Here is a 72,089-nt window from a genome sequence, read left to right on the forward strand (position 1 = left end):
GGGGCTAGAGAAGGTAGCACATACTGGAGAGGAGGGGATTTTATTCAGAAAATGTCCAAGAGGGAAACCTTCTGGATATTCACCTAACAAACACTAGCTCCATTAGGTCTTAATATAGACATGGAAATTGAAGCCTTCCTCTAAAATTTTGTCTATAAGCCTAACTCTATATCTGATTCATAGCAATGTTTTTATAGGTTCAATTGATGGACAATTTGTTCCCTTTGAATGTTGAATTTTTTTAAGGAATCAAGAATACATCGCTTTTATTCATTTTATATGAAGCATTTAAAAGCAGAATGTGTATGCTTATCAGCTTTAACAGCTGTGGGTCATTTGACAGCAGTGTGAATATAACATGCACAGACCAGCAGGCACAGTGTTAATACAGTGGTAACACATTAATGTTACATAGTTATAGTCAGTGGTTGACAAATCACCAAAAAATCTACTCGCCACACAAAAAAATCTACTCGCCACCTAGTACCAAACGTGTGCTGCTTGGGCCCATATTTACTCGCCCGGGGGTTAAATCCACTCGCCCGGGGCGAGCAAATGTATAGGTTTGTCGAACACTGGTTATAGTTACATAGTAGATGAGGTTGAAAAAAGATGTACGTCCATCAAGTTCAACCAATGCTAAATTTAGACAACAGATACTTTATTCTATATCTATACTTACTTATTGATCAAGAGGAAGGCAAATAAAAAAAACCCAGAGTCATATCATCCAATGATATCTCATAAGGGGAAAAATAAATTCCTTCCTGACTCCAAGAATTGGCAATCTGATTAATCCCTGGATCAACATCCTTCCCATGTATACTTATTTGGTATATCTCTGTATACCTTTCCTATCTAAAAAGAGGTCCAACCTTTTTTTGAACAAATCTATTGTATCTGCCATCACAGTCTCCATGGGTAATGAATTCCACATTTTAACTGCCCTTACTGTAAAGAACCCTTTCCTTTGTTGCTGGTGAAATCTCCTTTCCTCCACCCTTAAGGGATGGCCCGAGTCCTTTGTGCTGCCCGTGGGATGAATAGTTCTTTTGAAAGCTCCTTGTATCGTCCCCGAATATATTTGTATAGTTATCATATCCCCTCTTAGACACCTCTTTTCTAATGTAAATAAATCTAATTTAGCTAGCCTCTCCTCATAAGTTAGAATGTCCATCCCCTTTATTAATTTGGTGGCTCTTCTCTGCACTCTCTCTAGTTCCATAATGTCTTTTCTTAGGATTGGTGCCCAAAATTGTACTCCATATTCAAGGTGAGGTCTTACTAATGCTTTGTAAAGGGGCATAATTATGTTGACTTCCCTTCCATCCATTGCCCGTTTGATGCAAGAGAAGATCTTGTTTGCCTTTGCAGCTACTGCATGACTTTGGGCCCTATTGCTAAGCCTGCTGTCTACAAGCACTCCTAAATCCTTCTCCATCAAGGATTCCCCCAATATATCTCCATTTAATTTGTACGTCGCCTTTTAATTCTTGCATCCCAAATGCATAACCTCACATTTATCTGTATGAAACCTCATCTGCCATTTACCTGCCCACGTTTCCAGTCTCTCCAAGTCCTTCTGAAGAGAATTTACATCCTGCTCTGATTGTACTACCTTACACAATTTATTATCATCAGCAAAGATGGAGACCTTGCTCTCGATGCCAACCTCAAGGTCATTAATAAACAAGTTAAAAAGCAGGGGTCCCAGTACCGATCCCTGAGGTACTCCACTCACTCAGAACATCCCCTCTGTTTCTTCTTCCCATCCTACACCTCTTCCTAACTCTCCTCCTGCCTTCCTTGACTCTTTTTCCACTGTCTCAGAGGAGGATGTGTCGCTGTTGATCGCCTCTTCTCCCTCTAACACTTGCCCTCTTGACCCCATTCCCTCCCATCTCCTAAAACCTCTTGCTCCTACTATAATCCCTACGCTCACACACATTTTTAACTCCTCCCTCTGCTCTGGAACCTTTCCATCCTCCTTCAAACATGCAACAGTCATACCATTACTGAAAAACAGCAAGCTTGACCCTACCTGTCTTTCTAACTATCGACCTGTCTCCCTCCTGCCTTTTGCCTCTAAACTCCTTGAACGTCTTGTATTCTCTCGCTTGCTCCATTTTCTCAACACCTATTCTCTCCTAGACCCTCTACAATCTGGCTTCCGCACTGCTCACTCCACGGAAACAGCCCTCACTAAAATAACTGACGACCTCCATGCTGCCAAAGACAGAGGTCATTACACTCTGCTCATATTACTCGACCTCTCTGCAGCATTTGATACTGTGGATCACCCTCTTCTCCTTCACATTCTCCACACTCTTGGTATTCAGAACAAAGCTCTATCCTGGATCTCATCCTACCTCTCCCATCGTACTTTCAGTGTCTCTTCTGCTAACACCTCCTCCTCCTCTATTGATCTCTGTGGGGGTACCCCAGGGCTCTCTTCTCTTTTCTCTGTACACACTCTCTCTAGGTGACCTAATAACATCTTTTGGGTTTAAATATCACCTCTATGCTGACGACACACAAATATACTTTTCAACACCCGACCTTACACCTGCTATACAGACCAAAGTTTCTGAATGTCTCTCTACTATATCATCCTGGATGGCCCTCCGTCGCCTTAAACTCAACATGGCTAAAACAGAGCTCCTCATACTTCCTCCCAAACCTGGCCCTACTACCTCCTTCCACATTACTGTTGGAACTACGATCATTCACTCAGTAGCCCAAGCACGCTGCCTAGGGGTCACACTCGACTCCTCTCTCACATTCGCCCCTCACATTCAAAACATTTCTAAAACTTGTCGCTTTTTCCTCCGCAATATAACAAAGATACGCCCTTTCCTCTGTTGCTCGACTGCTAAAACTCTGAGTCAGGCCCTCATTCTCTCCCGTCTTGATTACTGTAACCTCCTGCTGTCCGGCCTTCCTGCCTCTCACCTGTCTCCCCTACAATCTATCCTAAATGCTGCTGCCAGAATCACTCTCTTTCCTAGATCTGTCTCAATATCTCCCCTCCTGAAATCCCTCTCCTGGCTTCCGACCAAATCCCGCATCTCACACTCCATTCTTCTCCTCACTTTTAAAGCTTTACACTCTTCTGCCCCTCCTTACATCTCAGCCCTAATTTCTCGTTATGCACCATCCAGACTCTTGCGTTCTTCTCAAGGATGTCTTCTTTCTACCCCCTTTGTATCTAAAGCCCTCTCCCCCCTTAAACCTTTTTCACTGACTGCCCCACACCTCTGGAATGCCCTTCCCCTCAGTACCCAACTAGCACCCTCTCTATCCACCTTTAAGACCAACCTTAAGACACACTTGCTTAAAGAAGCATACGAATAGCACTGTGAACATTCTGAACACATGATACATAAAGCTTGGTCCCCTGCAGACGCACTTACCAGAACTCCTTCCTACTGTCTCTGTACGTTCTCTCTACCTACCAATTAGATTGTAAGCTCCTCGTGGCAGGGACTCCTCTTCCTTAATGTTATGTTTATGTCTAAAGCACTTATTCCCATGATCTGTTATTTATATTATCTGTTATTTATTCGATTACCACATGTATTACTACTGTGAAGCGCTATGTACATTAATGGCGCTATATAAATAAAGACATACAATACAATACACTTTAGCCCAACCTGAAAAAGTTCAATTTATGACAACCCTCTGTTGTCTATCCTTTAACCAGTTTTCAATCCACGTGCATATATTATTACTGAGTCCAATTTTCTTTATTTTGTACACCAACCTTGTGTGAAACCATATCAAAAGCCTTTGCAAAATCTAAGTAAACCACAACAACTGCATTACCCTGGTCTAAATTCCTACTTACTTCCTCAAAGAAACAAATAAGGTTAGTTTGGCAAGATCTATCCTTCATAAATCCATGCTAACTATTACTAATTATTTTGTTTTCCATTAGGTATTCCTGAATATTATCCCGTATTAAACCTTCAAGTAGTTTCTCCACTAATGGTCAGGCTTACAGGTCTGTAATTTCCCGGTTGTGATCTAGCTCCCTTTTTAAATATAGGCACCACATCTGCTTTACGCCAATCTTGTGGTACTGAGCCTGTGGAAATGGAGTCCTTGAATATTAAATATAATGGTTTTGCTATTACTGAGCTTAACTCCTTGAGAACTCTTGGATGTATGCCATCGGGGCCAGGTGCCTTACTTACTTTAATTTTTTCAAGTCGCTTATGAACTTCTTCCTCAGTTAACCAATTGGTCATTAATATGGAGGTTGTGGCTTCCTCCTGCGGCACTACTATTGAACTTGATTTTTCCCTGGTAAACACAGTCTTGTCTTTTTAAGGAATCAAGAATATACCTCTTTTACTAATTTTATATGAAGCATTTAAAAGCTAAATGTATATGCTTATCAATTTGAACAGTTGTGGGTCATTTGGCAGCAGTGTGAATATAACATGCACAGACCAGCAAGCACAGTGTTAATGCACAATGAAGGGTATAGAACCATAGTTGGGAGGAGTCAGGATTGGACTGCTATAAAAAGACTGCATTACCCAACCATATGACATCACTGAAGAAGCCAAACCTGGCGAAAGGCGTTTGATGTTGATGCTTTTTGAACATTTGGAGCCACCATATCTCCAGGGATTGTCAACTGCCCAATCAGCACCGGGAACCAGTGGAGAGACCGGCGCATGCGCTGTGCGGAGACGCGAGCAGGGAGAGACAGACCAGACTGTGCACAAGCCTGGAGAAGCCTCCGATTGCCATGGGACTCTGCGAATAACGGAGGGCTGAAAACGGATGACTACAACAGTATCCCAACGTGGCGGTACTGTTCAAAGACACTAAAAGCTGCCAAACCAAATCACATACTTCTTGTGTGGTTGGTCGTTTGTGGGTGTATTTTTATCTTTATTTATTTTATTGTCATTAAACTCTATTATGCTATGCCTTTCTCCATTTCATCTTTCAAGATCGCAGCAGAAAGGATATAGAATACAAGCAACAAGAACCATACACAGGCAAGTGTTAAGTTCTCTGTTTTAAGCTTCCTACTATCATCCATGGTGATATCAACCTATATTATACCACTTGTTTGTGGTGTGTTTTGTTTTCCTGTTTTTCTCCCTATATACCAAGGAGAAGAAGGAATAATACCACGCACTGGAGGACTCTATTCTTATCTGACGTTTCATGTGTGGAGGACTTTGAATAGCCTCCTGGGACTCTGTTTGCGGGACAACAAGTATTTTATTGCATTTAATTGGTCTGTATTGTGTTATTAGATTGGCACCACTTCTCCACCTTCCTCTTTTCAGTGTGCTCTGCTGCAGTAGGCATATTCAATCAATCACAGCTGATCTCTGCCTTTAATATCAATGCTTTCCAGCCTCCTTTGCCAGCTGGCAAAATCAGAGGTTAGCTCTTCATTCTGCTATACTTTGTTCCCAGCTTAACTGCAGACTGTTTTTAACAAAACCAGGCACATTTGACTGTGTTGCATTCTGTTTCCTTGGTTGAGAATGCTGCCGACTACGCGTGCCCCAGCATGTCACTTCACTTTCACCTACTCCTGGAGAAATCATTCCAGCAGCTAACCTTGGTGATCGCCATTTTCTCTACACCTTCGGCCCAGATGTTCCCACACCATTTACCGTTCCCTGCCCCCTTTCCTTTCCAACCAGTAATCCTTTAGCACTCGTCTAAAGAATTGGTCAGCTAGTTTTATCTGCTACAAAATGGTGCCCCTTCTCCCTCTACCAAGGTTAAATGGATTACCTGCGCCGCAATTCCATGATCGTCTTCAGCAAAATGTGATGTGTACCAGTACTGTGCAAAGCAGTGCACTCCTTAGCCCACCCACAGCTGATGGCATTCAGCCACTGTCCGGCACAATTCATTTTCCGGATCTTACATTTCTTTAACATATGCATATAGCATTACTTCCCTTAGAATGCCTGAGGAAGGGGCAGTGCAGCAGCCATGGCTCCTCACAGGATTCCCCCACACGTGTATTTTCCAATCCTGTATGCTGCTGTACCCCACGAGTTAAAGGATGTTGGACCTTTGTCTGCTTTGCCCATCCTGTGATTAGCATTTTCTACTTACATTTCTATTTCACTAATCTGCTGCTAAAATGGAAATACTTAGCGTAAAATAGTTTGAGGATTTCTTTCAATATCTTTGTATCTGCAAAGTATACTGTATTTGCTTATGTTAGTGACTATGCTCCATTCATTGTTTTTAATGTTAAATGTACACTCAGATCCTACAAGAAAATATATTATTAGTACAGTACATTAATTGCAAAGGGGAATTGTGTTTAGCAGCACCCTGTCAGCACACATTTTCAGGACATCATTTTATTACAACATAAAACCTAACAGTGTGTAGAAAAAAAAAAAAAACATGTATGAAACATACAGTTGGATTTACAAACATTACACAATGTGTGAGTAGTAAACAGTATATTTCTAATGAACCATTTCAGCATTTTCTCCACAGTGTTCCATTAAATCTTTTACTATTGCCTTGGATTTTCAGTTAGGTGATTCTGAATACCCTTACTTCCCACATCAGTGACGAGAAGGTTTCAGTGCCAGATCACAGGATATATCACATCTTTAAAAGTCTCCCTGCATTATTAGCATTGCATTTTCGTCCAAATCGCTAGCAGTCAGTCCATCATTTTAAGTGCAATTTGGTTGCTCTGGAAAATATACCATTTTTATGCCAGGGTTACTTTTTAACATCACTAAAAAAACTGCAAGTAAAATACAACTATACTAACAAGTTCCATGGATATCACAGTCTACCATTGAGATGCAAGAGGTAAAATGATGCTGCGGTTGTGTTTGTAGAGAAATGTTGATAGCTTTATGCTCTGGTTGCTGTTACTGAACAGTGCAGCAGATGCATGACTGATTTCACACTTCATTCGGCTGTGTATGGTAGCTTTATGATATGCGTGCTCTGATGCTTATTGAGGTGTTGCTTCTGGCTGAAACATTCCCCACACTCAACACACGTGTATGGCCTCAAACCCAAATGAGTTTTCTGATGTCGAACAAGCCCCGAGTATCCGCTGAAGTTTTTGTCACATTGAGTACACTGGTACGGCCTTTCTCCTGTATGTATGCGTTGGTGCTTGATAAGAACAGAGTTATACATGAAGCTCTTCTGACATTCGGTACACTGATACGGTCGCTCACCGGTGTGGGTTCTTTGGTGTTGAACAAGGTTCCATTTCTGAGTGAAACTTTTTTCGCACTGAGTACATTTATAGGACTTTCCTCCAGTGTGCGTTCGCCTGTGTTTTGACAATCCTGTGCTGTCACGAAAGGTCTTACCGCACAGAGCACATTTGAAAGGTCTATCTACTTTCGGCTTGGTTTGCTGTAGACTTAGGTAGGCTTTCTCGTTAGTCCTGATCTCAAATTTATCACAGGGGTAGGGTCTCTCTCCACTGTAAGTGCCTTGTTGAACTATTAAACTGTGTAAGATGCTAAACCCTTTTTCACTTTCTCTGGGTTTATGTAGTCCAAACTGTGAAGGTTTCCGATGATACCAATGGGAACTGGCCTGTCTGTTGAAGGGTTGCCCACTTTCAGATAAGAAGTTATTTTCTGTAGGTATCTGGGACTTCAGGGCCTCTGTTTTTAGATGTTGTAGCAAGTTTCCATGCGGTCTTTCCTTAGTTTTGCTGCATGTGACAAACTCTGTGAAGTTAAGAAGAGAACTGTCAGCACATTGAAGGCCATCAATCTAGAATAATTCACTATTGTTTATGTCAGACCAACTCACAAATCCTGAAAGTTCTAGTGTACATGTATGTATATCTTTATTTATACAGCGCCCACAGCTGTACTTGGCGCTTTACAAGAGATAGTACAGGGAATTATAGTACAATAAGTGCAACAAACAAGATCAGACAATAAGAGACAGGGATTTCCTTTCCTAGAGTTTACAATCTTAGGCCTCGGCTATAGTGGAAGCGAGCGTGCGCACGCCTCGGCGCAGCGCACGTTTGCCTGCAGCAGGAGAGATTTCCTGTCCTGCAGGCAGAGGCGTCTCGGGTGTGTATTGGGGGTCACGGCTGTGACGTCACGGAACTGGTTCACCCTCATTGGGTGACCCGGCCGTCGTGCGGGAAATTTAAACTTGTTTGTAGCTCAAAGCAACGGTCTCCCCGTCGCGCATGTGCTCGCGCACACTGTACCAAAATGCATTGTCGTCCTAGTGTTTGTTTTTGGCGCAAGCTACGTAGCTCGCGCCGTCTCCTGCACTATGGACACAGCCTAAGTGGTATGATGTGAGAGTTACAGAGACAAAAGCTAAACACACAAGAGTCAAGATAAATGCAACTTGGGATGCCCCAACTCTATGGGAACAAGAGCAACAAACAGGAATTGTGGTTGGTGCTTCAAGCAGACAAAACCTAGTCAGGGTAACTGCGTATAGAACAGAAGGGAAGCCGAGCACACCAAAAGAAATGCAATCATTTATAAAAAGTACATTTAATTGACTGATTACGGTCACAAACCATCCAACGTTTCGGTGTACAAACAGGGAAGATGGTGTTTGTACACCGAAACGTCGGATGGTTTGTGACTGTAACCAGTCAATTAAATGTACTTTTTATAAATCATTGCATTTCTTTTGGTGTGCTCGGCTTCCCTTCTGTTCTACATAGAGTTACAGAGACAGCAGGTGAGGGAATAAGTGCAGTTGATGGCAGCGCTTGACCACAATGGTCAGTAGGAGTGACTGTGGGTGACAGTAGCCAGACGGAATTTCCTTGTGGATAACATTCACTTTGCCTTTAAAGTGTTTGGCAAAGGCTTGAAGAGAAGTGAAAGAAGGATGGAAGGTGGGAGGTGGTCGGAGGAGGAAGTCAAATACAGAGAAAAGACCGTGTGAATTGGATTGGTGAGTTTTGACGAGTGAGTAAAAGTAGTGTTTGAATTTAGAGAAAGCAGAGTGAAAACAGAAGAGTAGACATTTATAGTGCAGAAAATCAGCCGGACTGAGATTTCTACCAAAGGCGTTCAGAGAACTGAGTGCAAGTGCGAAGGAAGCGTGCTTGTGAATTTAGCAAAGGCAGTGGGTTAGAGACACAGGTTTCTTCAAGAGCAGGTGTGTATATGGCTGGGTCCAGGATTTGAAGACATATCTCCAGCAGCAAGGAGGAGCGAGCGAAAGAGCGAGCGAGCGAAAGAGCGAAAGAGAGAGAGAGCGAGCGAGATGCGGTGAGAAGAGTATTTGTGATGGTGCTTTTTACTGGTGGGTGAAGAAGTTGCTGGGCACAGACAAAGCTGGAGGGAAGGAGAGATGAGGAAATGCAGATAGGAGGAGAGCGGGAAAGGTGGAGAGAATAGAAAGGTTTAGAAAGGAGTGAGAAAACTACTAACAAAAAAGGAATAGGGAGGGCATAATGAGATGCAGGTAGTAGGGAAAGAAAGGTAGGAGGACATGGAGTAGGAGTTGAAAGAGCAGGTGTATAAATGGCTTTGTATTACTGAAGGTTAGACAGCAACTAAGACAATTAGGGGCCAATGCTATAAGCCTTGATAAGACACTTATTGAGGCCTTTTCAACAAAAAGGCCTACTGCTATTCAGTAAGCCTCGATAAGTGGCCGATAAAATGTTTTGTGCATTTTTTTTTTATCCCCCCCAAAAAAAAAATGCTGGGCGAGCCGTGATAAGCCACTTATCTGCAGGTTGTCACATTCGTGCAATTCTAGTAACCTCAAGAAGGTTATCAGGGCTAACCAGGGCTCTAGAATGGCGATGTCCTCTGAAAATCCTCCCGCCAGAAAAAGTTGGCATGAAGGTGGCGAGAACCTGCCAATAAGGCAGCGAGAGAGCACTTTGAAAAATAAATGCATTTTTCCTGCCTCAGATTGATGCCGGGAGTCTCCGGAGCTGATACCGATTAATATCAGCACCGGAGACCCCCGGCATGAATCCCATGCAATAAAAATGCATTTACAGACAACTTCATTATCTTAGCGGCTAACCGCTAAGGCAATGAAGGGGTTAACTAGTGGTGCCAGGTTTATTATGGGTAGCGGGGGTGGGTGAAGGTGGTATTTGGCCCTTGGTGGGTGTTTAGGCCCTGCGGGGGGGGGGTTGCAGGTGGAGTTAACTCCTTCATTACCTTAGCAGGTGATAACCGCTACCATCCAGGAGGCCTAACCACCCACCACGGGACCACTATACCCACCGTGTACCATTGATTGGCATAGTGGTATGTCATACCAATATAATATGGGCATGATAAACCACTATAGCAGTCAATGGTCACACTAATAAAAAAAAGCATGACGGCCAAAATACACAATAATAAAAGATATACACAAGCACCTAACCACCCCAATTAAATAAATAAAAGCACTAGCCAACAAAACAATTAATGAATATAAACCATTAGCCAACAAAACAAATCATTGAAACCTCTAACCAATCCTAAAATGTACTAAAAAACAAGGCATCCAAATTCAAAACAATTTAATTCAAACAATAAACAGATAATGAAAAAATAACAATCAATAGAAAACAAGCATTTGCAAAAAATGCATTGGCTGTATCTGTACCCTCACAGATTAATACATTGTCAATGGGCAAGCAAATCCATCAAAATAAATACAATAAAAAAAACAATTTCATACATTAAATATTTTACTTACCTGTAGAAGTCTTCGCCCTCTGAATCCCTGCGTATCTGGAAGCTCTCGTACCGCGGCGTCATCACCCACAATCCAACGCCATCCACCTTGAATACCAGCATCAGGTAACAAAAAACCAGCAAACTTTTATCACGTCTTCTATCTTCATCTGTAATTATTTTTATCTTTTCATGACAGTTCTTTCTTCATCTGTCAATCAAAAGCCCCATGGTAAATCCACAACAGGATGTCGTCTCGTCGGCTTCTGGAGGTAAAATGAGACATACAGGCCATATATATGGCCCGTGATGTCACATTTTAGGGTCAGATGGTACAGCTCCAATCCGACTGGACGCTGTATCATGTGGCTTTTTTTTTTTTATAAGGAGGTGACGTCATCTCCAAGGGAGGTATGTCACATCTTTAAAACCACACCGTATTACAGGCAATGGGATTGAAGACAATCCCATTGCTTGCTTTACCATGTGATGGGTCACATTAGTTCAAAAGGATGTGACGTCATCCCTTAAAGTGATGTCACATCGTTTAGAACTAATGTGACCTATCACATGGTACAGCAACCAATGGGATTGTCTTCAATCCCATTGGGTGTAATACCATGTGATATAGCCATGTGGTTTCAAAGATGTGACATACCTCGCATCCTAAAAAATAAAAAAAAGAAGCGGGCACATGACAGCGTGATATATACCATGTATAGTGATATACAGCGTGATATAATACCATGTGATATAGCCATGTGGTTTCAAAGATGTAACATACCTCGCATCCTAAAAAATAAAAAAAAGTGATATATACAGTATATAGTGATATACAGCGTGATATAATACCATGTGATATAGCCATGTGGTTTCAAAGATGTGACATACCTCGCATCCTAAAAAATAAAAAAAAGAAGCGGGCACATGACAGCGTCCAATCGGATTGGAGCTGTACCATCTGACCCTAAAATGTGACATCACAGGCCATATTTAAGGCCTGTATGTCTCACTTTACCTCAAGAAGCTGATGAGACAACATCCTGTTGTGGATTTACCATTGGGCTTTGGATTGACAAATGAAGAAAGAACATTAAAGAAAAGATAAAAATAATTACAGATGAAGATAGAAGACGTGATAGAAGATTTTTTTTTACCTGATGCTGGTCTTCAAGGTGGATGGCTTTGGATTGCGGGTGATGACATCGCGATACGAGACGTTGCCGATACACAGGGATTCGGAGGGTGAAGACTTCTAAAGGTATGTAAAATATTGAAGGTATGAAATTGTTTCTTTCAGGTTTTTTTTATTGTATTTATTTTGATGTATTTGCTTGCCCATTGACTGATAATGTATTAATCTGTGAGGGGTATGTGGGTGTGTAGCACACCAAAACAATGCAAATAAATGCAAGGAAAAATTAGATACTTGCGCACAATGCCGGAGCTCCTGGTTCAAGGATGGCCTATCTGCAGCAATTAATCTGTGAGGGTACAGATAAATACAGTGACAGCCAATGCATTTTTTGGCAAATGCTTGTTTTCTATTGATAGTTATTTTTTCGATTTCTGTTTATTGTTTGGATTAAATTGTTTTGAATTTGGATGGCATTTGAGGTCTGGGGACCCCGTTTCCAGAGATACAGGCCCCGTTATGGGGTGCCGGTATCTTCTATGCATTTAAAATGTCCTGCGTCACATGACCGTGGGAATAAAATGCATAGGAAATACCGGCACCTCATAGCATGGCCTGTATCTCGAGAAGCAGGGGGTCTCCGTGGCTGAAATCAACGCGGTTCTGCTCCGGATACCCCCTGCTCATCTACACTAGTATTAAAAATGTATATTAAAAAGTTTTGATCGCTGGCGAGATATGTGCAGGGAGAGAAGAAAAAAGGGGGAGAAGGTAGCGCTAAACACCTTTACAGTTATGGATCTCCTGATAAAGTACACTTAAAAACCCAAAGTAATAAATGAACCTAAAAACACCAGTAAAAACAACAATGAAACCAATAAAAGTCCAATGTTTAAGTCCTGCTGCCAAAGTCCAAATCAGAGAGTCTGACAAAAGAAATTTGGACATTCCGGCGCAAAGGGCTGCAACAAAGAAATATGTAGAAATACATGGAAGAGAAAAAAGCAGCTAAACGTAGTATACACTCATAAGATACGGGTAGATACATAAAAGAAATACTTAGCTCAATAAAATAATGTTCTCAGCGATGCTTGATGTGTAGACTCCTTCTGCAGTCTTCAAATGGTGGAGGACTGCATCTTATTGTAGGAATACAGAGAACAGCATAGCATAATATCATTTTAATAGACACTGTAAAAGAAATTACGTTTGCAAACTCACCGACTGGTCTTGATTTTTGTGCAGTTGAATATTTAGCTTTCCAGTATGGCACTACAGGAGGCCTCTGTCCAGGCACTGTATCTGCAACTCACTCCGTCAGGGCTAGTAGGATCCTCCCTCAGGGGCCGTCCGCTCCCCTCAGCCAGGACTGCAGCAGCCCACACACGAAAGGAGGGAAAACTATACTCTCACCCTGGGCAGTGGTCTGGTTCACTCGATTCCCGTGCCCGAGATCTTGCCGAGCTCCGTGTCCCGGCTCCACTTCCGGGTATGACACGTCTAGTGACGTCAATGTCAAACTACGGTGGCTCAACTAGGACACCCCACGCGTTTCGCGAAGTTCATTCGCTTCATCAGGGGTACCCTGTGAACCAGAGCGCAGCCCAGGGTGAGAGCTTGGACTGCAGCAGCCCACACACGGAAGGAAGGAAATCTACACTGAGGGGAGCGGACGGCCCCTGAGGGAGGATCCTACTAGCCCTGACGGAGTGAGTTGCAGATACAGTGCCTGGACAGATGCCTCCTGTAGTGCCATACTGGGAAGCTAAATATTCAACTGCACAAAAATCAAGACCAGTCTGTGAGTTTGTAACCGCAATTTCTTTTTAAGTGTTTATTAAAACGGTATTATGCTATGCTGTTCTCTGTATTCCTTCAATAAGATGCAGTGCTCCACCATTTGAAGACTGCAGAAGGAGCCTACGCATCAAGCATCGCTAAGAACATTATTCTATGGAGCTAAGTATTTCTTTTCTGTATTTACCCACATCTTATTTGAGTGTATAATACATTTAGCTGCTTTTTTCTCTTCCATATATTTCTACATATTTCTTTGTCACAGCCCTTTGCACCGGAACGTCCAAATTTCTTTTGCGCAGGGAGAGGCGGCTCTCTGTGCAGCTGAAAGAAATCGCCGGCTAAGGCCTTTTCAGAGAGGAGATTATCACGCCGCCGGCTACTTGCCCATTTTGGGAATTTTGCTATCAAGGCTTTCTCAACACCGTGATCGCATGGGCCTCAGTCTTTAGGTGTGCAAGAATTGTCAGAGCATTTAGAAGGCCAAGTTCTCTCAGTTGCAGGGTTGTTGATAAAGTGCAGAATCCAGCTCTTTTACTGTTCACCTCCAATTTTAACTCCACACACTTCATATGTGACACAGCCATATACATGCAACACATCATTTGCTTTTGTTAAAATAGAGTTTTAGCCGTAGTTCTAGAGTATTGACCTTTTTTTATTGGCCAGAAAAGGAGTTCTGCAGGCACACATCCTGAGGGTCAAAAAATAAGTAAATACCAGTGCTCCTAGACGTAGGGAAAGCCCGGCAAATCCCATGGAGTACTGGAGTACAAGAACAGCAGGGCACAGACTTTGCATGAAGAATATTTAATCCAGCCAAAGTAACCAACGTTTCGACTGCCACGCAGTCTTCATCAAGGTGAGGGCTATACAACATCAAATAAAGTACAGTATATATCTGGACAACAACCTACCTCTCACGGCAGCTGCCCCACGGCACCAAACTCGCACTCCCATGATGTCACGGCACCGGTGACACCCCGTGCGCCTCCTACGTGTCAGCGTCAAAACAGAGCCCAAGCATGGCCCCCATGGAGACGCAACTCTCCGTGGCAACCATGCAGAGAGGCGGGGAACAAACCCCACAGAAGAGAAAAGAACAGCCAAATGGAGTCAAATTATAAATGAAAATGTGATCAACCGCCAGTAACTAGGTATAGCCCTCACCTTGATAAAAAAAAGACTACATGTCAGTCGAAACATTGGTTTCTTTGGCTGGATTAAATATTCTTATTGCAAAGTTTGTGCCCTGCTGTTCTTGTACCCCTTTTTTATTGGAACACACAAGCTCTTCCTTCCTGACAGAAATCTTTTTCATTCTGATTCACAAAGTTCCCATACTCAGATGGGGAAAAAGTCTCATTTTAGATTACACTTCCCATCTCCGACACATGGGGATATCAATATATCCCTGTTTGATGGGGCTACTTCAATGTATATTGTTTGCTAAGCAAATGGTTGTTTAAGCGTTTGGAAGTACATCGGGATATTTAGTATAATTATTCAGTGCAGCATATTAATTCACAAAAAAATGTATAGAGATAGACATCTTTATCCACTGGACAAAATGCTGACCTTATAGACAATGGAAACATATTCAGCAGTCTCACCTTTGCCTTCTCTTACTTCAGTTGGGTCTGTCTGTGTCCCCTTATCATTTTTTAGTAGAAAGTGATCAGAATCAATACCTTGAGATCCTTTAAGAAAATACATTTCTGCATTAAATTTTGTAAATGGTAGAAACATCAAGCCATTAAAAAAATATTGGTTACACGTCTATAATAAAAAAAGACGTCACCCGTCTCTGTAGCCCTTGCGAAAGTTGTAATTTGAGCTTTGGAGACGTCTCTTGCTACAAGGGGAGTGACGTCAGACAAGGGGGAAGGCAGAGGGGCGGAGACAAGAGCAAAGGGGAAGGCAGAGGGGCGGAGACAAGAGCAAAGGGGAAGGCTGAAACGGAGAGGAGTTGTAATTTCTGTTTGTATGCTGAATTTACTTTAAATTACGGGAGCATTTACTATTTTAAAGTTGTTAATATAGTGTGTTTCACTTGACAGACAATCACACATCCCACCCCCCCAATTCCACACACACACACACACACACAACCCCACCCCACACACATCCCCCACATTCCCCCCACACACACACACACATCGGCGCGCACACACACACACGCGCGCACACTCACATCACGCATCCCCCCGCACGCGCATCACGCATCCCCTCCGGGCGCGCACACACACGCACATCACGTATCCCCCCGCGCGCACATCATGCATCCCCCCCGCGCGCGCACATCACGCATCCCCCCCGCACGCGCATCACGCATCCCCTCCGGGCGCGCACACACACGCACATCACGTATCCCCCCGCGCGCACATCATGCATCCCCCCCGCGCGCGCACATCACGCATCCCCCGCACGCGCGCACACACACGCACATCCCCCCTGCGCACACACGCACATCCCCCCCCGTGCGCACACACGCACATCCCCCCCCGTGCGCACACACGCACATCCCTCCCGCGCGCACACACACACATCCCTCCTGCGCGCACACACACATCCCTCCCGCGCGCACACGCACACGCACATCCCTCCCGCGCGCACACGCACATCCCTCCCGCGCGCACACGCACATCCCCCCGCGCACACGCACATCCCCCCGCGCGCACGCACATCACGCACCCCCCGCGTATCCACACAAACACCACACACCCTCTCCCTGCATCAGAAGCTATCTGATTGGTTTATAGCCTGTCACATGGTGAGACCGTCGCTGTAAAAATCAAATTCCACTGACTACAGAGATTTAGGTCGCTCCTACTATAAGCGCATGCAACGGATTCCATGAATTTTTGACGAGACGTCGCCGGCACTATAAGCGCAGCCTTAAGGTTGGAGGGCAGGAGATTTCACCAGCAACAAAGGAAAGTGTTCTTTACAGTAAGGGCAGTTAAAATGTGGACATTACCCATGGAGACTGTGATGGCAGATACAATACGTATCTTCTAAAAGAAGTTGGGCATCTTTTTAGAAAGGAAAGGTATACAGGAATATACCTAATAAGGAAACGTTGGAAGGGTGCTGATCCAGGGAGTTATGAATGCCAATATTTGGAGTCAGGAAGAAATTTAATTTTCCCCTTATGAAAAATTGTTGGATAAGGCTTCACTGGTGTTTTTTGTTTGCCTTCCTCTTGATCAATATACTGTAAGTACAAATATAGAATAAGTATCTGTCGTCTAAATGTAGCATACGTTTAACTGGTGAGATGGCATGAGATGGTGTGGTGGTCAGTTGGCATGGGGAAGGTTGGCGTGCGGGACGGGTCAGTTGACATGCGAGAGGTTTTAGCAGGGGGGAAAAAGGGGGTTTTGGTCAGTAGAGAGATAGCTATTTATGTGCTATTAATTATGACTTTCTAGAGACCAACATATGTCCTGTGTGGGCTCGTTCTACTATTGTTAACTTTGTTTTGTGCATAGTATTGCAATACACCTGGCAGGAAGCTAAGAACATTAAATATTACAGGAATAAAAACAGGACTGGTTATATGCTATGAGACCAGAAAATAGAAGCATGTGAGGAAAACCTGTAAGCTGCATAGAAAACTGTGAATAGCTAGATAATGTAAATATTGAAATGCGATATCAAATTGTGCATGTCTCATCGTATTCTGGGTCCAAAAATCTGCAACGTTACTAACAATTTGCAAAAGATGTTAGAAAAAGTTTCTTACATTTCACAGAGGCTCGAGCAAAACATTGCACAATGCAACCAAACTATTCTTTACATTTTAACAGACCCCTGACACACACACACACACACACACACACACACACACACACACACACACACACACACACACACACACACACACACACACACACACGTAATATGATTCATTCTCACTAACTGGTGGGCCAATTATTATCCTGCCTAGTCTTCGTACTCTGTTGCTATCTTGCACTATCCTTGTGCATATGTACAAATTGAAAACCAAAACATCCCTGTATATAACAATGACACATGTATGCACATATTTACTAAACAGTGCTCAGTCGCTACACACATTATGACCATGTACTAAAATGCCCCACTTGATAAACCTGTGATAAGTGCTTTAGTATGTACGATCTGAAATTATTATCATGGAGCAAATCATTTATTACTTCATTAGTACTAGAGAGGAACTAAATCCACGTTAACACCTTATATAAAACTTGCCATAGTCCTTGTTACATTCAAGATACGGTTGTCCTTTACGCTGTATGGCTGTACGGTGTCAGTCTTCCTGCATGGAAGGGGTTTTACAGACTACGACATCTTAGTAAATATGACCCTTTATGAACCATTTAAGTGAATAGGACTGTAAGGTATCTTCCAGCACAGAAAGTCTCTTATCGAGGATCACTTTTTGGTAAATGCAGCCCTAACACTTATAGAGCTTGTGCAGCCTGATTTAGATTTGCTCTCATCTTTCAATAGTGCTTCTGGGATTAATGCACCCAATTTATGCACACTGCACCAGGAGTTTTATACTCTGCTTTCAAGAACTCTAAGCATTATTCTTCAATTAAAACTGGCTTAATCAAAACGCTAATGTTTGTTCCGCGAACCCATAAATAATACAGCTTATTGTCAACCCAACAGACTATTGCTAACAGAAGTGTGTGACTGATCCCATGCAGTATAGTGCCCTGAGCTCGCGAGGGGAACATGCTTAATAAGGGCCCAACCTCCACCTCAGTGTGTGCAGGCAACATGGGTGATATAGCTGTTAATTACTGCGGAAGCTTCCAAAGTCACACCCCACAATGGTGTGGATGCAAAGCATTGTGGGTAACATTGGAAGCTCCTGCTGTAATTGATAGCAATCTCACCCCCCCATACCCACTAAGGTGTAGTTATGGGTCTTAAGTGAGCAGTCCCAACATGGGATCTCAGCAACCCCCTCACTGCCTGGGATCTGCCATTACATTTTTTGGGTGGTGGGCTCCCTGCAGACACCTCACAAACCCTCTGTGCTAAACTGTAGACAAAGGCAATGAAGCATGCCAACGCTGCCTCCTAGTGGTAGTCATCACTACACAACGTATTTCACGCACCGTTACAGTTTAACATGTACTCTGTACTCGGTGTGAGTTATCTGCTACTCTGTGTGCTTGCACAGAGTCTCATTATCAGGATTTACTTTTATTTTTAAAGCTTCGCACTACTAGATCATTTCATCTTTGGAGGTGATAGAAACTCTGGGTGTTAGATTGTGATAATACCAACACATACATGCAATATATTACATTTATCATATTTCTGAATAATGCAATAACACCTACACCTATAGAAAAAACACCTACACACACTTTCATCTTCATTTCATTAATAAACACTTCACTGATCTTCAATGCGTCTGCAGCACTAGGTTTAACCATGTCCCTATGTAACTCACCTGCAATAGGTCTTTGTGTAGCTTCCTTGTCAGGATTGCCAGCTGGAATACGATTGTTCTGAATTCTTATTAAAATGTTAGGTTTGGCCCCCGAATGACCTGTCAAAGTGTAGAAGAAATGAATTAACTTTAGTAATATCCCTTATGTCAAAGATTTTTCACAAACAGCGCAATTATGCTTTGATTGCAAAAAGACGTCATGGAAAAGTGATATTGAAAAGAGACTGTACTAACAGTAGGAAGATAATATTTACATCCTGTATTAATGGATGGACAACTTCAGTACCCAACTTCTTTAGAAGCACCAATCCTTCAACATGTATTTTGTTTTATGTTATCTGATCCGGGCATCTAATCCATGTAACACCCTTCCAATCTCCTCCAGCAACTTCTGAGGACACGCCCGTTGCTGGTAATATAAACTTAATTTGTTGTCATCTATGTGAAAACTACAAACATGGCTTTGGTTTCTTTAAAATAAGGTTGCAACGTCATCTTCTGATGCTTTCTGTTGGTCGTTGGCCCAAGCCTGCCCCCACCCCCAGGCATTATGTGCCCCCTGGGCAAGTGTTCTTGCCTGGTGCCAGCATCTCAGGAACCGGCGAGACCCCGGCCTCGGATCCTAGACTTAATTATCACAGTGTAAAATCGGACATTACAGGCATAAATAGAGAACATTTTTTTAACTCCCACCCTACACACTCCCACCCTACACACTCCCACCCTACACACAATGTGCACAGCATCGCGCCTTCCTAAACACAGGTATTTTTGTATGACCTCTGTAACTGCGCAGTTTGTAGCTTTATTTTGCTCTGAGCCATGATTATAAAAAGAATATAATGGAAGAATGCAGCACACCAGGAAAATACATGATCGTACAAAAAAATATAAGCTCATTCTGGCTCAAATAAAAGCATTGTTAATGGAGCAGCATTTAAATGTGGTGGTCTTTGAAATAATGTTTAACTTATTCAGTCTGACACTATATCAGAGATAGAAAAAGGTTTGAAGACCCTTGGTCTGGACACATTATTCTGACACTGCTTGGAATGTCCAATTTGCAGCCTCGCTGAAGTCACACATATGTCTCTGTACTTTAGCGCTTACCCACAATGTGCCGGCTTAGGCCGCGCTTAGAATGCCGGCGACGTCGCCCGAAAACAAATACATTGCCGCCGCCTGCGCTTATAGTGCACGCGACTGTGACAAGCGACGGAGCAACGTCGTGAAAACCTGAAGCCGGCAAAATTTGATTTTTCAAGAGCCGTCGCGTTACGTGACGGCCCTTGAACAAATCAAATTGCCGGAATCCCGCAACCCCGCCGAAACATAACTTTTGCCGGTGGCGACGTCACCCACCGTGTCGCCGTCGCCAATGACAGCTCCTATAGGCACAGCCTTAGAAGGTTCTGAAGAAAGAAATCTGCTGTCTGCGTTTGGTTCCACACAGTTTTTGTCCTTTGACTAAAAATGTTGAAGGGACTTTACAATCTCTGTGTGATAAACCCTGGTTTATAGTGGCATAGACATTTCCCTTTTAACCCTTTCCGTGCGGGAATGCCAACAGCCCACATCATGTCTCCAGGGCCATGTGATTGTTGCTTGTCTAGCAATTACATCCCAAATCTGCTCTTTTTGCTATTTTCATAAGATGACACCCTGCTCTTCAGTTCCAAACGTGACCTCCGACTAGCGAAAGCTAAAGTTGTGATCTCAACTAGAGACAAGCAAACAAGCTGTGGCGTTGGGAAATGTCATAAGGTCACTAGTGTTCCAATAAATGTGACATTTCCCCAACATCACGAGTCCCTCAAGCAATTAAACAGAGGACTTCAAAGTGTAAATGAAGGGAAACCTGCACAACTCCAGGTTCTTACTAGAAGTGGAGGAAGATGAATAGTCTCTTCTGACAGAGTCATGGATGTCTTTGTAATATCTTGGTTCCTCTTTAATCCTAAAGAATACGTCCGAATTCACTATTGTATGGCCTGCAATGGAAACAAAAAAAGAATACTGAATGGCAATTGACACCCTGCATTTGACTTGAAACAGGGAACTTAATATATTTAGAGTTCTTTTATCCATCCCAAACATTGTAGGAACAATTATGGCGTGAAGCACCAAAACCATATAACATTTGCACTACTATTTTTAATGGTTGTTGAATTACACAACATTAGTTATGAATATGTTTAATACCTTCATAAACTGAAAGCTTTACTAGGCAACAGTAACAAGAGAATCACAAGTTAATATAATAATGCAGATTAAAAAAAGAAAATCCATCTACCAATATGATGTAAATAATAGCTGTATCCGGTGCCGTTTTGTTGCCTGAATATTTAAATCAAGATAAATAATGTTACATAGTAGATTAGATAAGGTTGCAAAAAGAGATATGTCTATCGAGTTGAACTTTTGGTAAAGTAGAATTAATTGGTTGAGATACTAATCATATATTAATAGTTATACTGATCAAGGAAAACACAAAAAAACAGCGACCGCAGTGTGATGCCACCGTCGCCAGCACTAGAAGCGCAGCCTTAGGGAGGATTTGTTCCTATAAAGTACACCTAGTTTGGCATAGATTTTGTATGTCAGGGTATCAATGTGCATCCCAAATATTAAATGGGAGCCAAACCATATGCCCAAGTATTTGAACAGGGGCTAGGATGGTATTAAAGTTAGTTCTGATCTGTAGCTCATTCATTGGTAGTTTTAGAAATTTAGCCTTGGTCCCAAATACCATTGTTACAGACTTGACATTGTTTAAAAACCGTTTATTTTGGGAAATCCAATTTTCAAGTCTCAAAAAGTCAGATTGAAGAACTAATTCAAGGTCGGAAAGGCGAGGGCTGCGTGCATATAAGATTGTGTCATATAATAAACTGTTAAACACAGAGGGAAAGATGTATGCAATAGTATACCATTATAATTAAAAGGGAAAGGCAATTTTTAAAACCCGAAAATGTGAAAGTGTACGTTTGTATACAGGAACGAGAGTGCTCATTTGTATGTCATTACCTAGAATCCCTGGGTGCGGGGAACGCATTGCTTGCTGAGTGATCATGGGGAAAGGCAGGGTTGCAGATCTGTTTGAGACTGTGAATGTGCCCACAAGTGATATTTTTATTAGCTGTACACCATACAGTAAAGCAATGATACCCTGGATTAGTTAATAAGATATGAAAAGCGGTACTTCACACTGCAGCCATTGCACTCACTAATACTAGAGTACATTAGAAAGAACAACAGAAAGTGAACGCTGAATTGTTTGAGTCCAATAAAAGAAACTTAATCACTAATATTTAAACAACTAAACCTCTCTATCGTCACTGGAACTGTACTTTAAACAAGGAGGAGGGGGGAGCGGGGGAAACAACTCTGCATCAGTCGGTATTCCGTCATTATCATCTATAATTCTCTCCTAATCAGTGCATGGGAGGTCTTTGCTGATCCTTTAGTTACTGTAGATTTCACACACAAAAGTGTTGTCCACCTGCACCAATATGCTCCAGTTGTTTTCTCCTGTCTTACAGATTGCCCCTTCCATATTCTGTAACATTTTCATATATACAGGTATGCACTTGGGTTATGTGGACTAAAAGGTATTACTGGGCACTATAACAGGGCACGTGTCCTCTGAGCCACAATTCAAAGCTCACACAGCCGTATTGGACCTCCAGAAGTGTACATTTGTTGCTTGTTGTGTACACATGAAAACAAAAACTTGCTGTTTCAAAATCTCTGAGAATCAACTCAATCTGTGAAAGAATCGTGTTGGTCCATTAAAGCTGCAGTTCAAGCTGCCGTTTTTAATTTATTTGTTTTCCCTTTAATATGTGCATCAATACAATCCACACAATGATAAGAAATTAGCCAAGTTGTCAATCCGTTCTCCTGTGATTGATCGGCAAAGATTCGGCTAAGTGAACCCCGACTGTCAGTGCAGCAGAAGAGGACCAAAGATGCAAAGATCTGTGGGGAAGATCATGTGACCAGGTAGGTCTAGGTGACTAGATACAATTGGTGCACTGCTAGAGAGGGCAGGGCTCAAAAGGGGTGTGCCAGAGCCTATTTCAGAAGAGGAAAGGGGTGTGACTTTATATATGGTTGCTATAGAAACAAAAATGCTTGTTACATTGCATTGTAATACATTAAAAATATCATTCAGAAATGGGGTGGGGGGTGTTAATGCTACAAGTATTTTCTCTTAGTAGAGAAGGATTAAAAAAATAAAAATAAACAGTAGGATATTGCTTAGTCTGCAGCTTTAATAGGTATCACAACCTACAACAAATCCAGCATCCTCTGGCCTGCAAATAGATTTACATGACAAAAGCACAATGATGTGGTTTTGAGTAGAGGTCGTCAGTGCCCTTTCCCTTCACACCTGATATAGGCATTGCCAAGACACAGAGGGGATCGTTTACTAACATTAGATTATTAGCCATTGTTAACTCGGCACGCCCCTTCATTGAATGGAAATGAAGAAGCAAACATGGGCAGCCGTAAGATGGACTGCTATTATAATAAAGCAGTAGCATATATAAATGCACAAAATACAGAAGGACTAAAGACAGCAAATGTCACTGTTTACCCAGGAGAGTCCCTGTTTGCAAACATCTGTCCAACAGTGAAAAAATAGTGAAAATAAGTGCGCTACTAGTAATTGTGAAATGTCCTATCACCACACAATTGTGACATATGACAGAATGTGACAAACCCCACATACACCAAAAATTGTGCGTGAACAATATAGTGAAAATAACGCGTACAACAAAATATATATAAGATATATGTGTACAAGACCTTGTAAGGTAAAAAAAGAGAAGAGAGCGTCTGCAACTGTACAAGTAGGGTGGCCCAGCACCCCACAGACACTAGAGGAGAAAAGATACAAAAAAACAGCGCACGACGCTCATAGTGTATTATCTTTTTAGTAAAAAATATATATATAAAAAGTGGCAAGTATTATGCGTACATCAAAAAAGAGATATCAGAGCATATCATATGACAATATATATGATACCAACGCTGTAGCAGGACCAGTCAGAAAGGGGGACTTCTCTCGTCACACAACGGGGGTTGCCCGCAGATGTCCTTCAGTCCCAGGTAGGTGGCACCACAACAAGGACCACTAGAAGTCCTCCAGGAGACAATATTGACAAAGTGTGGGACAATTCAAAAGGGCTAACAGAGTTCCCAAATTGAAGATGGTATGGTCATGTGTATGGCAGTGAACCTGAACTGCTTACCGGGGGAACACAATCCACTTAATGACTCACTACCAGCGTGAGGTTGCGGGTGTGACTACAAGGCGGCAGGTTAACTGTTCTCGCTGCTGATTGTTGCCTCATATTGCTAGTCACTTTTCCTTCCGTTTTTGGTGACGTCACTAGGGGCGACGCACGCCCTAGACACGTAAACGGAAAGAAGCTTGGCTTTCGGCGACTTCACCTCCGCTGCTGAACCTGCCGCCCGGTAGTCACACCCGCAACCTCACGCTGGTAGTGAGTCATTGATAAGTGGATTGTGTTCCCCCGGTAAGCAGTTCAGGTTCACTGCTATACACAGGACCTTACCATCTTCAATTCTTTTAAAGAAGATTATGAGGCTATTAGGAATTAACTAATGAGGACATGTGACGTGAATTACAAACGTCCTAAATCCCGCCTCTCAGGAGGGGTATTTTAATCCCTATGATAGTACATGCACACTCCTCCCCTTTGAAGAAGTGTCGGTTGGCGGCACGAAACGATCGTCGGGTTGTTGGCGACGCACTGACTGATGACGTCAGCCGCCGGAGCTGTATGCCGAGTGAAACACTAAGGCAGCCGCAAGTAATCTGGTTGTATGAACCTAATACAGCAGTGTTAGGGGGCTCTTTGTAGCTATATACAGATGTCTACAGATATGTAACATATGTAACAAGTGGTTGTTACTCATTAGCATCTTTTGCATCCAATAGGGGTATTAACCCCTTGTGTAGCTATAGTAATTACTTGCTACACAGGAGTAACTGGTCACACGGATATACACAAAGTGTGTGAGAGTTACAATTATATCAGTTTACTGCTACTGTTACTGGTCATAGTACCATAGGAATTGTTGTGTAATTTATGGCTTAATGATATATTGGAGAAAGCGCTATAAATGGGTTTGTAGATGTTTCAATGTATACACTTGATATAAGAGGACCATGAATGAGTATATACTATAAATGATTGCAACCTCATACACCCAGAGATGTATCTCAAAGGCGTTCTGCGCTTAAGTGTTCCTCAATAAGCATAGATCTATACTATTGGATTAAATTACATGACTATGCTTAGATTTGAATAAAGATATCCTCATATATATAACTATTGTGAGGTTAACTATTCAAGGCATATTTTAGTGGTTTTATTTCAACTGATTTTATTATATTTTCACTTAGAAGAGTTAAAAGTAATTAATAAAATGTTATTGTTTTTCTTGGGGTTTATCCCTCCTGTTTGTTTCATCACGAGTATGCTGGGACTAATTGGCTCCCTACTATTGTCTGTTTTACTGTTGGCTGTGTGCAAACTAGTGGGTTTCTTTTTTATGACCGTTTTCTTGGTCATTTTTGTAAAAAATACATATATATTCCCCATGCACCGCCAATACATTTATATTATGTGAATATTAAGGTAGAGCTATGATTATATCTCCATGATTCCCTTAACGCTTAATAAAGCAAATTGGACACGGTAAAAATATTTGCACCTGGGTTGAAAACTGGTTAAAAGATAGACAACAGAGAGTTGTAATAAATTAAACTTTTTCAGGTTGGGTTCAAGGGTTCAAGTGGATCTCAGGGATCGGTGCTGGGACCCCTGCTTTTTAAACTTGTTTATTAATGACCTTGAGGTTGGCATCGAGAGCAAAGTCTCCATCTTTGCTGATAATAAATTGTGTAAGGTAGTAGAATCAGAGCAGGATTTAGGATGCTTGTAGACAGCAGGCTTAGCAATAGTGCCAAAAGTCATGCAGTAGCTGCAAAGGCAAACAATATCTTATCTTGCATTAAACGGGCAATGGATGGAAGGGAAGTAGACATAATTATGCCCCTTTATAAAGCATTAGTAAGACCACACCTTCAGTATGGAGTACAATTTTGGGCACCACTCATTAGAAAAGACATTATGGAACTAGACAGAGCGCAGAGAAGAGCCACCACATTAATAAAGGGGATGGACAATCTAACTTATGAGGAGAGGCTAGCTAAATTAGGTTTGTTCACATTAGAAAAGAGGCGTCTAAGAGGGGATATGATAACTAAATACAAATATATTCGGGGACAATACAAGGAGCTTTCAAAATAACTATTCATCCCACGGGCAGTACTAAGGACTCGGGGCCATCCCTTAAGGTTGGAGGAAAGGAAATTTCACCAGCAACAAAGGAAAGGGTTCTTTACAGTAAGGGCAGTTACAGTGTGGAATTCATTACCCATGGAGACTGTGATAGCAGATACAATAGATTAGTTCAAAAAAAGGTTGGACATCTTTTTAGAAAGGAAAGGTATACATGGAAATACAAAATAAGTAAACATGAGAAGCATGTTGATCCAGGGAGAAATCTGATTGCCAATATTTAGAATCAGGAAGGAAATTATTTGTCCCCTTATGAGACATCATTGGATGATATGTTGTTGGTTTTTTTTGTTTGCCTTCCTCTGGATCAATAAAATGTAAGTACGGATATAGGATAAAGGATCTGTCGTCTCAATTTAGCATAGGCTGAACTGGATGGACACGTGTCTTTTTTCAATCTCATCAACTTTATAACTATTTAACCCCTGTGTTACCAGAAAGTAAAAGTTAGAGGGCAGGAGCCGTGATAAAGAACAAATAAATAGCTGTTGTGCACCCTGTCCATTGGGATTGGCTTTCTAACTGTATTAAGCTTATTCCCATGATGTGTTATATTATTATGTCACTTGTGTTACTGCTGTGAAGCGCTGTGTACCTGGGTCGTGATATATTAAGATATACATACACAGTATGTAACCTTTGCACTAGTAAAGAGGTCTATAATAATATATACGTTGCCCGGGATGTAATGTTCCAGCTCCTCTCTCTCTTCCCCTGTCTCCCCCCTCTCTGTTTGTCCCCCGTTCACATCAATCCAGTCCCCCCCTCTCTCCTTTACAGCTCTGTTCCCCCCCCCTTTACAGCTTCATGCAGTGTGTGTGTGTGTGTGCGCGTCAGTCATTGTGTGTGCGTCAGTCAGTCTGTCTCTGTGTGTGTGTGCGTGTGCCTCAGTCAGTGTGTGCGTGTGCCTCAGTCAGTATGTGCGTGTGCCTCAGTCAGTATGTGCGTGCGCCTCAGTCAGTGTGTGCGTGTGCGCCTCAGTCAGTGTGCGTGTGCGGCAATCAGAGTGTGTGTGTGTGTGTGCGTGTCAGTTAGTAAATGTGTGTGTGTGTGTGTGTGTGTCAGTGTGTGTGTGTGTGTGTGTGTCAGTGTGTGTGTGTGTGTGTGTGTCAGTGTGTGTGTGTGTGTGTGTGTGTCAGTGTGTGTGTGTGTGTGTGTGTGTCAGTGTGTGTGTGTGTCAGTGTGTGTGTGTGTGTCAGTGTGTGTGTGTGTCAGTGTGTGTGTGTGTGTCAGTGTGTGTGTCAGTGTGTGTGTGTGTGTCAGTGTGTCAGTGTGTGTCAGTGTGTCAGTGTGTGTCAGTGTGTGTCAGTGTGTGTCAGTGTGTGTCAGTGTGTCAGTGTGTCAGTGTGTGTGTGTGTCAGTGTGTGTGTGTGTCAGTGTGTGTGTGTGTGTGTGTGCGTGCGTGTGTGTGCGTGCGTGTGAGTGCGTGCGTGAGTGCGTCAGTGTGAGTGCGTCAGTGTGAGTGCGTCAGTGTGAGTGCGTCAGTGTGAGTGCGTCAGTGTGAGTGCGTCAGTGTGAGTGCGTCAGTGTGAGTGCGTCAGTGTGAGTGCGTCAGTGTGAGTGCGTCAGTGTGAGTGCGTCAGTGTGAGTGCGTCAATGTGAGTGCGTCAGTGTGTGCGCGTCAGTGTGTGCGCGTCAGTGTGTGCGCGTCAGTGTGTGCGCGTCAGTGTGTGCGCGTCAGTGTGTGCGCGTCAGTGTGTACGCGTCAGTGTGTGCGCGTCAGTGTGTGCGCGTCAGTGTGTGCGCGTCAGTGTGTGCGCGTCAGTGTGTGCGCGCGCATCTGTCAGTGTGTGTGTGTGCGTGCGCATCAGTCATTGTGTGAGTGTGTGTGCGCGCGCCAGTCAGTGTGTGTGTGCGTGCCAGTCAGTCAGTGTGTGTGCGCACACGCGTCAGTCACTGTGTGTGTGCGCGCCAGTCAGTGTGTGTGTGTGTGCGCGCGCTAGTCAGTGTGTGTGTGTATGTGTGCGCGCCAGTCTTTGTGGGTGTGGGTGTGGGTGTGGGTGTGTGTGCGTGCGCGTCAGTCGGTGTGTGTGTGCACGCGTCAGTCGATGTGTGTGTTTGTGTGTGCGCGCGTCCGAGTGTGTGTGTGTCAGGCAGTGTGTGTGCTCATCAGTCAGAGTGTGTGTGTGCGCGTCAGTCGGTGTGTGTGTGTGCGGCAGTGTGTGTCAGCCAGTCAGTGTATGTGTGTGTCAGTCTGTGTGTGTGCGCGTCAGTCTGTCTGTGTGTGCGCGGGCGGCAGCGCGGGCGTCATTGTGCGCGCGCGTCAGTGTGCGCGCGCGTCAGTGTGTGTCAGCCAGTCAGTGTGTGTCAGCCAGTCAGTGTGTGTGTGTGCGCGTGGCATTCAGTGTGTGTGCGTCAGTCAGGGTGTGTGTGCGCGTGTCAGGCAGTCAGTGTGTGTGTGTTTCAGACAGGCAGGTCGTGTGTCAGTCAGTTTGTTGTTGTTGTTGGTTGTTGTGATACCTGCTCGCGCTACCTGCTGGCGCCCCCCCCCTGGCGCTCCTGGCTGCGGGGGGGGGGGGGGGAGGGGAGGGTTTGTGGGGTAGTGGTGGCACCTGCTTGCGCCACCCGGTGCTCCCGGCGCGGGGGCGGGTACCTGCTTGCGCCACCCGGTGCTCCCGGCTCGGCCGCAGGGGGGGGGGGTGCGGTTACCTGCTTGCTGGCGCTCCCGGCGGTAATACGGGGCCCCGTGGAGAAGAGCCGTGTGAGAGGCGGCGGTTATTCGGCGGCGGGAGTTTGGCTGGCGGCGTGTCGAGAGGTGAGGTGGAGGAGGCTTGGCACTGTTAAACCACACCGGCCAATGAGAGGTGTGCGGGGGCGGGCGGGCCAAGGGAGCCATCTCATTGGCCTGAGGCGGAGTGACAGGCCAAAGGTCCAATGTGATTGCCCCTAGACACAGGGACATACAATGTTTTCAAAAATATAGATATAGAAGATAATGGTACGCTTCATTTGTAAACTGCACTAGCAGAAATTGGGTTAACAACTTCTTTGCCAGAGGGGCATACAATGTGGTGCACTAATCTCAGGCAATTAAGCTAAAATAGCTTTACCCAGTGATATCAACGCCGAGTGAACTCCCTTCATCACATCTTTGTAGAGCTCTTTCTGCCAATCTTCCAACATCTTCCACTCGTCTTCGTGAAAATAAACCGCCACGTCACTGAATGCAACAAAGGCCTATAGAATAAAAGAAAGAGAGTCTATGCATTATTATCTTCACATGGTGCCAATATATTCCGTAGCGCAGTACAATATGGGCTTAAGACGCACTCTAAATCCAGGGGGAGGGGACAACTCCCATCCTCAAGGGCCACCAACGGATCAGGTTTTCAGGATATCCCTGCTTCATCAACGGTGGCTTAATCAGTGGCTTAGTTGAAGACTGCCCCACCTGTGCAACAGCAAGGATATCCTGAAAACATGACCGTTGGTGGCCCATGAACACTGGAGTTGCCCACTCGAGCTCTAAATACTTGATAAACGCTTTGCCACCAGGGATGCCTGTAACACACACTCCTTTTTGAAATGTCCCATGCTGCTATTCATAATTCAGTTTCATCAAGTAGAAACTTTTTGCCAAGTGGCCTCGTCCCCTCCCTATTATATAATAATAATAATAATAATAATAATAATAATAATAATAATAATAATAATAATAAACAGTCACAGCTTCTTTTTCAAGTGCTCAAGTAAAAACATTTTCTACATGTTTGGAGATACAAAAAAGTGACATCTATATATCAAATAATGTGTTGTTGCCTAATGATTCCTTGTACATAATATGAATACCCAAATATTTTGGAGGGGGCGGGGTTCCTTACATTGCATCTGATCTTAGGCACGCTATTAGAGAGGATTGGCGTTCCTTACAATGTACAGATAGGTCCGGAAATAATTGGACACTGACACAATTATCATAATTTTGGCTCTGCACGCCACCACAATGGATTTGAAATGAAACAACCGAGATGCAATAGAAGTGCAGACTTTCAGCTTTAATTCAAGGGGTTGAACAAAAGTATCGTATGAAACGTTTAGGAATTGCAACCATTTTCATACACAGTCCTCTTATTTCAGGGGCTCAAATGTAATTGGACAAATTAAACACAATCATAAATAAAATGTTCATTTTTAATACTTTGTCGAGAATCCTTTGCAGGCAATGACTGCTTGAAGTCTGGAACGCATGGACATCACCAAACGCTGGGTTTCCTCCTTTGTGATGCTTTGCCAGGCATATACTGCAGCTGTCTTCAGTTGTTGTTTGTTCGTGGCTCTTTCTGCCTTAAGTTTTATCTTCAGCAAGTGAAATGCATGCTCGATCGGGTTGAGATCAGGTGATTGACTAGGCCATTGCAGAATATTCCACTTCTTTGTCTTAAAAAACTCCTTGGTTGCTTTCCCAGTATGTTTTGGGTCATTGTCCATCTGCAAAGTGAAGCGCCGTCCAATCAACTTTGCTGAATTTGGCTGAATCTGAGCAGACAATATATCCCTATACACTTCAGAATTCATCCGGCTGCTTCTGTCACATCATCAATAAACACTAGTGACCCAGTGCCATTGTAAGCCATGCATGCCCATGCCATCACAGTGCCTCCAGTGTGTTTTGCTTCGGATCATGAGCCGTTCCAAGCCTTCTCCATACTTTTTTCTTCCCATCATACTGGTACAGGTTGATCTTAGTTTCATCTGACCAAAGAATGCTGTTCCAGAATTGGGCTGGCTTTTTTAGATATTGTTTGGCAAAGTCTAATCTGGCCTTTCTATTCTTGAGGCTTATGAATGGTTTGCACCTTGTGGTGAACCCTCTGTATTTGCTCTCGTTAAGTCTTCTCTTTATGGTAGACTTGGATAATGATATGCCTACCTCCTGGGGAGTGTTCTTCACTTGGCTGGATGTTGTGAAGGGGTTTTTCTTTACCATGGAAAGGATCCTACGATCATCCACCACTGTTGTCTTCCGTGGACGTCCATGCCTTTTTGTGTTGCAGAGCTCACCAGTACGTCCTTTTTTTTCCTTAGAATGTACAAAACTGTTGATTTGGCCACTACTAATGTTCCTGCTATTTCTCTGATTTTTTTTTTTTTGCAGCCTAAGGATGCCCTGTTTCACTTGCATTGAGAGCGCCTTTGACCGCATGTTGTGGGTTCACAGCAACAGCTTTCAAATGCGAATGCCACACCTGGAATCAACTCCAGACCTTTTACCTGCTTAACTGATGATGAAATAACGAAGGAATAGCCCACACCTGTCCATGAAACAGCTTTTGAGTCAATTGTCCAATTACTTTTGGTCCCATGAAAAAGAGGGGGCTACATATTAAAGAGATGTAATTCCTAAACACTTCCTCCAATTTTGATGTGAATACCTTCAAATTAAAGCTGATAGACTGCACTTTAAGCCCATATTCATTATTTAACTGTAACTTGAATTTATTTTGGTACACAGTCGAAATAACAAAACTTGTATCAGTGTCCAATTATTTCCAGACCTAACTGTATCTGATCTCAGATGCGTTATTAGAGAGGGTTGGGGTTCCTCAGAATTTCACAATATAGTTATAAGGTTCCTTAACCAAAAAAGTTGTGTGTGCTGAGCACGTGCATTGTAAGTGAAACTTCTTTGCGTTTTGTCACTGTTTTGTGACAGACATTTTATTTGTGATGGTGATTAATTAAATTAAAGAGATGTTAGAGTATAATGTATGTTATTTATTTTGGTGTCGAACTTTCCATACAGACTATAATTGGCTTATGTTAACTAAAGTAACATACATATACATACAAACAAAAATCATAACAATGTGAGTGACAAAGCGCAAAGAATTTTGACTTATATCGCAAGTACCGTTTTTTTTTTTTTTAATCATTACAGTTACTATATTATATTAATCTACTTACAATTTATGTTATACGTTTACACATCTTGCTTATTTTCCACTTCTGGTTTTTAATGATAAATGATAGGTTAGTAAAATGTTTGCTTTTTGTACTTCTATATTTATACTCACTGGGAATTCCTTTAATAACAGTGTTCCTTTTGTTTGTTTGTGTATACACAGACCACGGGGGAGGGGGTGGTGTGTGTGGTCTGTCAACGGCCGCCTTCGCATGACATCCCTTCCGTTTACTGCCGTTTCTGCGCATGCGCACTCTTACAGCATATGCTACTGTGCATGTGCACCCAACACCAGCCCATTATGTCACTTCTGTGACGGATTTTCATCCCCATGAAGGAGATTTTACCCATCAAAATTCAGTTTGTGCCACCAAAGAAGTTTCACTTCGAAAAGGTTGTAAACCACTGGGTTAGGAACTTTAAATATTAGACGGCAACAACATAAAATCATTTGATGCCAGAGGTGGAAAGAAAGCACACTGCTTGCAACCTCCTCTGGCACCGAAATTTTGTGCTAACAAAATATTTGCTCTGTCTGATTAACCTAACGGTGTATGGTTCATTTTGGTCGTACGAAGAACTACACCGTAAAGCAGCAATCTCTCCAAAATGACGGTTGAATTATTTTTTTTACCTTAAAAAAGGTACAAGGGTCCCGCAGAGCTCGCAGCGCTCACAAATAGAAAGAGTCATGATAATTACTACTTCGTCATTCCGGTGACAATGTTTGGAGTGTTTTTGTAATTATAGACCAGTGACAATATTGAGTTTGTGGTTAATGCGGGACCCATTGGAGCTAAAGGAAAGACCAAGCTCCCTCCCCCCCCACCCCCCACACACACGCAAAAATAAAATTATTTTCACACCCAACTGCACCTAACCCTCAATATCTTTTTTTGTTTTGTTTTTTTAACCTTACCTGAACCAGGGACTCGCAACCAACTTCTGGGCACGACCCGGTTCCGAGAAATGTGTTGTTTTTTTGTATGGTTTTGAGACACACACCAAAAAAAACCTACAAATATGGCGGTGAATCACAAATAGAATGTGATCTCCCAATGCCGTCGCAGCTTTCTATTGGCTGCCGGAACAAGCCCTGACCGCTTGGCTATTATATTTTGTGTTTGTTGTGGAAACCAGGGTTTTTTTGAGGCCGGGGTATCCCCTGGTTAGGTAATAAAAAAATACATCTACACATATGTGCTGACGAAACGTCTTGGGACACGGATGCTAAGACGTATTACGACATCACGAGCAGCTAGTGTATTGAGACACTTGCGCAACTTAAAGTGGTTAAGTTGATACAATTGGACAACTTTGTTGCTACTTTGTTTCCTGGATGGTTCCAAGGCTAGGACTCCCTTTCGTCATCATGGACTCCGGATGCGGAATGATTGTCCTCTGCTATGGAGCATAAGAAGTCCCAGATGAGTACCACCTGAGATAATATATATCTCTCAAGGCGCATGTTCTACCTACACGTGAGAGTGCCATTTTTACCTTCTATTTTTGATAATAAATGTCAACACAGATTTATGCTATGTGGATATATATGTGGATATATATATATATATATGGAGATATATATATATATATATATATATATATATATATATATATATATATATATATATATATATATATATATATATGCGCAAATACAACTGTATGCTCATCTGCATGTCTTAGGCAGGTCTGCAACCCCGCCTTTCCCCATTGTCACCCAGCATACAGCACTTCCACTGCAGCAAGGGATTCTGGGAAATGACATGCAAATGAGCACACAGTGTAACTTTTTGCCTCAATGACCATTTTTAACATGGTTCCCTATAGGCTTAAGCTTGCTGCATGGTCACAGCTTTGAGCACAGCCAGGGTTAAGGTGCTTACTATATATATATATATATATATATATATATATATATATATATATATATATATATATTAATAGTAAAGCGCTGTATACTCTGTGGGCGCTCTACAAATTTATATTTACATACACACTCATACATCACTTACATTCAGGGACCATTTAACACCAAGTCATAAACAGCATATCGCACAGGGGGAGGAGATAAGCTTCAATCACAGATCACATTCCAGTAGGCACTGTTTTAACGGAAAAAACTTTTTTGGCTTCATTCATTGTAACACCGCCGGAAGAGGAGATCAGTGTATCTCGAAAGCTCGCACAAATAAAAGCATTTTGTTAGCCACAGAACGGTATCGTCTATTCATTTTTTATTATTAAGCTCGGCTAACATGGTACAGATACACACACACACTAAAAAGATCACATTCACATGTCTTAGGCAGGTCTGCAACCCTGTCTTTCACCATTATCACCCAGCATACAGCACTTCCACACATTGTGTGCTCATTTGCATGTCATTTCCCAGAATCCCTTGATGCAGTGGAAGCGTTGTATGCTGGGTGATAATGGCGAAAGGCTGGTTTGCAGACCTGCCTAAGACATGTGAATGTGATCACAAGTGATCTTTTTATTTGCTATATGCAAACGGTGAAGGTCTCTTGTTGCCTTTTTCACCCACCATAACTTAAAATGTCCCGTTTTCTGGGACCGAAACGTTGGAATTTCTGTGCCTTGTTTCGAATACACTATTTCTACTGCAAGACTGAGTGCTGTCTCCTAATTTCATGGGATCTACACGTTATCGTTCATTTACTTATATTAAAGAGAGAGGCAGACGGAGAGGCAGACGGAGAGGCAGACGGAGAGGCAGACGGAGAGGCAGACGGAGAGGCAGACGGAGAGGCAGACGGAGAGGCAGACGGAGAGGCAGACGGAGAGGCAGACGGAGAGGCAGACGGAGAGGCAGACGGAGAGGCAGACGGAGAGGCAGACGGAGAGGCAGACGGAGAGGCAGACGGAGAGGCAGACGGAGAGGCAGACGGAGAGGCAGACGGAATCCACTCCAGCAGGAGCAGACACAAGACAGCACTCAAAGGTAAGAAAACTTATTCAAAAATAAACATAGCACAAAAATGACCAATGTTTCGGTCCTCGTGGGACATACATACACACACCCTTAAGCAGCACAATTGCTGCTCTAAACCGTATCACTCAGCACGCGAACATTTAGATGTCCTAATGATGTTATTGAAGATTAAAACTGCACAGGACAGTAGTGCTGTATTTACATATTTCTATACTGTAAGTAAACTGATTTTTCTTACCCGCAGAGACATCTCTTTAGACATTTCTTGCCACTTTTTTGTATGAAAGCTGGATACAGAGAACCAACCAAATTCTCTCTGTGAAATTCTGAAATCACAAGAAGAAAAATCATAAACCACTTCAAAGGCTGAATATCTAAAATTGCACCAGAAAAAAAAAAAAAAAAAAAAAAGGTTTACGGCAGTTACCAAGTAATAATACAAAACGTCTTAATGAACACAATGCTATTTTAGTATCCCAAGTAGTGTGGTCCCAGTGACGCGGAGTAGTGGATTATAGAGGTCCGATCAGAAACGCTTGGAAATAAACTCTACAGAATGATCCATTTGTAACATTATTCAGTATAGCAGACTGAGAAATCGTTAGGAAAATAATTGAATTCCCTAAAAAGATTTAATGGCCCTTAAACTTTCACGTATTTGCTGGGTAAAAATGAATGTATTTTTAATCTTATTTGGTCCTTATTATTAGTGCCCAAGCACGGATAACATTGAGTTTTATAGCCAGCACCGCTTACCCATTTTCAATGCCAGAGGGAACTTCACAGGAATTAAAAGTAAGCAGACATTTACCTACATGACAGACATGTTTAACAAACTTTCTTGTCATTTCTTTGCACAAGTAATAATGACTGTACTTGTGTCTAGACGTGCTAAATCAACCCCTTTTTAAGGCTTTATATCCCTTGTGTTCTAGCTTAGGTTAAATAAATAATAATAAAAAAACACTCAGGTTAGATCCCAATACATGTCTACAAACATATCACGGCATATTATAACTACAACACAAATAAAAACATCTCCCCTGTATATCAGAGGGCAATATCTTAGTACACAACTAGCCAATACACACGCCTATCTAGATTTTAGCCACTTTTTGAGCTAATGGTATTGTCAGGTTCATTACCTGTTTCAGGTAACCCTTCCTGTAAGGTTTCTAAATCTCTGTAATCAACACTATTTTTACTAATAAAATTGCACATATGAGGTATAAAGTGCAGTAACCTTTGTGCCTATTGCAACATGCAGTCATGTGACATGGAACTAGGGGGGGTCAGCCTGGAACTAGGGAGGGGGTCAGTCTGGAACTAGGGAGGGGGTCAGTCTGGAACTAGGGGGGCAGCCTGGAACTAGGGGGGGAGCCTGGAACTAGGGGGGGGGCAGCCTGGAACTAGGGGGGGGGGCAGCCTGGAACTAGGGGGGGGGGCAGGGCAGCCTGGAACTAGGGGGGGGGGGGGCAGGGCAGCCTGGAACTAGGGGGGGGCAGGGCAGCCTGGAACTACGGGGGGGGGGGGCAGGGCAGTCTGGAACTAGCCACCCACCAGGTTTTTGACATGATGGTAATTTATGTATGTTACTGATTTCGTATATGCAGCACCCCAACCCACAGCACAGTTCTTGTTCTCCTGCATGCAGCTGACATGTCTGCTCCTCTCTTCCCACAGGAGAAGTGGCTGAATCCGGCCCTTGTTTTACCATGCCAGCGTCACCTGGTGCCGGTGGGCTTTCCATGCAGCAGGGTCAGAGCATGTTTCTGCGGGGAGAGGAGGAGGGGGGTGGGGGCGTGTGGATACCTGGGCTGGATGGGGCAGATCCTGGGGTTGCAGAATCCTTTGCCAGGGGACTTTATTACCTTTCTTCCCAAAATGTGCTCTACAGTCTCAGGGGCCCCAGAGAGAGAGGTGAGGAAGGCACTCTCTGATCCGTGTGTTAGGTCAGATGGCTTCCTGGTAGAGGAGTAGTAATGAGATTATATACATTAGGACATGGCAGCGGCGGCCATCCCTGCCCCGCTCCCCTGCGCATGACGCACGAGATATCCGCCTTTGTCCTGCTGCGGTGCCGCACGGCATTGTGGGTATGTCAGGCTCACTCACGCTGATTGCTTGTGGCTGTAGTTACAGTTGCGCTGCCGCACAGCATTGTGGGCATGTTAGTTAAAGTTGCAGTCCTCAGCCGCACACTGCGCTGAGAGCATGCGCACGCGGGCGTGTCACACACATGTTAACCCCTCAGCCCCTGAACTGAAATGTTTCATATGTCACTCGGCAAAGCTGGCAGAATTATATACATGTGTTTCATGTGGTTTTTGGTGAGGGTACCTGGTACTCCCTATAGTGTAGAGGTGAATGGGTTGCACGGTGTACCTATGTGAATGCATTGCTCTGAAGGGAAGGGGGGTGGTACACGTACACACATGTGCATGGATTTATTTTTAATTTTTGGCAGAAAAATATTTTTGAGTACACAGTAGTGCATAGGTGTACATAGTAGTACATAGGTGGACATAGTAGTACATAGGTGGACATAGTAGTACATAGGTGGACATAGATGTACATAGTTGTCGTTTATTGTGTTGGACAAATGCTTCAAACATAATATTTCCAGTTCTCATGTGTGATACTGAAATAATACAGTGTGCCAACAGTGAGGACTTCCTATCAGTAGCACTATCACTTTCGGTGCCGGCTTAGAGATCAACTGTCTCTGTGGCGCAATTGGTTAGCGCGTTCGGCTGTTAACCGAAAGGTTGGTGGTTCAAGCCCACCCAGGGACGAGATGATTTTTTTTTTTTATAATCAACTTTTGATTTTCTTCGACATTGTACACTTTAACTATAATGTTTAGTAATAGGATAACTATACTATCACTTGCATTGTAAAAAAAAAATAAGCAACCCATCCTTTGTTGATACTTTTGGAAGGTATGCTCTTTAATATAATTCTGATAAAACACTGTACATCTTCAAATTAATATCGGATTTACTATCTATTCTCCACGTTACTTTTTCTATATATTACTAATGAATTCATTTGTACAAAATCTTTTCTTGTCTTCCTATTTGTTCTAGTGTATGGACAAACGAGAACTGTAATATATTATACTTATTAATTGACTTATGTGTAGAAGAAAAAATAAGTTGCGTTGGCCGGGAATCGAACCCGGGTCAACTGCTTGGAAGGCAGCTATGCTCACCACTATACCACCAACGCAGATGAGTAGTTTCTTCAGATAAGATTGCTTATCTGTGTTTCTTCTGCTGATTGTTTCTTGCAAGAGTATGTACTGTAATTACTGTACCAGAAATGTTTTCACGTTAGTGACTACTGCTGGATCATACTCAGACATATGTTTACGAATTGAAATAGCATAAAACACACCAGTATACTTGCAAACATTACTTTTTTTTATTTATTTTTTAACTCAGCCCCTTTAGTGCAAGTCACAAATAATGTTCTGCAAAGCAATGTGATGCTATGTAATGCATTTCTTACCTCTCACAGGTATGTAAAAACCGTACCAAGAATTCAGTATTATGTTTTCATGTTGGTGTCTACTGCTGGATCATGGCCCAGCGTAGGTTTAGGGCCCCAAGAATGTTCAAACAATGGATTCATCTTCCCTGATCAGCTTGATGGCTGTTCCATCGGTGCCACCACACCGATCCGCGTGGTTACAATGAACCTAATTGCAGATTGACAAACTGTCTCTGACCTTGTCCAGTGGCATCTCTTACGGGCAGGGTCCCGTTAAATGGCGTCGCATTGCCATGACAACGTGACGTCGACTGATTTGATCAATAGTATTAGACAAATTACTAATGTTGACACTCACACTCTGCTAGTTACACTAGATGTTTCTAGCGTATACACCAACATCCCCCATGATCTTGGCCAAGCAGGAATCAGGGTGCATATCTTAACAGATACTTGTTATGCGATTTGGGAGAAGAAACATTTTTTGCATATCCTGTATGGGTTTACTGTAAAACCTTGATGCGGAGATCTCATATAATGTCATGTTCCGACTGCGTGCCCGTGACAGTCCTAGATTAGTTTCCTTGACTGTCTCCCTTTCTGAAAAGTAATTCATTTGAACTACTCCACTTTCCAGGCTTTGGGACTACTTAAGCCACGCACTGTCTTTCCTTCCATGCTCCTGAAACAGGTATATTTGCAGGTAACAGATCAGGTACACACCGGGTTCCCAGCAGCGGAGGATCAGGCCTCCTGTGAGCCACGGTTAAAGCACCACACACTCAGTAGCCGCCACATTTCCCATAGGGTGGGGAAAACAGTGCTACATATATTTCATCAAATGTCCATGTATGGTCTCTATTACATAGGTAAAAGCTCAACAATGTTGTAAAAGCTCAACAATGTTCAAAGAATGCATTCATTTCCATATGTTAAGCATTGAGTAACCCTATGGATACTGAAGAACTGAAATTTCAACCAGTGGCACGCCACTTTGGCGAGAGGGAACATAGTTTATCGGTTTACCCTATCAGCTCTTCTGCTAGACAAACATTACCCAGCAAACGCATAGATCGTGGGGAAAGGGTTTTTTCTTTCCCTGTGCAGCTCTTTCCAACTTTGTAATAATTGACTTGTCAGTTTGTTTCCCTTTTGTATTATTCTCAATCAGTCATATTATATGGACTCGCTGCTTGTGGTGGATAAAGAATCCCAAGTGAGTTTATTCCATGTTGTTCATATTTTGACTCTGTCTGCAAGCAAAGGATGTTTCATCTACCGGTCACCGGCAGGTGTCATTAATATTCCTTACTATTTCTTGTGGGATTATTTCCAACCGGGCTGCATCCTTTGGGACATCTCAGTATATTAGCAATATAGGGTTGTCTTCCATATATACCTACAATTTTTTCTTACTACGTATTGTCTTGAGAGCACCACACATTTTTCTACTCTGTTGCCCACTAGTATGAAGTGGCATACCCGAGGCTAGGCAGAACTCCTTCCCTGTGCACTGTACTCGGTGACTGTTCTGGCAAGTGCTCTGTGGTGCGTTTTATGTGGGTGCTAGCCAGTGTACCGGGCATCTCCCTAAGTACGGGCGTCCCTACTTTTGGCCACTCATAGTGCGGGCCCTGGGCCATGGTCCCTGGACACGTTAGCAGGCTAACCCCCCCAGTTGCCTCAAACTATCTGCCTCAAGGGACTAGAACAGCTATAGCTATGCACCCATCTTACGCCACCCTCTTAGGGTACCCAGGGCGTACTGTGCGGGAGCGGAGGTCCACACTCCCCTGACTACCCCCGGTATGGCAGGCCCTACTTTCTTTAACACTTGCGCGGAGAGTGCACATCACTCTTCCCGCTCTGCTTCGCTGTAAGCCTGTCCTGTTCTGGATCTCAGCAGCTCGCCTCCAAATGTAACCCATATTTCCCCCCCCCCCCCCCCCAGACACATATGCTATATCTAGGGTGTGTGAGGGCTGGCTACACGTGCTTGAGTGGTGCGTACCTGCCGGTAACAAGAGGGCCTGAGCTTCCCGCGATGATGTTGGGGACACAGGACCAGGCTTCTGGGGTAGTTGCCTCATTCTTTAGTGGTGGTGCAGCGCCTCCATCCTCTATACCTTCCCAGGGATATGGGGTAGGACCCGTATAGAAGAAATAACCCTGGTCCCAGGGTGGATGCTCCAGAATTACACACAGTCTCTAGTAAAATCAGCAATGTCTCTTTATTGTCTCTAGCTCGCACATAGCAGCCTTGGCAGCACACAGCAGCAGCAGCACACAAGGCACTCCAAAGGTGTACCGGCCTTCTCCTCTCCTCTCCTTTCCTCCGCGGTTGCACTCCGACAGGATGGTCTGTGAGGGGCCTCAATACCCCCAATGCCCACCTCAGAGGGTATCCTCTGGGTGGGGAGAGATCTTTCCCATCACCCCCTCATCAGGGTGAGGGGCATTGGTCCACTGGAGCTCTGCTCACTCTCCAACTAATAGGCCAGAGTTCTCTCTCTCCTGCTCCCAGGACAGAGCTCGACCTACTCCTCTCCTCCAACTCCCAGGACAGACTCGAACTCCAGCTCGAACTAGACTGTCACACAGGAACTGGCTGCTAAATAGAGTCAGCCCCACCTCTCATGATGTCAGCAGAACCTCCCCTCTGTCTCATGCCTGCAGCAGAGTCAGGGGCCTGCATCTATCACTCAAGGCAGGGCGTGAAGGGGGAAAACCCATGATTACTACTGGCGCCTGCCCTTAACAGGACTTACCACAGTAGGAGAAACATATATATAGCCCGTGCTGTATACAGGGGGCTACATATACATATGATGTTTCATCTCTTCGTTACATTACTGAAACATGGTGGGATGAAACACATGACTGGACAGTTAATTTAGAGGGTTATACTCTTTTTCGGAAGGATCGAACAAATAGAAGGGGAGGTGGAGTATATTTATATGTTAAACCGGATCTAAAACCTATTATAAAGGGATGATGTCTATGAAGGGAATGATGAAAATGTAGAGACCTTGTGGATAGAAATTAGCAGTGGAGGTCAAAGTATAAAGAAAATATTTGTGGGAATATGCTATAAACTCTCAAATATCTGTGAGATTGAGGAAGCTAAAATACTTTTGCAAATGGAGAAGGCATCAAAACTGGGTCATGTTTGCATAATGGGGGATTTTAATTATCCAGACATAGACTGGGGCAATGAGATTAGCTAGGGTGACCACCCGTCCCCCTTTTGCCGGGACAGTCCCGGTTTTTCGAGAGCTGTCCCGGTTTCCTGTGTGTCCCGGAAATGTCCCGGTTTTTCCTCAATGTGTTCCCGTTTTTTTTTATTGTCGCCTGCGGTGCGCGAGTAAGCTCCGGTGCGTGAGTCTGCGGCGGCGCGGAGGAGGAGACTGCAGCAGCCTGGCTGGTAAGTATTTTTTTTTTTAATGCCAGGGGTTGGGGTTGGGCTTGTGTAGAAACTGGGTCTTGCTGATTGGAGGATGCGGCCCGGCATTGTACAAAGTCCCGGCCCCCCCGCCATTTTCCTACCTTGGCCAATCCCCTGCGTCCCGGCATTAAGCCCCGGCAGCGGAGGCAGTGAGGAGGAGAACCCGAGGACCCGAGGATGCGGCAGCCCGGCTGGTGAGTACTTTCAGATGCCAGGGGGTTGGGTTTCTTACTTGAATATGTCGGACTCCTGGGGATTGGTGGATGATGCATGGGGCGGGGCTTTGGCTCTTCCCTGCTTTCCCCCCCACCTGCCCCCCCCCTTCCTCCCCCCGAGCCCACTCACAGCCGCTCGTGGCACTTCCTGTGCCTGCTGCTAGTGAGCGCGTGACACAGACTCTTCCTGCTCCTCTACTGGTGGCTACACAGTGTCCCCCCTTCTGCCCCGGGTCCCCGTGGCTGCCCGCCCGCCCGGGGTGATAGTAGGTAGGTGCGGGGGTGCGGCTGCCAGGGGGGGAGGGGGTTGCTTCCTGTCCTGGTACTCCCTTCCCCCGTCCCCTTGGTGTGGGAGATGAGCGCGGGGGCGGGTAGTGGTGATGCACTGCTGGCTGGTCGGATCGCCGGCCTTTTCCCCCCCCTCCCGCCCCCAGTCACTTACATCCGGCGCTGCATCTCTTGCTCCACTGTGTGTGTGTGTGTGTGTATGTGTGCATCAGTGTGTGTATATATCTGTGTCTGAGTGTGTGTGTGTGTGTCTGTGTCTGAGTCAGTGAGTGTCTGTGTCTGAGTCAGTGAGTGTGTGTGTCTGTGTCAGTGAGTGTGTGTGTCTGTGTAAGTGAGTGTGTGTGTCTGTGTCAGTGAGTATGTGTGTCTGTGTCAGTGAGTGTGTGTGTCTGTGTCAGTGAGTGTGTGTGTCTGTGTCAGTGAGTGTGTGTGTCTGTGTCAGTGAGTGTGTGTGTCTGTGAGTGTGTGTCTGTCTGAGTGTGTGTCTGTCTGAGTGTGTGTCTGTCTGAGTGTGTGTCTGTCTGAGTGTGTGTGTGGTCAGTGTGTGTATTGGTCTGTCTGTGAGTGTCTGTAGATCAGTGGCTGTGTGTGTGTGTGTGGTCAGTGTGTGTATTGGTCTGTCTGTGAGTGTCTGTAGATCAGTGGCTGTGTGTGTGTGTGTGGTCAGTGTGTGTATTGGTCTGTCTGTGAGTGTCTGTAGATCAGTGGCAGGTCAGAGAGAGAATGGGGGGGAGAGGGAGTGAATGGGGGGGAGAGGGTGAAAATGGGGGGGAGAGAATGGGGAGGGAAGGGAGAGAGAGAATGGGGGGAGGGTGAGAAAGAATGGGGGACAGGGCTGGCAACGGGGGTCTGTCGGGGTTGGCGTCCCGGGCCCGGTGAGTCAGGGGGCCCACCCACGTGTCAGTCAACCTCTCTGTCTCTCTGTCTCTCTGTCTCTCTGTCTCTCTGTCTCTCTGTCTCTCTGTCTCTCTGTCTCTCTCCCCTGTCTCTCTCCCTCTCCCCCTGTCTCTCTCCCCCTGTCTCTCTCCCCCTGTCTCTCTCCCCCTGTCTCTCTCCCCCTGTCTCGAATCGGCGTTCTCCACGCTCCCCACACAGAGCACTCCCTCCCCGCAGGGAGCCCCTGGACACACAAAACAATCCTGCCTTACCGGCCTCCACGGCTCCCCGCCCCTGCCGCCGTCGCGGGATCACTCCCCTCGGCAATTCCTCTGCTCAGCGCCGGGCGCGCCCACGCCCTCCTGCACGCATACCTGCACCATCCACTGGCTCGGTTCACGCGCGTACACGAGTTATGGAGCACGCTCAGTCTGCACACTCTTATTCCGCCCCCGCACACTGCACAAGCATACTCAGGTTAACAACAAGACTCACCTGGCCTGTTATTCCTGCACCAATCTGCAGTGTCTCCCTGTAGCTCTTCCTGTCCCGCCTCCGTTCCTAATTGGACCTTCCTGCTTTATCTAGCTCCTCTCTGCTCTCAGTCTTTGCTCGACATAGTCTCTGTATGGAAGTACTTCTGGATTCTCTCAGTGTTTTCACAGGTTCTGATGTGGCTTGTACGACTACCCCCTCTGGCTCTCGATCTCGGCACTCCTTGGACAACGCTCACTCTGGTAACCCCTTGAACACGGCTTGGACTACGACCTATCTCCATCCTCCACTCCGACTTCGGCAAGGCATCCTTCACTATCTCTACAACCGGTACCGGCAAGTATTGTCTACCTTACTACACCTGGCCTGGCAACACTTTATACCACACTCCGGACTTGCTCCCTTTGCTGCGGGTGCGTGTATTACCACTTCCCCTTTCAGCTCAGGGGACGGGTCTGGTTTGCGGGCAGCACCGGCGTAACATTCCCCCTGTCTCTCTCCCCCTGTCTCTCTCCCCCTGTCTCTCTCCTCCTGTCTCCCTGTCTCTCTCCTCCTGTCTCCCTGTCTCTCTCCCCCTGTCTCCCTGTCTCTCTCCCCCTGTCTCTCTCCCCCTGTCTCCCTGTCTCTCTCCCCCTGTCTCCCTGTCTCTCTCCCCCTGTCTCTCTCCCCCTGTCTCCCTGTCTCCCTGTCTTTACTTTTTCTGCTTGGTCAGTCAAATCTGAATTTTCCAATTTCAGACTCTCATTTTCTTGCTTTACAGTCTCTAACTCACTTAGGGCAATCTTATGGGTTTGCTTCAACATTCCCAGCTCTGTGTTCAGACCGTGGCCCTCCAGGCGTAAGTGTTGCACCTCTGTGCTGAGCGCATGAACCTCTTGTAGAGCCTTCCCGTATTTCTGTTTTAGGATAGCAATCAATTTTTCAGACTTATTCTGTTTTTCATCCATGCTGGCAATTACGATGTTGGCCTTTTCCAGACTAGTCGTCACCTCTTCCAGCTCACTCCGTAAGAGAGACTCTGTTTTCTTCAAAGCCTCGTGCTCTTGTAAAGCTGGAAGTATACACCTCTGTAACTCGGCGTTCGCTTCTCGCTCCTTGTTCCAACATTCTCGCACCTTATTGTTAGATTCTTGCTCCTTCTTCCAACATTCTCGCTCCTTCATCAATCCCTGCCGCAGGACTTCATAATCATGGCGGGCAGCTTGGAGTGCAGAAACCAAAGCCTCTTTATCCTGGTTCAAGGATTCAGCTTCCCTTTGCTCCTCCTTTTCCTTTGCCACTGTTCCCGTGACAATTCTGCCGGTCACTCCGGTCTGCAGCACATCTCGGCGCCTTTCTGACGCATGTCCTGACAGCGCAGGTTCAAGTGGCTCGGTCACTTCCCCTGTGACTTGAGGAACAGTTTTCTTTTTCTTCTTTGTTTTTGCTTTATTAGCTCCAGAGATATCATTGGTACTGGGCACACGCTCACTGGTATCAGCTTCCACATCTTGCTTGCACTCATAGGGCGTTGCTTGCTTTTGCAGCTGTTTGTCTTTGAAAATTTTGGGGCACAAATCTTCCATGTGACCTACTTTATGACAGGCCCAGCATACTAAATTCATCTGTGGGTACGGCTCTCCTCCAGGGGCCACATACGAGTCGTCATCATCATCATCATCGTATGGCCTGAAGGGACACTGTTTTTCATGATTATGTACATTACAAAACAAACATTTCACGTCGGCCATTTTAGAATCCCGGCAGGGACAATTTGCTAGCTGCAAATTCACTCACTTCAGCAAAAGGCATTAGCTTTACAAACAGCACTTGCTAGATGCAATTTTTTTTTTTTCTTCAGCAAAACATTTTGGTTTTCTGTTTGGGTTCAGGGTGCTATTGCATCCACACTTCGCACATTCTCTGTGTATGCTAGAAGCACAACTGATATACACAGTGGGACAGACTTCACTCATAGCATCTGTACTTTAGTTCAGCTGGGCGGCCATTTTAAACCCCCGCATTTATTTGCAAACCCACAGACTTTAGTGTCGACCCGCATTCTCCACCATATGTGATAAACGCCCCTCTTTTGTAGTGCTGACGTCTGTCTGGGTTCTTCCCGACACAGTCTTCTAGGGTTAATTATACAACAAACAGGAACATGCAATGTATTACGTTGCTTAACTCAGGCTTCTGCCTGCTTTATTTTCATCCAAGTAAGGTACTGCAGCTTTAACATGTGTAGGTTAGAGGTACTCAGATACTTTCATTCAGCAGTTCACACATTTCAGTGTTACAGTATTTCCCACACTGTTATTTTTAAGAAATAAAACCAAAATCATATAAACAAAATCCTATCCCTTTCAGGGATCTAACTACACATCAGAATCAGTCTCTCTAACAGCTGCTGGCCAACTAAACTGATTCCCCAGCTTAAAACAATGCCCTTTCATTTAGGGTCACTAGATGCAGCACAGTCTTTTAGCAACAGCAATAACCATTTGTTTTGTCTTATCTGTTCGTGGTGTCCAGGCAAATCCTCTGGTACTGTGATACTTGGAGGGGCCGTCCACCCCAAAACTGGAAACAGGGGAGCAGCGATACCCCCACCCTCCAGGCTTTTAAGGAGAGAGTGAAATGCAAAACCTCTCTGTTCTAAATACCTGTGCATGTGATTAGAAGAGCAGGTGAGGGAGAACTAGAGCCATTGTAATCTGTGGTCTGGATTTTCCATCCAGCAGCCTGAGTTAATGGGAAGCTGTGGAACGGATCATTTTTAACTATTCCTGCACTTTCTGACCTAAAATGGGGCAGAAAGCTGCCTAACATCTTTGGACTATGTCACAGTGTGTGTGTGTGTGTGTGTGTGTGTGTGTGTGTGTGTGTGTGTGTGTGTGTGTGTGTGTGTGTGTGTGTGTGTGTGTGTGTGTGTGTGTGTGTGTGTGTGTGTGACACCAGAGGTACCCCCCAATCAGTCAACCCCCCACCTAGTCAGTCAAAGTCACCCAGTCAGTCACCATCTCCTCACCCAGTTCCCCCCCATCAGTCAGTCCCCCCCATCTTCTCTCTGTCTCTCCTCTCTCTGTCTCCTCTCTCTCCCCTCCGTCTCTCTCCCCTCCCTGTCTCTCCCCTCCCTGTCTCTCTCCCCTCCCTGTCTCTCCCTTCCCTGCCTCTCTCCCCTCCCTGTCTCTCTCCCCTCCCTGTCTCTCTCCCCTCCCTGTCTCTCTCCCCTCTCTGTCTGTCTCCCCTCTCTGTCTGTCTCCCCTCTCTGTCTATCTCCCCTCTCTGTCTGTCTCTCTCCCCTCTCTGTCTGTCTCTCTCCCCTCTCTGTCTGTCTCTCTCCCCTCTCTGTCTCTCTCCCACTCTCTCTCTGTCTCTCTCCCACACTCTCTCCTTCTCTCTCCCACACTCTCTCTGTCTCTCTCCCACACTCTCTCTGTCTCTCACCCACACTCTCTCTGTCTCTCACCCACACTCTCTCTGTCTCTCACCCACACTCTCTCTGTCTCTCATCCACACTCTCTCTGTCTCTCACTCTAGATCTGGAAATCTTATTTACCCTGTATATCTTAACTGCCCTATACTACACCGAAATAACCTATACTGCTTTCTTCCAGATCTGACTCAAGCTTCACACAGGAAACATTGGAACCCCCCCTAACCCAGAAGACAGGTAAGGAACACCTCCCCTCCAATGTATAAGATTTGGGGAATGAAGGTATCTGGACATTGAGGGACTGCGGATCAGGTAAGATCCCAGGCGGGATTGTGAAGCGGGGATGTCCAGACAATGGTTAAGGGGTTCAGGAAACTAGTCATTCACATCTGGCTTTTATTTCTAGATCCAACATTTACACACACACACACACACACACACACACACACACACACACACACACACACACACACACACACACACACACACACACACACACACACACACACACACACACACACACACACACACACACACACACACACACACAAACACACACACACACACACACACACACACACACACACACACACACACACACACACACACACACACACACGTAACAAGGACTAATTGTAGTATAATGTAATACAATTAATACATTTCTGTCAAAAACGAATGTTGTTCTATCTAGGAATGTATTAAATGTATTTTATTTATATATTTTATTTTAAAGCGGGGTTGGGGGCGGAACTAGGGTTGGGGGCGGGACTAGGGGTGGGGTTGGGGGCGGGACTAGGTGGCAAGTAGATTTTTTTGGTTGGGCGCGTAGATTTGTGGGTGATTTGTCGAACACTGTTTATACGGCATTCCAATTTGCCCGCGGGGGCTGGATTCTTTTTCGTCAAGAAAAAGGACGGTACTCTCAGACCGTGTATAGACTACCGGGGACTGAACCGCATTACGGTGAAGAACCGTTACCCACTTCCACTCATCTCTGAACTCTTCGACAGACTTCAAGGTGCTAACCTGTTCTCCAAGCTTGACCTTCGCGGGGCGTATAATCTTATTCGCATCCGGGAGGGCGACGAATGGAAGACCGCCTTCAACACGCATAGTGGCCACTACGAATATCTCGTGATGCCCTTCGGCTTATGAAATGCCCCGGCGGTTTTTCAGGACTTTATCTATGACATCTTTCGGGATGTCCTTAATCGTTTTGTAATTGTTTATCTGGATGACATCCTTATTTTTTCCAAGAATCTACAGGATCATATCATCCATACTAAGTTTGTACTCTCCCGCCTCCGAGAGAACCGATTGTTTGCCAAGATGGAGAAATGTCTCTTTCACCGATCTACCACCTCTTTTCTTGGGTATATTATTTCCAACACGGGATTGGCCATGGACCATGAGAAACTTAAAGCCGTAGTAGATTGGCCGCAACCCGACTCCCTCAAATCCATTCAGCGGTTCCTAGGCTTTTCCAATTATTACCGGAAGTTTATTTGTAACTTCTCCACCATCATCGCTCCGATCACGGCACTGACCCAAAAAGGAGCTGATCCTTCGTTTTGGTCTCCTGAGGCAGTCACAGCTTTCAAAACATTGAAACAAACATTTGTCTCAGCTCCCATCCTCCGACACCCGGACACCAATTTTTCATTCACCCTAGAGGTAGACACTTCGGCCTGCGGGGCCGGCGCAGTCCTATCCTAGAGATTTTCTCCCCAGGATAAACTTCACCCTTGCGGTTTTTTCTCTAAGAAGTTTTCACCAGCTGAGAGGAACTATGACGTGGGCAATAGGGAACTTTTGGCCGTCAAGTTGGCCCTTCAGGAATGGAGGCATCTGTTGGAGGGGTCAAAAGAGCCGTTCACTATTCTCACGGACCACAAAAATCTTTTATACATCGAGAATGCCCGCCGCTTAGTCCCCCGCCAAGCCCGCTGGTCGTTATTTTTTTCCAGGTTTAATTTTATTTTGACTTACATTCCCGGCACTAAAAACGTCAAGGCAGATGCCCTCTCTAGACAATATTCTTCTGAAGAGAGACCGGAGAAAACTACTGAGTCTATCCTTCCCAAGCAAAAGGTCGTCGCGGTCGCTACGTTCAAGAATCTTGAGAACATCAAGTCTCAAAGACACCTTCCTAGCAATCTTGAGATTCCGAAGGACACCTTATACATGGAGCCCAAGTTTATTCCTGAGATTCTGGAATGGGGGCATGCTTCCCGTTCGGCAGGACATCCAGGGTTCAAGAACACTTTGGATCTCATCCGTCGCACCTTCTGGTGGCCCAATATGGCCAAATCCATTCTTGAATTTACCCGGGCCTGTCCGCTATGTGATCGCAATAAGATTCCTCGCCAGAGACCCCAAGGTCTTCTTTTGCCCTTACCCATCCCGGAGCGCCCCTGGTCCCACATATCCATGGACTTTATTGTCGAATTGCCTCGGTCGAATGGCATGAACACCATTCTAGTAGTGGTGGATCAGTTTTCCAAGATGGCACATTTTATTCCTCTCAAAGGATTACCCTCCTCACCCGCCCTAGCCGATATTTTCTCCAAAGAGATTTTCCGGATCCATGGCATACCCACATCCATCGTATCGGATCGTGGCTCTCAATTCGTTTCCAGATTCTGGATGACCTTCACCAGAAGACTGGGCATTGCTTACTCCTTTTCTTCGGGATATCACCCTCAATCTAATGGACAGACCGAGAGGGTTAATCAATCTCTCGAGAAGTATTTAAGGTGCTTCGTCTCTGACTCCCAGGATGACTGGGCGGAATTACTTCCCTGGGCTGAGTATGCCTTTAATTCCTCCAGGAATGAATCCACTCATGAGACACCTTTCTTTATTAATTATGGCTTTCACCCGGCTCGCCTACCTATTTCCAATATCTCCTCTGGAGTTCCAGCTGTGGATGAACACATCTCCCTCCTACAGGACTCTTGGGCTAGAATTCAATGGGCACTTCAAAAGGCCTCCCGGACTTCTAAAATCCAGGCTGACTGCCGTCGCCAAACTGCACCCAACAACAAACCTGGGGACAAGGTTTGGTTGTGTACTAAAAATATCCACCTCAAAACCCCTTCCCCTAAATTGGCACCTAGGTTTCTGGGGCCGTTTCCTATCGTGGAGCAGGTAAACACAGTGGCCTTCCGTCTTCAATTACCTCAAAGCATGAGAATTCCTAATGTTTTTCACACATCTCTTCTCAAGCCGTTCATTTCCAGTCCTCTCTTTCCGGACCACACTCTGCGACCAGACCCAGTTATCATACAGGGCAACGAAGAGTATGAGGTCCAAGCCATACTGGATTCCCGCCTCTCGAGAGGTAAGGTTCAATTCTTGGTCCATTGGAAGGGCTTTGGACCCGAAGAGAGATCATGGGTATCTCTTAAAGACATTCATGCACCTGGGCTTCTCAAACGTTTCTGAAAGAAGTTTCCGTCCAAACCATGGGAGGATCGTCCTGAGGCCGACCCTGAAGGGAGGGGTACTGAGAGGATGCAGGGATCGCAGCGCTCACAGCGCGACCCCTCCTCACCTCTGAATGCCCCCGCTGCTGTGAGACGGCTTCCTCTCCTCGCCCAACCTGCTCCCGCTGTGCGGGGGCACCCCCATCGTTCCTGGCATGCCGGCGCTGCCTCTGTGCCTCTCAGGGCTCTGGCAGTTCCCTCTGGTCCCGGGCGCGCGCTCTCCGACTTTACAGAGCACGTGCCGGGCAAGGATAATTTATTCACTGCACTAGCAGTGAAACCACGCCCCCAAATCTCACAAAGGCTGCCACTTAACCCTAAAGCTCCCCACCTTGCTGCCTACCATAGGAACCAATCCAGGACAGCTCCTCATGTTCCTCCAGGACTGCCTCCGTTCCCTATTGGTCAGCCGCAATATATAGTACCTGTCTTGCCTCTCTCACATTGCTCGACATATTCTCTGCTTACAGACATCTATTCTGGCTCTCCCTTTGCTCTTCGTTTATTCAGGTTGCGACCTGGCTTGGCGGACGTTCCTCTCTGGCTCTGGACCCCGGCTCCCACTTAACCTTGCAGCTTCTCTCATCCCTCGACCACAGCTTGGACCTCGACCTCCCAGATCTCTCTCTCCCTGACCTTGGCTAACGGCAACGACTTCGTCTCTTCTGTACCGGTACCGGCAAGTATGGCTACACCTATTCACACCTGGCCTGGCAACGCCAAGACACCACACTCCGGACACGCTCCTTCTGCTGCGGGTGCGTGCACATATACGTCCCCACCTCAGTATTAGGGACGAGTCTGGTCTGCGGGCATCACCGGCGTAACACGGTCCAAGTTATCCTCGGTCTGCCCTGGTTCAGAGACACAATCCGCGCATCGATTGGATGGATCAGTTACCAATTCAGTGGCAGACCTCTTCGGGACAGTTCAGTCCTACTACGCTCCTTGCTTGGTTGTAAATACCTTCCTCTCTTCCCTCCTCTCTTCCGGAGGCATACGCAGACTTCCAGGACGTCTTCAGAAAGACTCACCTTTTACCTCCGCATCGCCCGTACGACTGCCCCATCGATCTGGTTCCAGGTGCGATCCTTCCCAAATCCAAATCATATCCACTGTCTGTACCAGAGACTACAGCCATGGCGAAGTACATTCGGGAGAATCTCCAGAAGGGATTCATACTGCACTCCACTTCCCCAGCCGGTGCAGGGTTCTTCTTCGTGAAAAAGATAGATGGGACGCTCAGACCTTGTATCGATTACAGAGGTCTCAACCGCATAACGGTTAAGAATCGCTACCCTCTTCCACTCATCGCTGAGTTGTTTGATAGATTACAAGGGGCCACCATTTTTTCGAAGCTCAATCTCAAGAGCACGTACTACACACCAGGCTCGTTCTTGCCCGTCTCCGTCTCAATCACCTCTACGCCAAACTAGAGAAGTTTCTCTTCCATCAGAGGTCCACAGCCTTCCTAGGCTATATCATCTCTGACAAGGGGTTCAGTATGGATCCCGAAAAACTGAAGGCCATACTGGAATGGCCCCAGCCCAAGACGCTAAAATCCATTCAACGCTTTCTCGGATTTTCCAATTATTACAGAAAATGTATTCGTAATTTTTCCACCATAGTGGCCCCCACTACGGCTCTCACCAAGAAAGGAGCCGACCCTTCTGTTTGATCCTCCGAAGCCTCAGCTGCTTTCGAAACTCTTAAAAGTATCTTCGTTTCAGCACCAATTCTTCGACATCCGGATACCTTTCACACTCAAGATGGACGCCTCAGACTCAGGAGCTGGTGCAGTGCTTTCCCAAAGAATGGGTCTTCAAGACAAACTACATCCATGTGGATTTTTCTCAAATAAATTTTCTCCGGCCGAGAAGAATTATGATGTTGGTAACAGGGAGCTATTGGCCATCAAGATGGCCCTTCTAGAATGGCGTCATCTTCTAGAGGATACCCGGGAACCTATCTCCATCCTCACAGACCATAAAAATCTTTTATACATCGAAGGAGTACGCCGGATAGGGTCCCGACAGGCTTGGTGGGCATTATTCTTCTCAAGGTTCAATTACGTCTTATCTTATATACCTGGCTCCAAGAATGTGAAAGCCGATGCCGTCTCGGCAATTCTCCCCAGAAGATAGGTCGGAGGAGATCCCGGAAACCATCCTACCGTCCAAATTTATAATTTCGGCAACCTCGTTTGATGTCCTGGACAAAATCATCAAAGCTCAATCCCACATTCCCAGAGGTCTAGAGGTTCCATGGGGGTACTTTATACGCATCACCGCAATTCCGGCGGAAAATCCTGGAGTGGGGTCATTCCTCCAGAACTGCTGGGCATCCCGGCTTTAAGAAAACCCTGGATCTCATCGGAAGAACTTTCTGGTGGCCCAAGATGGGGAAAGAGGTTCAGGAATTCACCAGTGCCTGCTCAGTATGCGCCCAAAGTAAAACCGCCCGACACAAGCCTTCGGGTCTTCTGTTACCGTTACACATTCCCGAACATCCATAGACAGACATATCCATGGATTTCATAGTGGAACTTCCGCCCTCCAAGGGAATGACTATTATCCTCGCCATTGTGGACAGATTCACTAAACAGGCGCACTTTGTCCCTCTCAAGGGTCATCCCTCTTCTCCGGTTCTGGTGGATGTTTTCTCCAGGGAGGTGTTCAGACTTCACGGCATCCCCACGTCCATAGTGTCCGACAGGGGTTCACAATTCATCTCCAAGTTCTGGCGGGCCTTCTCCAAGTTACTCGGTATCTCGCTCTCGTTCTCCTCCGGCTACCACCCTCAGACCAACGGGCAGACCGAGAGGATGAACCAGAATCTGGAGCAGTACTTGAGATGTTTTGTGTCTGAGACTCTTGACGACTGGACTGACTTACTACATTGGGCCGAGTTCACGATCAATTCACACAAGAATGAGTCTACCCAAGAATCCCCATTTTTCGCGAATTATGGCTTCCATCCCGCTCACCTTCCCATCTCCAGCATTTCCTCAGGGGTACCAACAGCTGACACTCAGGTGTCCGTCCTACAAGAGTCCTGGAGGAGAATTCAGACAGCACTCACTGAGATACAAACGTCAAGCCGACCGGCATCGTCAGGAGGCACCTGAATACAAGCCTGGGGATAGGGTGTGGCTCTCTGCCAAGAACATCCGCCATAAAACCCCTACCCTGAAATTGGCACCTAAATTCCTGGGACCCTTCGAAATTCTCGAACGGATAAACCCAGTCACGTACCGTCTACAACTTCCTCCTACCATGATGATACCCACGGCATTTCATGTTTCCCTACTCAAACCCTACATTCGGAGTAACCGCTTTCCGGTTGTCAACCACAGGCCCAAACCTATCGTCATACAAGGACAGTCAGAATTTGAGGTTCAAACCATCCTGGACTCCCGGATCTCCAGGAGGCGATTACAGTTTCTGGTACATTGGAAGGGGTACAGGCCGGAGGAACGTTCCTGGATACCCTTAGATCAGATCCACACCCCGGCATTGCTCAGATGCTTTCATCTCAACTCCCCGCACAAGCCTTGGGTGGATCGTCCTGAGGCCGATCCTCAAGAGGGGGGTACTGTAAGGAGGCAGGGGACACGCAGTCCTTGGCGCACCCTCCCCTTTCCTCCTCACCTTGCCACTGCTCCCTCTCTCCGGGCTCCACGGCGTCGGCTGCAGCACGTCTGCGCACTGCCCCCTCACTCCCCCGCGGCTCTCTCTCACGACGCCGTCACGCTCACTGAGCGCGCGCTCCATCAACTTACAGAGCGCGCCTCACAGGATAATTTATTCACCCCACTCTGCCCTACGCTCCGCCCACCGCCGGACCCAGGCACAGATTCCCCACTGCTCCAGCTGCAGCAGGACAGGTTATTACCTGCTGTCCTATCACAGGAGGCTCCTCGGTTCACCTCTGCCCTGCCCCCTCCTCTGATTGGTCTTCCTCGCTTTATTACTCCTGTGATTCCTGTGCAACCTCGCTCTGCATAGTTCGTCTGCCTTGTGCTGTTAGATACTGTGCCTAGCTCCCTCTTACGTTACAGATCTTGTTACCGAACCGGCTTGTCTTCCTACCCTCTCTGGCTCCTCGACCTCGGCTTCCACTCGACCTCGCTTACCTCTCGGATGCCTCGGACTCGGCTCATGGACTACTACGATCGGACCTCTACTACCCTCGACCCTTGGCTTCGGACTTCACCACGGTACCCCCTCTACGCCCGGATCTGGCAAGTACTACTACTAGCCCCTTGTACCCCTGGTCTTGGCCACGCTACCAAATCCACACTCCGGGCACGCTCTCACTACTGCGGGTGCGTGGTTACTCCCTCTCCACCTCATTACTGGGAGTTAGTCTGGTCTGCAGGCAGCACAGCGTGACATCTAGTGACTGGTTTGTTCTTTTGGTTTGTCCGTTGCTTTGGGGATGATACCCAGAAGAAAAAAGAAGAGTGATCTCCAACCTTTGAGCGAAGGCACGCCAACATTTCGAGACAAACTGTGACCCCCGATCGGACACTATATAGTGGGACTCCATGAATACGAAATATTTCTTTGATATAAATATCTGCCAAGGTGGCAGAATTAGGAAGACCCATGAGAGGAATGAAATGGGCCTGTTTTGAAAACCTATCAAAAATAATGAGAATAGTATTCATCCCACAAGAAACAGGAAGCTCAACAATAAAGTCCATTGAGAGGTGGGTCCACGGTCGGTCCGGAATGGGTAAGGGACGAAGCATACCAGACGGCTTATTGCGGATGGACTTATTTCAAGCACAGGTGGAACATGAGTTGATGAATTGCTTGATATCCTTAAACATATTAGGCCACCAAAAGGTACGTCTGATCAGATCGAAAGTTCTCTTTGTACCCGGGTGACCATCAGACTTAGAGGAGTAACCCCACTCAAGGATCTTCTGCTGAAATTGAAGTGCCGCATACAAACAACCCTCAGGCACCTCCATACCCTCGGGATGAGCGTCTGAGTCTCCAAGAACTTGTCCAATACATCAAAAGAGTTAGCCAAAATGACATATTTGGCGGGTTGCATGGTCTCAGGAATGTCTTTGGATCTGTCTTCACTGACGAATTGACGTGATAAAGTGTCAGCTTTTAGATTCTTACTACCAGGAATGTAGGAAATTATATAGTTGAATCTGGAAAAGAACAATGCCCAGTGAAGCACCAGGAGCTGAGGCGACGGGCACCCTCGAGATATAATAGATTTTCATGGTCCATAAAAATCGAAATCGGATTTTCAGTACCCTCCAGGAGGTCTCTCCGCTCTTGCAGAGCAAGTTTGATGGCCAAAAGTTCCTCGTTGCCAACATCGTAGTTTTGTTCTGCAGGGTAGAATTTTTTTGAGAAAAACCCGCAAGGGTGTAGCTTATCCTGGGGGGACTGTCTCTGTGAGAGTACGGCTCCAGCTCCAAAATCCGAGGCATCTACTTCCAAAGTTAAAGGAAGTTTAGGATCCGGATGGCGTAAGATGGGATCAGCGACGAATGCTTTCTTAAGAGTTTCAAAAGCCTGGCATGCTTCAGGAGACCAGGAAGAAGTGTCCGCATCTTTCTTCATCAGGGCGGTGATGGGAGCCACTGTGGCGGAAAAATTACGGATACATTTACGGTAATAATTGTCGAAGCCAAGAAACCGCTGAATCGCCTTAAGAGAAGTGGGTTGGGGCCAATCTACCACTGCCTTAAGTTTATCAGGATCCTTGGAGAAGCCTTTATCAAAGATAATGTATCCCAAGAAAGATGTGGATGTTTGGTGAAAAATACATTTCTCCATCTTGGCATAGGAATGATTCTCACGTAGACGAGAGAGAACAAGCTTAGTGTGCTGGATATATTCGGATATAGATTTAGAAAAAATAAGAATATCATCGAGGTAGACAATTACAAAAATGTTGAGGACAACCCGAAAAATATCATTCACGAATTCTTGAAAGACAGCTGGGGCATTACAGAGCCCGTGTAACGCGTAGCTCACCACAAACGAAGCGCGACCGCGGTGCTGAGGTAGGGAATTGGTTAACGCCGACCCACAGCCACGCATGTGTGCCTAGGATGTAGAGTGTAAGGATCTGCGCTGCGGGTACACCCGCTTCCAGCGCCTCCTTACCTTTGCTTTATGCCGCCCAGGCTCCCCGGCGGCGTACCTCACTCCTTGCGGCCCCCTCCACGGCTGCTCCCACACTTCCGGGTCACGCGTGTCACCCCTACGGGCACGCGAACCCAGGCTTCAATTTGCTGGCGCCGGCGCCTGACTCCGTTTCCTCTGACGCGGCGCGCACATCACGCGCTTCCCTGCCCCTGCTCCGTCAGGTCCGCCCCCCCAGACACTTCTCTCCTATCAGGCCCTTCCCCGGGCCGCTCCTCCGCTCCTCCCCTTGCTCTGACAGGCCCCAGCTGCCCAGGCACCTCTCCCCTATCAGGTCCTCCCTCGGGCCGCTCCTCCGTCCCTATATTACTGATCCCTGTAGTAAACCCTTTTAGCCATAACCTTTGGTGTGGGTTGGTTACTTTATGGATGTTCCTATGTGAGGGCCATTCTACATTTCAGAACCCCACATAGGTGGAGGCGCTAACCGAAGAGATGTTCCAGGAGCACCCCACGTTCCCAGTAAGCGGAGACTCAGGGCCCCGTTACCAGCATTTATACGCACCACACATATCATGTGTAACAGGGTCCCCCCTGGACCCCTCACCTGCGCGGAGTAGCGTGTACCCCTGAGCTGTGCCGGGGATATGTGTGGACGGCCGCGTTGCCGGGGGGCTCCCGGCGGCATCTGCTGTCAGGCGCCACCATTTGGTATGCGTTCGCGCATGCACGGAAGCTTGCGCCTGTGCAGTGTAGCTCCAGGAGTTGCGGAAGCCATATTGGTGTTGGCACTGGTGTTTACGCATATGCGGGAGCATGCGCAGAGGTTCACGAGAAGCGGCGGCCATTATCAGTTCACGCATGCGCAGGTAGAGTTCGTGGCGGCCATTACAATGTTGCGCATGTGCAGCTGCGATCGCGCACGCGGCCACAACAGAAAAAAGGTCTGCCAAGGACTACAAGCCCCAGGATGCATAGGGGCATGCCAACCACCTGACCCACAGCAGCCAATCGCATGGCAGAGCTTCCCCTGCAGAGAGATACATTTTGGCGCGCTGGGGAAGGACAAGAGAGTCAGAGCTGGGAGCAGGTTAGTGAAGGGTGTGTGTAGGGAGCAGTAGCCCCTGCATACTAGACCAGGTTACCCCCCTATGCCCCAGATAGGCCCTGAGTCATAACCCAGATTGTGGTTGCGACAGGGACAGGCCCTAGGTAGGTGCACTGTCCCTTTAGTTATTTGTTACGTTCAAGGACACAGCTGCAGTGCTGCGAGCCTCTGACAAGTGTGGTCTGGGACCAGACCTACCTCACTCACGATAGAGACTATCTGACGGTGAGATCACCCAGGGGCGAACCTCCGAATTGGAAGAGGACACCATTGTTGTGGATTCAGCGCTGGACGCAGATGGATCCCCTTATCGTTATTCTGCTGTACCCGGGTGCAGGAGCCCGGGCAGGTATACACCCCAGGCTCCCAGTGGCGGAGGTTCAGGCCTCCTGTGAGTCTGACAGGTAACGCACCATACACCTGGTAACATATGTAGATTTCCCCACATGGACCCTATCTGCGATTGATGGGGGGCGGGGGGCGGGTGCAAAATGTGTTACACATGTAACCAGGAGAGGAGTGAATATCTTCCCCGGGAGGCCCAATGTGAGATAGGGTAGGGGAAACAGGGTTGCATGTATATCTTTATTTATATAGTGCCATTAATGTAAATAGCGCTTTACAGCAGAAAATATGCCATTCAATGCTTTACTAACTGTTAAGGTTACGTGGTTAACTCCTGCCACCTCCTCCCCTACCCCCAAAAGTAATGGGCAACTTTTGTACAGATGCAGCCACCAGTATCCAACGACTTGCCTGGGTTAATACTGTGACTGTATATCAGTTCTTGAGTACCTAAAAGCCGCCTATATACACAATATTTCCTTATAATCTAGAACTAGCTTCTGCGGTTTCTCTCTTTTAAATTTGATGACCTCTTCCTTATGTCTCAATATACTAGTTTCTAGTTTACTAAGCCAATCCTACGATTTATCTATGTCCTTGCATGCAGTTACTTTTGTCTGCTACACACACACAGTTTATTTTTGTTTTTAAGCACACAGTTGTGATCAGTCTGTATAGCCTGGCTATTGGTTGCACTTGACTTTTGCTGGATTAGCACAGGGCTCACTCTCTGTGTGGCCCCATGTCTCCTAGTAAGCAGGCACTGTTTTTTGTGCGGAACAGATAGTTTGGTGTTCTGGGGGCTCAGTATATAATTTAGCACAGTCACTTCATTCTGAATCTTGACAAAGTTCCTAGGGGACCGAAATGTTAATCCTATTTCTTAAATAAATGTAACAACCCCCCCCCCCTCATCCTCCAGGGAGATTTGCTGATACTAGGGATATTACCGTGTTGTGGTGCTCGCCTATTGGCTCATAGAAGGCTGTGTCTCTGGGGAGTTGAGGCACAGGATACTCTTTAGTGATGGTGCAGCGCCTCCATTCTGCAGGGCTCTGCCATTAGCAGGGGTTCATCCCCACAGGAACATTGTGAATAAGGGACTAGAAACAGGATATAGGAACGATACAACAGGATTTATTGTGGCACATCCATTATAACACATCCTTCATACCTTCTCTACAAGAGAAGTGCATTCCCTAGACCCTTCTTAATCCAGGTTACTGCCACTTCGCAGCTTGCAGTCCTTCCCAGGGTCAGAATCAAGCTTGCAGGTAGGGTTGCCAGGTGTCCGGTTTTCACCAGGACAGACCGGTAATTCCGATGCCTGTCCGGTATAAAATTGGAGGTAATATGGAACACCTATGTCCGGTATTATAGCATTATAAATTGCAGCGGAGGTCTGGCAGCGCAAGCGCGAGGGCGAAAGCGAGAGGGCGGCCGGAAGGCGGGCAGCGGCGAGTGCGGCTGGAAGGCGGGCAGCGCAAGCACAAGGGCGGAAGCACAAGACCGGCTGGAAGGCGGGCAGCGCAAGAGCGAGGGCCTAAGTGCGAGGGCGGCCGGAAGCCGGGCAGCGACGAGCGCGGCTGGAAGGCGGCGAGCGCGAGGGCGGCTGCAAGGTAGCCTGTGCTACGGATATGATGATGGGGGGGCAGGGTGAGATGATGGCGAAGGCAGGGTGAGATGATGGGGGGGGGGAATATGATGATGATGATGGGGGGGGCAGGGTAAGATGATGGGGGGGAGATGATGATGGGGGGCTAGGGTGAGATGGGGGGGAAATAAGATGATAATGGGGGGGATACGATGGTAATGGGGGGATAAGATGGTGATGGGGGCATCCTGGGAAGATGAGATCATGATGATGGAGGGCCAAGGTGAGATGAGATGATGATGGGGGTATATTTTATATGTATTGGGGGAGGTGGGGGTATATTTTATATGTATTGAGAAAGGTGGGGGTATATTTTATATGTATTGGGGAGGTGGGGGTATATTTTATATGTATTGGGGAGGTGGGGGTATATTTTATATGTATTGGGGAGGTGAGGGTATTTTTAAAATGTATTGGGGAGGGGGAGGTATATTTTAAATGTATTGGGGAGGTGGGGGTATATTTTATATATATTGGGGAGGTGGGGGTATATTTTATATGTATTGGGGACGTGGGGGTATTTTTTAAATGTATTAGGGGGGAGTGGGGGGATTTTTAAAATGTATTTGGGGGCGTGGGTGTATTTTTTATATGTGTTCAGGGGGCGTGGGGGTATTTTTTATATGTGTTCAGGGGCGTGGGGGTATTTTTTATATGTGTTCAGGGGCATGGGGGTATTTTTTATATGTGTTCCGGGGGCGTGGGGGTATTTTTTATATGTGTTCAGGGGGCGTGGGGATATTTTTTATATGTGTTCAGGGGAGTGGGGGTATTTTTTATATGTGTTCCGGGGGCGTTGGTGTCCAGTATTTTTGGACAAGCAACCTGGCAACTCTACTTGCAGGACCCCTCTTCATTTGACTAGGCCTCCCAGGAGCTTGAGACCCCTGGGCTAGTCTCAGCACCCCCAACCCCTGATGGGGAAAGGTAGAACACTCCAGCACACACCCAGCCCATGGCTAGAGCTGGGCAGAACACACCAACACCCTATTTGATGGCCACCCACATCTTTTATACAGGGTGAGGGACCATGATACTCTGCTCCACTGATTGGACAGAACCAAAACTGCAGCTAGGCCTTCCTCCTGTCATGTGGTCCCAGCAGCTTACAAGCCCAGACATGAGCCTGTAAGGCCTCGTTCAGGGTGGCAGGGACCGGAAGTGGATGGTACGCGTCCGCGTCCGCGTGTGCGCGCGTCAGTCTGCTGGACAATGTGTGCTCATCATCCCCAGCAGACCTTTTCAAGCGTTCAGGAGGCGAGTCTACAGACCTGAGGTTAGGGATGGGTGTTGCTCTTCTCACTACACTTTCCCAAATTATTTCATTGGCTGCCGAAGTTCCAGTAACGCAGCTGCAATTTGAAAAAACAACTTGAGTTGTTTATCCAAACTGTAGCCAGCGTCAACTCCGTACTTGGGCGACAGGGTAGCTTCTACCCTCACTACTGATATTTACTTTAAACACTTTGTTTCGAACGTGTGCGTGCACATAAGCGCGTGCACGTTGCGAAGCAGGCACCCTGAACAAGGCCTTAGTTGCTACAATCATGTTGCGTAGGAGGGGTGGGACACCAAAGGTTTTCAGGCAGACACCTGAAAACTGCAACAAACTAACTTCCCGGAGAGGAGAAGAGGCACATGCTGGTCCATGTGAGAGGGGATTAACCCTAGCACTGCCTTCTCTCACCAGGACTTCCTATATTAGTACAGAGAATTTAGTAGCCAAGCTACATTCATATTTCTGATATTCATAAGATCTCTGGAGTGACACTCTTTTTGTTCTTCATATTATATCAGGGGGGCGCAAGATTATTTTGGGGGGGCGCGGACTTCACCTACCTTTCCTCTGCGCCGTGTCGCCATGGCAACACGGCGTCAAATTACACCGTGGGGTCATGTGACGTGCGTGTCGTCATGGCGACGTGCGTCAAATTACGCCGCGGATGTCATGTGACATCACGTCACCCGCGCGTCATTTGACACTGGATATTGGGTAAGGGGGGGGGGCGCGCGCTTAGGGGCTGGCAGGCAGGCTGGGGCGCAGCACAGAAAGTTTGCGCGCCCCTGTATTATATTACACCCCTGGATTAGGATTTGTTTGTACGTGCACCCGTGACAGATCTTTACGTAACGTGAGAGATCCTCTTCTACATATTTGTGTTCATCAGTACACATATTTGTAATTAATTGTAAGTGGGAAAATGTTAAACATGAATTTTCTACTTCTCATTGGTGACAATGCAATAATATTAAACAGTACAGTATAGTACAGTACACAGGCACTACAGTTTCAAACAGCTATACAACAAAATGCAGTTGTCTCTGTGGCGCAATTGGTTAGCACGTTCGGCTGTTAACCGAAAGGTTGGTGGTTCAAGCCCACCCAGGGACGCTGTTTTTCCTTTTTAGCAACATTTGAACCACCAACACCCCACTTCAGTTTGTTCTCTGATGCACTTGAGCTGTACTCCTTGTAAGTATTATTTTTTAGTAGGTTAACTATATTTTCACCTGTATAAAAGAAACTAAGCAAACCTCCATGTTGTTAATTTTGGAAAGTATACTCAATTATATAATCATGACAGATTACTGCAGAGCTTATATTCGTCATCGCAGGCAATCAGTTATAGCAGCGCACCAAGGGCAGATCTGTGTCCTTGCATGCAGTTACTTTTGTCTGCTACACACACACAGTTTATTTTTGTTTTAAGCACATCGTTGTGAGCAGTCTGTATAGCCCAGCTGTTGGTGACGCTTTACGTTTGCTGGATTAGCACAGGGCTCACTCTATGTGCAGCCACATGTCTCCTAGTAACCAGGCACCTGTGGAGGGTTTTTTTATCCTTTTTTGTAAATAAATATTTCTCATATTCATAAGATCTCTGGAGTGACACTCTTTCTGTTCTTCATATCTTATAACACCCCTGGATTAGGATGTGGTTGGACGTGCACCTGTGACAGATCTTCACAGTAACGGGAAAGTTCCTCTTCTATGAACATATTTGTAATTAATTGTAGGTGGGAAAATATGTTAAACATTAATTTTCTACTTTTCATTTGTGACAATGGAATAATGTCAATTAGAACAGTACACTACACTACCATGCCAAGGTCATATCATTATCACTATCACAAAATAGCTCTGTGATGGTATCCATCGGCTATCTACTGTATCTCCGTTTGGCTGTTAATCAAAAGGTTGGTGTGTGTGAAGCCCACCCAGGATGTTGTTTTCCTTTTTAGCGTGCTTATAGTGCTGGCGACGGCGACACGACCGAGGACGTCACTCGTCGCTGTCGCCACCAGTGAAAGTTGCAATTTGATTTTTAGCGACGTCGCTGGCGACAAGGCCAGTGACGTCACTAAAGGGGGCGGGCCGCGCAACTTGATTGGTTTAGAGACAGTCACATGTGGCGACTGTCTCTAAAAAATCAAATTTACCCGGCTTCCAAATTTTTAGTCGCTCCGTCACAGTCGCGCTTACTATAAGCGCTTGCGACGGAGTCAATGGATTTGTTTCGGAGAGACGTCGCCTCGCCGTCGCAAGGCACTATAAGCGCAGCCTTACAGTCTCTGTTGCACTTGAGAGTTACACTTTGTAAATACACCTCAACCCCCTTATAACGCTGTGCTTGGGGTCCAAAGAATCACATCGCGTTATAAGCGGATCGTGTTAGAAATAATGTATAATTGGATGCATTGTACAATAAAGTATTTAAGACACCAATAATCGTGTTGTAAAGTATTCATAAATACGAAAATTGAGAGCCACGCTTGCATCGCGTTATAAGCGGATTTGTGTTGTACCAGATCGTGTTATAACTGGGTTGAGCTGTATTATGTTTAATAAGATAACTATAATATCGTCTGTATAAAAAAAAAACTCAATGTTGATAATTTTGAAGGTATACGCAATTATATAATCATGGTAGAGCGCCACATTGATGTTGAATTTACTATCTATTCAAAACTTTTATTTTTTCTATATATTACTAATCATTTAAGGTACATGTGTATAAAATGTTTTTTTAGTTTGTGCCTTGTTGATTGGCACAGACTATCTGTTTTAGTGTATGCACAAAAGAGAATTGTAATATACTAAATATACTATGAAAACACTATATTTTTGTAACGCTTACGCTGCCCATGAGCAAGACACGACCCCGGTACTGAGGTGGGGAAGTAGCAAACCACGCACCCACAGCAGCAGAAGCGCGCCTGGCAGGCGGATTGTCAACGTACAAGACACAGAAGGGAAACAAAGAATGCTTCCCAAAAAGATCCCCATTCACTGCACAGCAAAAGCCAAAAAAGTATATTAGATCCGGGTACAAATACCCACTAGCAATATAGTAAAGTCAATACTTGATGGTACCCCATGCAGCCGACTTTACTATATTGCTAGTGGGTATTTGTACCCGGATCTAATATACTTTTTTGGCTTTTGCTGTGCAGTGAATGGGGATCTTCTTGGGAAGCATTCTTTGTTTCCCTTCTGTGTCTTGTCTGTCAATACTATCCCCTTGCACCAGCTGAAATTGAATAGCTATCTACATAATATTTTAGACTGTGGTGAGCGGTATCTCAATACGTTATATAAATAGGATTGTCAACGTAGCCTGGTCTGGGTTGGAAAGAGTGAATTAGAGTTTACTTGCCAAGGTTTTGGAATGGAGATGTCAGAATAGTCAAAGTCTGTTAGCCGTGGTCTAAGGTTGGAGAGGTCAGAATCGTGGAAGTCCGTATAGCCATGGTCTGGGTTGGAGAGGTTAGAATCGTGGAGGTCCGTATAGCCGTGGTCTGGGTTGGAGAGGTCAGAATCGTGGAGGTCCGTATAGCCGTGGTCTGGGTTGGAGAGGTTAGAATCGTGGAGGTCCGTATAGCCGTGGTCTGGGTTGGAGAGGTCCGCAGAGTCGAGGGTAAGCCGGGGTCAATATTCAGAGGGATTCCAAAGTCAAGCCGGGTCGGTACACGAAGAGTCAAACTGCAAGAAGAACACAGGACAAGGAGCAAGGCACAGCATACACAGGAGCTCAAGGATTCAACAAGTGATGCTCAGCAAAGCAGGAAGGGAACTGCAGGGTATTTATAGCACACAGGAACCAGTAGCCAGGGAGGCGGAATGAAGGCGCAGCCACAGCGGAGGCAAGGATTGGCTGCAGGAGACAAGTGGGCTTAATGAATACTTGCCAAGCAGCTGGAGAGCGGTGCACATCATCACGTGTGCGCTCCACTCGTGAAAGAAGCGTGGCACGTCCGAGGGGGCGGAGCTAATCTCCATGGCACTCTAGAAGAGCTGTGCGTGCGCGCATGCTCTGTAAGCAGAGCGGGGTGTGCACACGCGCTGGTGTCAGAGTGGAGGTCTGAGTGATGACAGGTAAGGAGGGAACACGTCGCAAAGAACTTGTTCCCCGATTCCTTACAATTTTATACCGCGTTGGGATGAGCAACTAAACGTTGCTTTTATAATGTGTGCGTGATCAGTGTTCTGTTTTATCTGAAACATCACCAGCAGAGATCTAAATCCAATCAGCAGTTTTTAGCCAGAAACAAAATTATGTAATCAATATTTTTAACATTCTGAATTTAAAAAAAAACGTAATATATTCTCTATGCGTTTGCGAAACACAATACGTTAAATACAATTTCTCATGCAACATTTGTAATTATATAATCATTTGCAATAATAAGTATGCTCAATCAATTGAGTCACAATGAAGCTTTACGTAATTTAACGACGAAACATTAAAATCAGCAATACAGGCGTACCCCGCATTAACATACGCAATGGGACCGGAGCATGTATGTAAAGCGAAAATGTACTTAAAGTGAAGCACTACCTTTTTTCCACTTATTGATGCATGTACTGTACTGCAATCGTCATATACGTGCATAACTGATGTAAATAACGCATTTGTAACAGGCTCTATAGTCTCCCCGCTTGCGCACAGCTTCGGTACAGGTAGGGAGCCGGTATTGCTGTTCAGGACGTGCTGACAGGCGCATGCGTGAACTGCCGTTTGCCTATTGGGCGACATGTACTTACTCGCGAGTGTACTTAAAGTGAGTGTCCTTAAAGCGGGGTATGCCTGTACTGTCATTCTTGTATGAAGTGAAGGTGAAAGAAACGGCGCTAGCTCTATTAGTGTGCTCTTGTGTTATACAGTGAGTTAATAATAAAATCGAATGATTATAAAACTTTGTGACGTGATTCAATAACGTGCAAAACAATATAATATAATATATTTCCCTTTATGCTCCCCCTGGATTGCAGTTGGAGATTCTTGTATGAAGTTCATTACACTACAATGAAAATAAAAAATGCATGGGCCGGGAATCAAACCCTGGTCAACTGCTTGGAAGGCAGCTATGCTCACAACTATATCACCAATGCACAAGCTCATTATATAAGTAATATTCATAAAATGGCTGTGTGTCCTGCACTAATACAGTGGCGAGAGAAAGTTTGTGAAGCACTTAAGATTTTCACATATTTCACATATTACAAACCTAAAATGTTAATAGATCTTAATCTAAGTCCTAATACACTGGCGACACACTTTATTCGAGCACGGCTAGTCCCGCGAATTCGGGTATACTCGGGTGTATTCAGGTTTCTGATAGTTTTCTGCCAGAATGCATTGCGTTATTTTCCGGCCGGAATTTAAGCTTTTTATTCCGGCTGGTTACAATACTGCAATGCCGTCAAAATACACATGGTGGCGCTTGCGAGCTATTCTCTGTGAAGCCGTCCCCTATAATGAATTGTAATGCAGTATATACTGTATACTATATACTGTATATACTGTATAACAACAACCCCTGTAAGCCCTAACATACAGTACTGTACAGTACTGTACTGTACTGTATATGCACATACATAAATGATACTACTGTATGGGCGGCGGGGGCGAGATATGTTTGCAGCAGAGAGAGATCCGCTGCTCTCTCTCTGCGCAAACATCCGCACATTAAAAATTATTTGAAATACATTTTTATTGATAGTGTAGATGTGCAGGGGGTCTCCGGAGCTGAACCGCGTTGGTTTTAGGTCTGGGGACCCCGTGCCCCCCGAGATACAGGCCCCTTTAGGGGGTGCCGGTATCCCTCTGCGTTTAAAGGTCCCGATCACGTGACCGCGGCCTGTAAACCAAGCAGAGCAGAGGGATACCGGCACCCCCTAAAGGGGCCTGTATCTCGGGGGGCACGGGGTCCCCAGACCTGAAACCTGTGCGCTTCTGCTCTGGAGACCCTCTGCACATGTACACTATCAATAAAACACATACAATATACAGTATAAACAAACACTCGTTCTTTACCTTAGCGTCTATGCGCTATGGTAAAGAAGCATTATTTTAATAATATTGTAAAGTGAGCAGGGGGTTCCCTGAGCCAGAAATTAATGCTCAGGGAACCCCCCCCCCCCTGCTCCTGATCAATATTATTAAAAATACGGAAAATGCTGCGTCATTACCATAGCGGATAGCCGCTAAGGCAATGAAGGGGTTAACCCACCGTGCCCGCTTTATTGTGTGTAGTGGGGATTGGTGAGGGGGGTATTTGGCCCTTGGTGTGAGTTTAGGACTTGCGGGAGGGGGGGGGGTTGCGGGTGCACTTAACCCCTTCACGACCGTAGCAGTTAATACCGCTACGGTCATGAAGGGGTTAAGCCCTCCCGCTACCCCCCCCCCCGCAAGCCCTCCCCAACCATCGTTGGGGCGAATACCCCATTCACCCACCCTCCCGCAACCCACAACAATAAAATACACACAGCAGCCGCCAAAAAATAAATAAATAAATGACAATAAATACATTTGAAATACATTTTTATTGATAGTGTAGATGTGCAGGGGGTCTCCGGAGCTGAACCGCGTTGGTTTTAGGTCTGGGGACCCCGTGCCCCCCGAGATACAGGCCCCTTTAGGGGGTGCCGGTATCCCTCTGCGTTTAAAGGTCCCGATCACGTGACCGCGGCCTGTAAACCAAGCAGAGCAGAGGGATACCGGCACTCCCTAAAGGGGCCTGTATCTCGGGGGGCACGGGGTCCCCAGACCTGAAACCTGTGCGCTTCTGCTCTGGAGACCCTCTGCACATGTACACTATCAATAAAACACATACAATATACAGTATAAATAAACACTCGTTCTTTACCTTAGCGTCTATGCGCTATGGTAAAGAAGCATTATTTTAATAATATTGTAAAGTGAGCAGGGGGTTCCCTGAGCCAGAAATTAATGCTCAGGGAACCCCCCCCCCCTGCTCCTGATCAATATTATTAAAAATACGGAAAATGCTGCGTCATTACCATAGCGGATAGCCGCTAAGGCAATGAAGGGGTTAAGGCATAATAAACAATTAAAACATTCAATACATATTTTTCACGTCTGTGTTAAAACTCCCTGCCTTCTCTCTAATTTATGTAAAACCCCCTCCCCCTATTCTCGCTTTTAAAACGCCCTGCCTTCTCTCTAATCTATGTAAAACCCCCTCCCCCTATCCCCCTATTGTGTGTGTGCGTTAAGCTTCCCTGAAAGCTATGTAAAAAAACCTCCCCCTATTGTGTGTGTGTGTTAAATCTGCCTGGCCTGTGTTTCTGAGTGCTGAGTGCTCTGCGTTTAAAGGTCCCGATCACGTGATCGCGGCCTGTAAACCAAGCAGAGCAGAGGGATACCGGCACCCCCTAAAGGGGCCTGTATCTCGGGGGGCACGGGGTCCCCAGACCTGAAACCTGTGCGCTTCAGCTCCGGAGACCCCCTGCACATGTACACTATCAATAAAAATGTATTTCAAATGTATTTATTGTCATTTATTTATTTATTTATTTATTTAGATTTATTTATTAATTGTGCTGCTGCTGCTGCAAGTCGTAAACTCACACCAAGGGCCAAACACCCCCCTCACCCCCAATAAAAAAAATTCACGCACAGCAGCCCCACAATTAATAAATAAATCTAAATAAATAAATAAATGCCAATAAATACATTTGAAATACATTTTTATTGATAGTGTAGATGTATATATATATATATACAGTATACAGTATATATACACACATGATGAACCAATAGTACAAATACATGTAGAATGGTTATCAAAATCATACTGTCCTACAGATAACGCTTCTCTATACAGACAATAATAATAATCCATTTAATAATCCTACAGTAACTTATTTTACAATATAAAACATAACATTACAATCCACACAGTACATTGCATTTACATTGTATACTGTAAATGATGCATAGCATTAAATCTATGCACCATATACAATACTGTACATTCTGCAAATGAATGTTAACAATATAATTGCAAGCTACTCTACCAGTAAATACTGTACAAACACTTCCAAACAAGTCAAATACAGTATTTTAACCAATCAAGTAAACCAAAATCAATATATACTGTAAGTACCAACCAGAAAAGACAATTTAAAACCAAACTAACCCTTACAATACCAAGGATTACATCTATCTAATTGTAAAAAACCTTATACATTATACACAGCATTGTTTAAAACCCCCTTCCCCCCTAATGTTTCTGTTAAGCAGATTACACTGAAGGGAGAGAGATATAAAGGCCTAAAGCCCCTTCCCCCCTAATGTTTGTGTTAAACAGATTACAATGAAGGGAGAGAGATATAAAGGCCTAAAGCCCCTTCCCCCCTAATGTTTGTGTTAAACAGATTACAATGAAGGGAGAGAGATATAAAGGCCTAAAGCCCCTCCCCCCCCTAATGTTTCTGTTAAACAGATTACAGTACATTGAAGGGAGAGAGATTTTACAGAAACACACATTAGGGGGGAGGGGGCTTTAAACAGATTACATTGAAGGGAGAGAGATGTTTCTGTTAACAGTAAATCTCCCTCCCTGCATTGCTAACCACCCTCACCCCCTACCCACATACCGTTAACCCCCCCCCCCATCCTGGCCATGGCCCCTCCGCTTCTGCAAAACAGACACAAAAATTAAAACATACAAAGTAATGTCCCCTAACCCCTTAATCACCATAGCGGTTATTAACCGCTACAGTCATGAAGGGGTTAACCCACCCTCACCCACCCACCACTCGGGATGCCTACATACCCTCCCACACTAACCCCCCCCCCACCCGTGAGGCCTAACCACCCAGTCAGTACCCACAAGGGAGGCCTACCCACATACCGTTGGGGAAACACCCCACCCCCACCCCAGTACCCACAATAAAAACAGTACAATCACCCACAATAAACAGCATTCTATTTATTAAATACATTACCCACCCCCTGTGCCCCCCCCCCATAAATACAAGATTTATTCTTTTACATTCAGGGTCCATAACGCAGCCCCAAGCTAGTCCCCGGTGGGCTGGCAGGGCACCTGGACAGACCTACAGTTTACCAGCAGCATTCCACAGGTTCTGGAGGCCTGCTGGTGGATCCTGCCAGCACCATGGCGCCCAGGTGGTCTCCTTGGGTCACCGTGTGCCACAATTGGGTCCACACGGTAGGCCCAAGGATGTCTGGGAGCCCCGGGTCAAACCCACAGGTGTCTGCGGGGCCTCGGGTGGTTCCCATGGGGGTCTGGGGAACTCACGGGTGCTCACTACGGGTCCGCGGTGCCCCCACAGAAGTGGGACCACACATCATCATCCCCGCACCTACGGCTCGGAGGTGCCCCCACAGAAGTGGGACCACACATCGTCATGCCCGCAGACTACGGGTCCGCGGTGCCCCCACAGAAGTGGGACCACACATCATCATCCCCGCATGTGTCACCCGTGGAACCACCAGCCTGCTACCCTTTAGGATACCCGAGGATTCCCCGCGGGTGGTCTCCAGAGGTCCCACGCAAAACCACGGAAGTAACCCTGAATGTAAAAAAAATAAACCTGGCCTATACATTCAATACATACACCCTCCCCCCCAACACCTACAGTACAATAATGTGCAAAATAACTATTATCCAGATATGGATAATAGATTAATTGCCCATTATTAAAAACATTAACTAGCATATACAAATAAATAAAGTACTACTGACCTCATCAATACGAAGTGTCCGATGCCAGCGCCTTCCTTCTCTTGCCCACACAAAACATAGCCAAAACCAAGCCAATACATTGCAATTACATTCAGATATCAATTAACCCCTTAAACACCTTATCGGATAATAACCGCAAAGGTAATTAAGGGGTTAAGCCACACAGGCACGATACCCACCCTTCACCCATGAATTTGTACTGTGGCTTCATCATGCAACTATATATATATACTGTATACTGTATATATACATACAGAGAGACAGAGAGAAAGAGAGAGAGAGAGATATATACAGTATATATATATACACACGTTATATACACACCCATGATAAACCAAATATACAGTACAAATAAATGTAGAAGGGTTATCAAAACCATACTGTTCTACAACCAAACACTTCTCCATACAGACACTACATTAAAATCAATTTCCTTTAAAAATCCTAACTGATCTCACAATCTACTGTACTGTATATGATCACAAACCAATGAAAAAAGTCACATTCCAAAATGCATAAAATCTATGCACCATACTGTATACATTCTGCAAATTAATCAACGTAAACAAAAATCAATTAGCAATCATTATTTAGATCCCTAAACATTTCACACTCAATCATGAACAATGAAACCATTAACAGATTCACGCCTAGAGCAGAACAATTAAGCCTTTGAAAAAATATAAGTACCGACAAAAATACAACCTTTACAGTACAACCAAGGCTATCTATCCCTGACCTTCCTCAAACACACAATACAATACCAAGGAATAATACATCTATCTAATTTTAAAATA

At 45.5% G+C, this 72,089-nt stretch overlaps 1 protein-coding gene and 1 non-coding gene across 9 annotated transcripts; both read right to left on the reverse strand.

Annotated features, from left to right (window-relative positions):
* Positions 1-6,339: 6,339 nt before the first annotated feature.
* Positions 6,340-37,407, reverse strand: LOC142467291 (zinc finger protein 717-like). 8 transcript variants are annotated; one of them, XM_075572777.1, is made up of 8 exons: positions 37,190-37,407; positions 35,557-35,644; positions 29,508-29,634; positions 20,935-21,045; positions 19,055-19,153; positions 15,210-15,296; positions 12,864-12,938; positions 6,340-7,715 (listed from the first exon to the last, which is right to left on the reverse strand). In XM_075572777.1, exons 2-8 carry the CDS (start codon positions 35,578-35,580, stop codon positions 6,931-6,933), a joined length of 1,308 nt encoding a protein of 435 aa, XP_075428892.1. In that variant the 5' UTR covers positions 35,581-35,644; positions 37,190-37,407; the 3' UTR covers positions 6,340-6,930. The 8 variants fall into 8 exon arrangements, with proteins under 8 accessions (XP_075428892.1, XP_075428893.1, XP_075428890.1 ...); XM_075572778.1 differs by having other exon boundaries at positions 37,131-37,407; XM_075572775.1 differs by lacking the exon at positions 37,190-37,407 and adding an exon at positions 36,945-37,084.
* A 1,070-nt stretch (positions 37,408-38,477) lies between these two features.
* TRNAG-UCC (transfer RNA glycine (anticodon UCC)) lies at positions 38,478-38,549 on the reverse strand. The gene has a single exon. It is a non-coding gene; the product is annotated as a tRNA-Gly (tRNA).
* Between the last annotated feature and the right edge of the window lie 33,540 nt (positions 38,550-72,089).

This window comes from Ascaphus truei, chromosome 16, assembly GCF_040206685.1.
Source record: "Ascaphus truei isolate aAscTru1 chromosome 16, aAscTru1.hap1, whole genome shotgun sequence".
Lineage (NCBI taxonomy): Eukaryota > Metazoa > Chordata > Amphibia > Anura > Ascaphidae > Ascaphus > Ascaphus truei.

Bases quoted from the DNA above. Each gene is read 5' to 3' on its own strand.
- LOC142467291 (XM_075572775.1), bottom strand. From the start codon at position 36,979: ATGTCAGCTGCATGCAGGAGAACAAGAACTGTGCT. The intron at 21,046-29,507 runs GTAAAGCTATTT...TTTCCATTGCAG, and splicing joins CTCGGCGTTGATATCACTGG to GCCATACAATAGTGAATTCG. The intron at 12,939-15,209 runs GTGAGACTGCTG...TCCTACAATAAG, and splicing joins TGAAGTAAGAGAAGGCAAAG to ATGCAGTCCTCCACCATTTG.